This window comes from Gobius niger (genome assembly GCF_951799975.1).
Source record: "Gobius niger genome assembly, chromosome: 14".
Lineage (NCBI taxonomy): Eukaryota > Metazoa > Chordata > Actinopteri > Gobiiformes > Gobiidae > Gobius > Gobius niger.
The window spans coordinates 12,068,976-12,140,494 of NC_136865.1; the positions used below are offsets into that span (position 1 = coordinate 12,068,976).

Consider the following 71,519-nt stretch of genomic DNA (forward strand, 5'->3'; position numbering starts at 1 on the left):
GTACACAGTGGACATTCACCACCCAATCAGAGATGTAGCCTATTAAGATTAGACACCAGCTCACTATCCTTAAAAGGATATATCAGGATTTTTGACATAGGGCCTAATTTCGTCGTTATCCAGAGTGTTGTTGATTTTTTATTTTCATTTTATTCATGCAGTCTTCATATTTGAAGAGTTTAGCGGCTCAAGGCTAGTGCAAGGCTAGCGCATGTCTATGGTAACTACTAACCGGCATTAAAAACCTCTTCAAAATCATTGGGTGTCCTCCAAACATTGACATATCTGATTTGTAAAAAAGCTCCTTTGTGAATTCCACGCGTAGTAATGTCGGCCGCAGGTAAACAAACTACTGCAGATCCGGTAACCTAGCAGATCACTCCGCCGCTGCGTAGCTTACAACCAGGAAGCTGATGATGCTCAAATATAAGTTATTTTAAATGCAAAATGGTTGTATTTCAAAAATGATTCAGTCAGCACAGACATTTATATCGGTAATCTGGTGTTATGAGTGATTTGCCTCAGGTGCACTGTGCTTGGGTCAGACTGTTTTTAATGCAGGCAACTAGTTACCATAGACATGCGATAGCCTAGCACTAGCCTAGCACTAGCCTAGCAACACTAAACTCTTCAAATATAAGGACATATATATCTCTCCAGAAATCAACAACACTCTGGATAACTATAGGAAATGAGGCCCTATGTCAAAAATCCTCAAACATCCCTTTAAGACCTTTTTTTTTTTTTTTAACAATAGCTGCACCTCTAAAACATGGCTATACATTTCTACATTGTGTTTCAATGTCTCACTTGTATCTCACTCGCTTCGATTACACAATCCCAAACAGCCCGTTCAGCTCTGAGGAAAGCTTATGGCACTCAACCTGCGCTGGAACCAATACAAAATCCAACTCTTGCCTGGGGTTTTCTGTCCCATGCCTCACAGATTAATCATAAAGTGGAAAATCTGCTGATGGGGGCACTCAAGCATGACTACAGTTGGCATTTTGCTAAACTAAAATAGAGGTGGGACACAACTGCTCACACAATTAAAGTTCTAACTATATAGTATATGCTCATACTGACCTGAAATCAAATTCATAACGTTTGTGCTTTTATGGATCCACTTTGTTGCTGCCAACTCCTACAATAATTACGGCTAAATCAAAGTTGATATTGTAAATAAAGAAAATGTCATTATTTTTCTGATCAGTAAGTAAATTCGAGTTTGTCCTGTGCATTTTGTCATTGCCACTGGGGAAACCTGACAGGGGTTGTGTGCAGTGCTTTGGGACTCTTCTCCAGACTTTGACCTAAGTTATTTATAGTTGCATGGGAGGAATAGCCAAGAGGGCATGTTTTAGGCATATTCTATATTCAACCCAATCAAATCGGATGATCATTATCTTATACTCACAGCATGTTAGTCGAGGCCTGACGGTGCCATATGGCTGTAAATGATCAAAGATTTTATATTTGACTTTGAAATTTCTCTTGAGAAAAGCAGTGCTGCAATGAAGAGGAATCTGGCATTAAAAAGTCTCTGGCTGGTTCTAATTGCTCCCCGGCTCCCCTCATTTCTTTAAGATGGAGCTGCTGCAAGCACAAGACCGCATGTGTGCGTGCGTTCAAATAGGGAGAGTGCACAGGTAGGCCTTATGGTGAGGGATATTGCATCCTTTAATAAAAAAAGAGGCACGGGGGAGTGGACAGAAAACAGGCTAATGGAAAAACGTCCGAGATACACATCAACAACAATAAATTCATCACTGTTTCGTCAACAGTTTTCTAAGGTAAATTTGAGGTTTGTTCGAGGTGATGTGTCAACGGTAAGAACTTGGATGAGCAGAACACACTGAATTACAACTAATTTGTTCATTTACAGTTAATGGTAAGTTATTTTCATTGTCTTTTCTATTCTGTGGATTTACTTTCTCCTGCTCTGTATCTCTTTTGAAATTATCGTTTTAGTTGTTGTTTTTTCCCTCTTTCTTTTCCCATTCCTGTTCAGTATATACCGTTCTATTGTTCCATGTTCTACCTCATGTGCGTTGTACTGTATTCCCTTTTAATGTCTCATCTCTCCTTTGCACCTTTGTAAATATGTACTACTACTTAAAGTATTGGTGGAAAGAACTAGGTGAAAAATAAGGTGAGTGTGTGTGCCTTAGCTTTTTTGATGCCAACAACATACACAATTAAGTACTCCCAAAAACTAGTGGCATCACAGGAAACAGAGAAGACTAAACAGCGGATCATATTGATCCACACAAGCCAACTATACTGCCATAAAGGCCAAAACCAACTCTTTGTATGTTCAGCTGCTCTACGCTCCTCTCATTGGGCAATGGTTTGATGATCTGGACAGTACCCGTTTGATCGGCTTTCCCATGGCAGAGCGGACTGGGTTATCACATCCACACACCCAGGAAGCTAAACTCTCCCCTTCCCCTCCCCCAGATGTTATTATTGATGTCACTCTGTATGTAATGTTAACCATTGCTTTTTTTGTTTTGTTTTGCAAACGTAAAATTAATTCAAATCCCTTTTGAATGTGCTTCAGACGTGGTGGACTTTGATCAAGCTATAATTGAACTGAAATGAAACACATTGGAACATTGGCCCTCTGTTGCTTCTTCAATGAAACCTTTGCCGTGAGATAATTGAGCGTTTGCGTTTTCGGATGATTTCGAGGAACTCAAATGTTTCTCGTGTTACCTCAAAACATTGTAGCCTCCGCGAACCACATTGTCCATCTGCAAAAAAAAAAAAAAAAAAAAACTAAAAGAATGTAATTATCCTGAAAGCAGCAGAATGGAATGATCAGACAGGCTTTGTTATTGCACGTCTCGACAGATGGTCCAGCCCTCCATCAAATTAAACACTGCAATATTTCCAAACTGGTGAATGTCAAAGACTGTCTCGTCAAGTTGGGCGTATTCCATATAGCTTTGAAATCGAAGCTGTAATTGTTTGTTTGTTATGCTGAGGCGGGGTGGAGGAGGGAGGGGGTGGTGGAGGGAGCTATCGCTACTTTGTAAGCCAAGATAATAGAAGGTTGACAGCAAGAATGGACAATGGGGAGATGGCATGAAGCGATCACCAAAATCTCAAATGGAAAAAAGAGTTTTGAACTTAAGCTACACTTTCACACATTGAGCACCGCGCTGTTTATGGGATTTTGCTGTAGAGCGCCAACAATCCAGACCATTTCTCATCATATTTGTAGCACCATAACGTATTCTATGTTTTAGCCCTGGACACATGCTCGTTTGAAAGACGAGACTCTAAGCTCTCTGTAGGCAAAAACAGTTTAATTCTACGTGTCTAAGAAATATAAGCTAAACAGAGGCCAATTTTGATAAAAATCACAGATTTTTTTTACTAGATTCGGAGATAATTAGTGTTTTATGAAACACTCCTCTCTGATTAACTCCTCTCTGGACACACACTAACATTATGGGAAGAGGCAAATGCCTAAATATATTTGTTTCATGTCAATTTTCAACATTCTTGACAAGTTTTGAAACACCCCGTGTTATCGATCGCGTTTGCTCATTATTGCGTGTGCATTTAAACTGCCTGGTTCTCGGATTGAAGACTTTAACAGGATGTTTCTCAGCCGGCCTTGGGCTGATTTTAAGCATTTGACGTTAACGTTCAAATCTCAACTGTTTCGATCTTTCCATGGGAAGTCGCTCTGCTTTGTCAAACGTGCGCCAGAGAGCGAGAGGGAAGTGTCGGGTTTACAGCTGTTCGCTACAACACCACGCTCCCTCGCACTAAAAAGAGAGAGAAAAGAAACGCAATGGTGTCTCTGGCCAGAAAACCACCCTTGCAACTTCCCTACACTGGGTCGGAGCTAACAATACACACTAGTGGAATCATGAAAAAGAAGCTAACGGGCAAAGCTAACTACGGGCTAGCGCCACTTAAACAGTATTTACAGCCAAGTCTGAGTGAAAAAAAATTACCTTCATTTTGTAATTAGATGTACAATATCCCTCTCTCCCTTTGTCTTTTCTGTCAGCGTAGTATTTACTCTCACGGACAATTACTGAGTAAAAAAACGCAGCATGCTACGCCACCTGCAGTGGCGCTCATGGCCTCTAGGAGCATGAGTTACTTAGTACTGCTTTTAGCTCGGCTGTTTAAGGATGCTTAACATTAATTGAGCAGTATATAGGGAGTAGAAATGCTCTCTGTGTATACAAAATAACTGTCAAACATGCTGCCACTTTGTAATAATTGCCTAATTTCGTTTTGACTAATGGCTCAAATCGTCTGCCTCTGAATATGTAAAAGGAGCATTTTCACTCTGTCAGACTCCTCTTGTTGGGAGTGTAATGAGGCGTAGCATGCGCAGGTAGCAAACGCACACACAAAGTCTGCATATACAGTGGCAGAAGAGCAAGCCAAGTGCTCAACTGTAATTAGCTGTGGCTTTTGTTCTGTCTGATTAAATATGCCGCGAGTGTCTAGAAACAACCAATTAACTTTATCCCGCTTTGGAATCCGAGTTCCCCTTTCAATTATAAATATGCTACATGCAGAAGGTCAACAAGGGTCGGTTATGGTCGGCTAAGCAAAGAAGCCAGTTTTGCGAAAGACCAGGGAGTTTGCAATTTGCTAATCCACTCACTGTTTTTTTTGTTTGTTTTTTTGTAACCCCCCCCCCCAACAATATCCTCTCAATGTGTCTGCGGCATCAATTAGAAAAAGACTTGGAAAACAAATCGGGAAACGGCAAGCGTGACACATTGTACATCGCGCTAAGTGACATGTTGTCGGGGAAAATTTGGCTCTTGATTTTTGAAGTTAACTTAAAAACCATTTGCCCGAGCTGGGTACAAAATTGCTTTCCAGACGCCATCAATTTGGTGTGTCACATACTTTTCAAAACAACAATTAACACTGTTGGAAGAAGAAGCGAGAATACCAATCGGGTGGGGAAGTTTGTTCGGTTAATTTGGTGTTCTGTCACATAGGATCACAGGACAGAAAGCAGGGGGTTAGGGGGACTGACTGCTGGTTTTGAGGAAATTAGATGGATTTAGTGGAGAGAGGTGATTGCGGGGGGGTGAGCGAGATGAGATGATCAGAGCGCTCTCGGGGTCAGCGCTGGTGTTATTTATGGACCTACCTGTGTGTGTCTCATTACTTCACCGGGCCAATCACACCGGAGATTTATAGCCACTACAAGGAGCTGGTAAAAAACCTATACCAAGCCACTTAGGTCCTCCAAAGTCATCACCTTGAAGGCTGTACCAGATGGTCCTTTCCAACGACACAAATTGGTTGCAACACAGTGTAGCAGAAAAAAGGCGGGCTATTTCTATTAATTCAAGAGAGGGCACAAGCTCCCTCATTCACTGTGTGCTAAAAACAAAAAACAAACTGAAAGTAGTTCGGAGCTCAAAGTGTGTTCATCACAGCTCCATACATTTGCGTGCATGTCGTACGCCAAAAGTGAAAGCTCGTCTTCACTGTTCATTGACATGTCATTCTAACGCCTGTTATACAAAGGGTGCTCCAGGTCATTTCGGAATCCCCATCAGCAGTCTCTCACACATTCAATTCAAATATATGTTACTTATGAACATACAGTTGTCCTCCTTGTACTGGGGCTAAACACTTGCATTAACAGGCCTTATTGAGCCCGTTTGACTGGGCTGAAATTGGCTTCAGCTCCAGAGGAAGTCGTCTCCAGCCTCGTGTCCATCTATTACTCTGGAAGCCCAACAATTGTGCCGGATTGATCCTTTTCTCTATTTATCTGCAGCTATCCCACAGTGTTTTCTGATGTTGGCTGAACATCAGTGTCTCTCAAAGCCCCAATCCATTAAACCCGTACAGGAGACAGACAGTCGTGTCAAACAAATGTTGTATCATAGACATAAATAAATGAAAACACAATCAAATTAAATAAAGTTGTATCTACAATGAAAAAACATATGACTGATTCCCTTACTGAAAGATTCATAAAACATTTTGTAATGGTCTAAATTGTGGAGCAGGGTTAGGATGTGTCGAGCACAGTTGTTCTTGACCCCATGGTCCAATGTTCTGGCATAATGCTGCTGCACACGTGGCAAAACACCCCCTTTCTCCATGTATTGTCCAATTTTTTAAAAAGTCCTATAAATAAAGCTGTGTTTCCGCTTTCAAAAGGAAGAGGTATAGGTGCACCTTTTAGCAGTGTCCACAACTCGTTTCTGTTGTTCTCAAACCCTTCCACACATTTACTTAGTCTTCTTTTGGGTCTGTACATCTCAATTCTAAATGCATGTTTCGCTGGTTTGTAAAACTTGAGATGCTGAAGGGACTGACCATCTTAAATGCATTGTGCTGATTTAGACTCTTGTTTAAACGCCATGTTTGGTGGAAGACAGCACGTGCAGATGGTAGCTTTCACAAATTGCTACATTTCCAAAATGCTTTTTTTTTTTTTTAAGAATCAATTTACTCTAGTCTGACAAAAGAAAATCATTCTAATTTCCCAGCTTTAATGTCAGAATCCTGTGCAGATCTCTGGGGACGTAGTGAGCTTTGCCCATTTAATACCAACAAACCTCACTGTCAGTGAATCTTTTCTCAGCTATCAGGAGACAACATCACAGAGTAAATTTACAAAAGCATCTGATTTGACTGCACACAGACTTCTTGTTAATTCAATTGCATCCAGTTAAATAAATGAGCAAGTTTTGGTTGAAATGTGAAATATCTTTTAGTTGCCCGCAGGAAAGCCAACTTCTAGTGCATTCAGCAGAGTCCGATGCTTGCTTTTTTCGTGCTGCGTGTCTCTGTCTGCCACTGCCTGTCTCCTGACAACTAGCAGGTGGTGGGCTTGGTGAGTGATGCTGATGAGGCAATTTTCAAATTGCGTGAGTGGAGAAGATTGTATAAAGACAATTTTAAAAAGTTTTCACATTTTAGAATAAAGTGACTCTTAACTCCACTCAGTGATAAAGATAATGTACAGTAATTGAGCTTACCACACGCATAGAAAAGCTGTTACTGATGCTATTTTGGGCATCAGTGGAATCTCACAGGTTTACAATCTGGTTGAGGAATATGTTTGTTAGTTTGTTTATTCAAGGTGCTTTGCAAATCTGTTTCAGCGCGTGGCTCTTTAGTGACATCTGGTGGTGAAAGTTCAGTCTTCGTGCTTTTCATATTTGACTTTTTAAAGGTCCCTAAAAAACTGTGCCTTTAAGACAGTTATTGAAGCAAAATGGTTTGGCAAAATAATATGTTTTTGAAGTAATTCACATTTATAGCATCGACTAATGGATTGTCTCGGCACTTGTGAAGCCACAATAAAAAAAAGGAGTAAAATCAGGTTACAGCAGGACGTAATGAGACTTAGTCCAGGACTACCAGAATTAAGCCATGGTCATCACTTCTTGCACTTGTTTATTGTCCCTGAGGGGAAATGTACTGGGGTCTCCACATTTTCTCCATATTTTTGACAAGGATCTTGGTCATGTTCACCTATAGCTGTAGGTTTTGGTCTGTACTGTGCATGCTTTGGGTTGAGTCATGGGGAGACCATGCAACAGGGAAAGGGCCTGCTTCGGGAATGCAGGCTTCTTGCTGCAAGACGAAAGTGCTATCCACACACCTATTGAATTTGTCTCTGTGAATTATGTCCCTCTCAACTCAATGCTTATTTGATGCTTATCGGCAGTGGAGAACCTACTACTACCTTGGATGGACTCTCATTCCGTCTTGCTCTACATTCCAAGGCTCTGAAATCGCACTTCTTCACACAATATTTTCCCTCCTCTCGTGCCAAGAAATTGTAATCATTAGAAAGAATCTCAGTTCCACTACAGCTGACTTGACCTCCCACATTCCTTCTAATGGGAGAGAGAGAGAGAGAGAGAGAGAGAGAGAGAGAGAGAGAGAGAGAGAGAGAGAGAGAGAGAGAGAGGGCCCATTAGTTCCATTTCATCTGTACAATATTGCCCCCTAGAGTTACATCAGTGTCTTCGCCTGGATCCCTTGAGGGAACATGTCAAGAGGACAATGCAGCAATGCAATACACTGCTGTAATTTACCACCAGCCGCTCCCAGCAAAATGACCACAGATGCACCCCACTGTATTACTCTGTCACATTCAATTTGAGCAACACACTCAGGTGTTCAAACACACTGTTAAACCTACAAGGACATGCAGATTCAAGTGGTCATCATGACCTTTTAAAGTTGGCAAATTCACATTTACAGTATATTCATCTTGTTAAGTTTAAACAAGACAAATGAACTCTTTTATTGTTTAATAATTGTTTGCTCTCCATGCATCTGATCTGCGACTGACCCGGTTTAACCATGCCTTGTCATTTGCACTATTTTATAGGCTATACTCAGTAGTTTGTTTTTGTTTTGTTTTTCTCTATTCTTTCTTCTTTTTTTTATGTATGCAGGGGTGGGAACAACACAATCTACTAATGCCAATAATATTAACACAATAAATCTACAAAATGCAGATTGCTGTGTAAGACACTTTCACTTAAGAGTGGGAGTCAGGCTTGTCAGGCTAAATTATAGGGTTGATGTTATTACTCATAACAAGCAAAAAACATTCTTTAAAAAAAAAAAAAAATTATATATATATATATTGTTTCGCACTTTGTGAATCCATCAGCACAGGAGCGCAAATGCATGTATGTCATTTTGCAGGCCTAGAGCGCCCTCTGGCGTCAAGAAGTCATAAGGCACATGTTGACGTTTCCGGGGCAGAGGCAGACATATTGCTTACTAGAGCAATTTCTGAAAAGCCACACAAGAGCGGATTTAAAGTCGTAGATTACTGACCACAAAGGAATACTAAGATTACACAGAAGAGCATGGGTGAGGTGTCCTCTGAGTGTATTTGTTGAGAGCAGTGGGTGACATCGCCAGTCTGTACTGTCGTTAGCTTTGATTACGAAATCTGAACTCTGTTTAGCTAACGCATGTTGTTAGCTGTGAAGCTAAGCTATAGAGGCTATTTTTTAACATGCACTGCAGCACCAGATACTAACCACACAAGCCTAAAGTAGGATTGGTACATTGTGTTTATGTCACCACTAGGTCGAGAATATAGGTAGCTGTGCATGTCACGAATGACCCCAGCTGAACTAAGTTCTTAGCAAGCTCAATGTATTTAGCGTGAATATATTTAGCATTACTCTGTCAGCTCAGCTGTATTTCAAATCTAAAAGGATTCTCCTTTACAAAGCGTAGGTTTGATATTCAACCAACAAGCCTGGAATAATAATAATGTTTCAAAGACTATTGTTATTGTTATTTTGTAGGAGAATTGGTGTGGCCAGTGTTGTATTTTGTTTTTTGTTTTACTATGCCATTTTGAAGCCATTGTGACAAATGAGAAGATGTCTTTGGTGTCAATGGCATATTATTTATTAAGCAATGAAAATGTCTGAGGATGTCTTCATGTCAGACTGTGTCACACCAGCGCGACTCGCCAACCCAAACACACGAGGTGACGGAATGTGGACATGGCAGGATTTCCTACGAGTCAATGTGGTTACTCACTCACTCCTTTCTGAAATCATTTTGCTGGTGTAATGCTGGTGCAGATATTACTTCAGTCCCATATACATTACATGTTATTAAAGTTGAGGAAATAGTATTCTCGCTCGATCACTTTCATTTTTGTGCCATCATTTCAAACGTGAAGCCTCTATTTTGCAGGATCTCAGCTGACATTATTCTAAATTGGTGGCACGTTTTCAAAGATATTCACAATGTTGTCCCCCTGTGCCGGGACACGTTGACGCCCCATGTAGCATGCACTGTGCTCTGCTCTGGTGGCACGATTGCACAGATGTCACTTCCGCATGGGCATCAGATTTTGCTCATGAAGCACCTTTAGGTCCACTGAATTCAGACTTTACTTATGCTTAGTTGATGAGTATAATTTTTGTATCGTCATGCCTAGGTTTGATTTGTCAGGTTATTTCCTTCTTTTTTGTTTGTTTGTTTGTTTCAACCTCATATTTAACATATCTATGCCCGCTTTCTCTACGTATGATCCCACAGAGCCGTCAGCTAGTCCGGCCAAGGATAACTACAGGATGAACCGCTACAAAAACAAAGCACTGAACCCCGAGGAGATGAGACGCAGGAGAGAGGAGGAAGGCATCCAGCTCAGGAAACAGAAACGGGAACAACAGGTGTGGCCACATTTTTCTCCGAGGCCGTCTATGTAAACATACAGTGACAGAAAGTGGGGAGACTCAGTAGTGTCACGGTATTTGGGTCTACATTACAGTTTGCACATGTTGGTTTGCATTACAGCTTTTCAAAAGGAGGAATGTCGATATTGTCAGCGAGGATGAAGCCATGTTTGAGAGTCCGCTGGTGGATTCTTTCCTCGCCTCCCCTTTTACAGTGAGTTTTGCTTGTAGGTAATAGTTATCAGGTACCTGGGTGCAGGCTTTTGAGTGACCCCCACGTCTGGTTGCAGGAAGGAGTCATATCTAAAGACATGGTCGAGATGCTTTTCTCTGAGGACCCAGAGCTTCAGCTGGCCACGACTCAGAAGTTCAGAAAACTCCTCTCCAAAGGTATTCACTGAGACTCGTGTCACTCACCAACAGCTTACAGTCAACGGCACAAACTTGACTTGTATCTACATTTCAGAGCCCAACCCTCCAATTGATGAAGTGATAAGCACATCCGGTGTTGTGGGGAGATTTGTGGAATTTCTAGATAAGAGTGACAACAGTACACTACAGGTTCGCCTCCTTTACCTTTTCTTCATTTGTACAAATACAGCTTCATTTCACACATTGTTATCCTGTAGTTCGAGGCGGCGTGGGCTCTCACAAACATTGCATCAGGCACGTCCTTGCAAACAAAGACTGTGATTGAAGCCGGAGCAGTGCCAATATTTATTAAACTCCTGAACTCTGACTTTGAAGATGTCCAAGAACAGGTAAAACACAGGACCCACTTTGGATCGCAATCGCTTTTCATGTGCAGTAACATTTTTATATATTTTTGTTTTTACTCTGTGCAGGCTGTATGGGCTCTGGGTAACATTGCAGGAGACAGTGCGGTATGCAGAGATTATGTGCTGAACTGCGACATCCTTCCACCTTTACTAATGTATGTGCTCATCTTAAGTTTACACCTCATGGGGAAAGCATTATGATCAAAGACAGTGGATGGAATTACAGATTACGTCTTTTGTCTGTTGAATGACTTCCTGAATATGTGTCATTTCAGGCTATTGACCAAATCCACTAGACTGACCATGACTAGAAATGCAGTGTGGGCTTTATCCAATCTCTGTAGAGGAAAGAATCCCCCACCAGCTTTCGAAAAGGTCCGGTCACACACATTCATATGTTCTGCAGCTTTGCCATTGTTAAACTTGCTCTGCTTTGTGCTCTGTATTCCTCCCAGGTGTCACCATGTCTGCCAGTGCTGTCCAGGCTTTTATTTAGCAGTGACCCAGACTTGCTGGCAGACGCCTGCTGGGCCTTGTCCTACCTCTCTGACGGGCCCAACGACAAGATCCAGGCTGTGATCGACTCTGGGGTCTGCAGGAGACTTGTGGAGCTGCTCATGTTAGTCTCACTAAAGGCCATCTTTCCCGGACACAAGTTTATGATAAGATGATGATTTAAGGAGTGTGTATATAGTCTTAACAAAACTGACTTTTTTTCCGTAGGCACACTGACTACAAGGTGGCGTCCCCCGCTTTGAGAGCTGTAGGAAATATTGTCACTGGAGATGACATTCAAACACAGGTTTGGCATGTTTTATTTCAACAATGCAAACCGGAAATATTATGTCTGTTGAGCCAATAGTTAAGAGGTAAACGTGCATGGTCAACCTTAAAATAGGCTGCGCCAATAATAAGTCTTGGCAATGGACTCTAATCCAGGAAGTGAGGGGGCGGGGACAGGGAGGTGGAGGACGACTCCATCCCATCTCAAAATACTTAAACACTAAACCAGTGTCCATGGGCATTTTTGTTTGTATGTTTCATTTCAATTTCAGTCACTTTCATTTTCTTATTTTGTTCCTTGTTCTTTGATAATTTATGAACTCTTTCACTGACAATAGCAATAAAAATGTTTCAGATTCTGTTACAATTAGTCATATCCTTCATGCAATATATTTAGTTCCCAATGTTTCATTTCCTGCAGCTTATTCAACAAGGTTTATGCATAAAGATCAAATCCGGGAGAATCGCGATTCCATGTAACAAACCAGGATTTAAACAGTGCTGCCTTGTTTCCTGTTTCCTGTCCTTAGGTTGTGCTGAACTGCTCAGCCCTGCCCTGCCTCCTGCACCTCCTCAGCAGTGCCAAGGAATCCATCCGAAAAGAGGCCTGCTGGACCATTTCAAACATCACTGCAGGAAACCGAGCTCAGATACAAGTGAGACGCCCTGATGCACTGGAGCCCACATATAGTTCTCAGACCTCATTTAATTTATACTTTATAATGTTGCAATGTAAAGCTAGCACTGTTTTTAAATGCCTCTATGGGGAACGAACTACACTGATTACCCTACAATAATACAGTTAGAATGTAGTTTATAAGCATAATAAAGAAGAATTTACATGATGACTTAGTATCCCATTTCATTGCCTGAAATCGTGGTAAAGTTCACTTCTTGCCCATAATACCGAAAGGTACAGCCTCTTGACTTATTTTTTCAACCCCGCAGAAAGTCATAGACGCCAACATTTTCCCAGTGCTGATAGATATTCTACAGAAGGCAGAGTTCAGGACCAGGAAAGAAGCAGCTTGGGCCATCACCAACGCAACCTCTGGAGGGACGCCTGAACAGATCCGGTTTGCTAACATTCATCTTCATTTTGATGTGTTGAAAAGTTGTATTTAATCCCCACCCATGTGCCACAATTTCTACTGTAGATCCAAACTGCCATCTAGTTCATCATTGAGGACTGCAGTATTGTTGTGCTCTCTTTATAAGTGGACTTTGCTGACTCCTTGTAGGTACTTGGTGAACCAGGGCTGCATAAAGCCCCTGTGTGACCTGCTGACTGTCATGGACTCGAAGATTGTGCAGGTGGCTCTGAATGGACTGGAGAACATCCTCAGACTGGGCGACCAGGAGGCGAAGCAGGAGAATAACGGCACAGGAGTCAACCCCTACTGCAGTCTCATCGAGGAGGCCTATGGTACTGCCCCATTCTTTACACACTTGAATCCAATCTTTTTTGCGCCAAACCATTCATGGGAACAGACCCTACGATGAGGGCGTGTTAACCTGATGCTACTGTTGGCAAAGCAAAGTATGTGTAGCCTGTGTCCGGAGGCATCCAGGTTTCACTTTTCACCGTGGAAAATTCATTATTGCGTAAGAAATACAGCGTGCAATAACTTGGCGCTGCGAGTTTATTGTAGCTCAACACATTGACTATAAAAGAGGGAAAGTCTAAATTAATGTAAATTGGCGACCAAAATAATTGTCAAATGCAATGATGTACTGTGCTGCTTATTACGTCCTATGCTAAAGCTTTTTAGTTCCACTTCCCTCCACATTGAACTAAGCCTGTGTTAAAATGTGACATTATTATCACCAAGGCACCCTCTCCTCTCTGCTTCCTGTGCTGTCTGAGGAATGTATAGCTTTGGTAGATCAACTGCTGTTCTCCACTGTGGCAGGGCTCTCTGTCCCTCACCTCAACTTGAATGCAGTGTACACAAGTATTTGAAATCTAAGTAACAAGAACGGGGGGAGTAATGTTAGTCTTTGTTTTTTTCCCCCTAAAAAATAAACAGTGTATTATCAGACAGCACTCTGAAACATGCATTGCATAAATGTTTTTATTGGTAACTGCTTGTAACATGGTTGTAGATAGCGATTATAAGACTGCCAGTGGATAGAATTAGGAACTGTTTGCTTCATACGTCACTGATCTTATTTTCAGCTTCAGAGCAAGCATTACAGCACCCTTCATTGCTTTGTATTTTGGGTCCTCCTTTTGAGTATTCGAAAAGCACTACCTGAGTGGGGTAGAGCAGGGCACATGCGTTTAGAGCCAAGTGTGTACAGGTCAAAAAGGCCTATTACTGCTTTCACAGATGTCAGATAAAACCAAGCTGTTTTGTGTTCAGGTCTGGACAAAATTGAATTCCTTCAAAGCCACGACAACCAGGAGATCTACCAGAAGGCATTCGATCTGATCGAGCACTACTTCGGAGTGGAGGATGAGGACAGTAATCTGGCCCCACAGGTGGACCAGGCCAATCAGCAGTACCTCTTCCCTCAACAGGAGGCCCCTATGGAGGGCTTCCAGCTATAGGTCTCTATCCTTGCAAAGCACACCCCATTGCCCCTTCACGTTCCCCAGCACTTGACTCCAGGCTCCTATTAACCATTTTACTGGTTTGCATCAAATTACCTGTAGCACTATCTAGCTGGAGAATTCTTTTAATGTTGATCTCCCAAGCCTAAAACACCCATGCCCCCGCTCTCCCTAGCCAATGGACAGTCACTTTACAGGGTAGACTCTTGTTACTAAGGACAACACCGGTTACTTTCATTCAAGCAAAAGAATTCTGGTTTCAAATGGCAGTCTGCCCTGGCTTAAACGCACATACCGTACCATCTTCTGCCATGTGAGAGCTTCTCGCTGTCTTTGTGACAGTAATGATGCAATCTTAATTTACATTTTTGATTTATTTTATCAATGGGACATTCCATTTCGACAATTCCCATAGCATTTTCCGAAAGGGATGATGTGGGAATTTTACTGCTCTTGATGTCAGTCTGACATGGTGCAACTGAAACAACAGCTGTATCCCTTTATCCCCATTTTTGTTTTAGATTTATTTAATCCCAATCCTAATTTATCTTTTAGTATTTTCTTTCTAGTTGGAAAAAAAAATGGTACTGAGAGACTCATCTAGTCTCGGTGCTGCCTTCAACATATCCTCAAGTAGAACTCGGAGGAAAGTGGCTCCTATATGGGAGAAAAAGAAACAAAAACAAAAAAACAAAAAAAAAGAATATTTGGGTGGGGGGTTATGGGCAGGTAACTTAAAAGGGCTTACATTTGAATAATGAATATAGGTTTGGGTTATGATAACATTAAAAGAAGAAATCTTGATGTGGGTGGTATAGCTAGAGATCCAATGTCCGTCGTGTGCTGTGTAATTAATAACAATTTAAACAATGAAGTGATCTAACTTAAGAAATAATGGCTTAGTAGCTGTGGGGATAGAAGATGAGGCTAGCAGCAAAACTGTAAAGGCCATTAACATTGCGGGAATAAACTGCAGAAGCAAAAATGTTACTTGTAAAGATGACATGTTTAGCATTTGCTTTTTGCTCTTTTTCTTAAGCTTTACTACAAGTAGCCGCTCTATCCCCCAGTAGTGTGCGGCAGGGGTTTTGCATGGTGTTCTAAGACCCTGCCAACAGTCACTGAGTATCCCTGGCCAAACGCACTGCGGGCAGAATGACGTGAAGTCAAAGAGCAATGCGAAATTTCCATAAATGTGTTTGGACTAAACTGATAGTGTAGTGAAGTAACATTGTCTTTGTATTGTATAGTGTTAGATCTGATATGCAGCACATAACACGTCTCACTATATTCAATGCCTGAGGATGAAGTCGCTAATGGTTCGCATGGTCCATTCGATATGATCTAGATGTGAAAGTATCCATCTTGCACAGCCGGAATTTGGCCAGGGATATGCTTCAATCTCGTGACAAGCCTAACTGCAACTAAAATTCAAGTAGATATGTGTACTTGGATTTCCTATATTTGCATTTATATCTATATATAATTGCACACAAATCATGCACACTTGCATACAACACCAGCCAACACTGTATACACACCTCACACAGATTAGTGGACAGCAGCAAGTCACAAGTTTCCAAAGACGGCAGAAGAAAATACATTTTAGTTTAAAGTACCTAGATTGGCGGCTTCTTTATTTTGCGCACTTGATATATTTGTTTATGAAAGTGCTGTTTTTGTTATTGAAGAAAGGCTTTTTTCAGTTTAATTCATTTTTTGAGAAGTGTAAAGAATTACAGTAAATGTAATGTCCTCTGGAAACTCGTGAGTTGTTGCTGGTCACATGACGTATGATTTGGTAGAGATCTTGTGCACCCTGATTCAGAGGTCAGCTTTAGCAGCAATCGTAGCTGGTCTTGGATCAGTGCCAGGGCTTTGCGGATGGAGCCAAACTGTGATTGTGTGATATTTGACTGACAGGCACTGTGTGAGGAAGAGCTTTTTGACTCTGACTGTCCCCATCTGAACCTTGGAGCTCCTGTTCTCGGATTGCACCACTAAATTATTGCATTTCGTGCAATTGAAGCTATTGTGTTGACAATTGAGTTAAAGCGAGAGCTTGAAAGCACATACTTGTACAGGATCTGTTCTAATATTTTTGGAGAATATCTACTGGCTGACATAAGAGGTCATGATAATATAATACTCAATATTGTGTCTCTACATGAGGTGTATGTAGAGAAATAATGAAGTTCTTCAAGCTGTGGCAGTAACGAATGCCAGAAGAGATGTTCAAATCTAAAGTGAAATCACGCCTATTCACTAAAGTGCCAATCTGACCAACTAAGACTGGAGGTTCTTTTGTATCTATCTTTAGATTCTTTTCTTTTGATCTTTATTTACTTGAATGTGCACACATTTTGTGCAAAATACTGCTGCTCTATTTTCTTCTACAAAGTTACATTATGTGCCACTGTTTTATGTAAAGTGGCTGTTTACTGTGGGCGCCTATAAAAGGAGTACAAGACATAAATATTGAATTAAATTAGTCCCCTCTCAGTTCTGTTATGGTGTTCACTGTGCTCAGCTAAGCTGCAGTTATAACTGATTCCAGGTGAATAGTATGACATAACATTGATAAATCTAAACATACAAACTCTCTTGTCTCACGCAGGTACTTGCCTTGTTTTTGCAGGCGGTTTACCAAAGTTGATCACCTTGAATGCTTGGAGAAAACTGCTTGATTTGAATGAGAGCGTAGTGGAGTAATAATTTGCTTGTTCTCACTCAGTTGGTGCAACAGTGATTTTGCCTCGGTTAATTTATACCACTTTTAATTAGAATCTGCAATAGATTCATCAATTTTTTTTTCTTTACCAAATACAATACTTTTTATGAATTTGCAAAATTATTAATTTTGTCTGGCAATAAATACAGCTCTAAATCTGACTAAACTTACCAACATGAGCTTCTGCCACAGGTGACACTCCTCCACTGGGTGCAGCTAGCAGAAACTACTTGACATTTTATATAATAATCTGGTGTTGAGAAATTGTGCAGTGATTTACATTAAAAGTATTTGAGTTGAAATATATGTATGTTCTGATACATTGACTGGGGTTCAAATGTAACTCTAATCACTTCTGAGAAGTGGACAAGCCTCACTAGAACATGTAATCACAGGAAAGATCTAAAGAGATTGGATTATTTTTTTCTGGATCAGTTTATTGTGGACTATATAGAGGTCAATCATTTTATTTAGACCAAGTTTGTCCGAGTCACACTGCATGATCAGGAACATTAACATTAGGGGATTGAAAAGGCAATTGAAATGTCTCCAATCTGACTTGTCTTCCGTCCTAGAAGCTGTTTGTCTATACTGAAACCTGCAGCCATACTTGGCTCGGTCAAGTAATGTCTACACTACAAATGTTTACAATCCTACATGTTTGTAAAATACCTTTCATATGCCATCTCTGATTATTGTAAACTCTTCTCTGGTCCCTGCATTTCCTTTACATGTATTTATTTTCTCTATTCCTGTTTTGGACTTATGCTTTGCTTAAAAGTGACCCATTGTACTGTGACTTGACTATAACCGACGGTATGAATGAGTGACGAGAAACAAGTACACATCAACTGAACATGACACACAAACATGAACATGGGAAACGTACATACTGCTACTATTCAAACTGTAAAGAAAGTATATTCAACTTGTCCAGTGAAAATACTGTACAAAGAAATAAAGTTATGTTGCAAACTTAAATTGTGTTGTCCAATTAATTCAGGTGTCTATCAAAATGACTTGGAAATGGAATAGTGAAGATATTGAGTTTGGGTGTACTTCATGTAAGTTACAGCAGGTGGCGACTATGCGCTATAGTTTCCACGTAGTGCGTAGTTTAGCAAGCGAGAAGAAGAAAACACAAAGTTTATGTCCGGAAGTGTTGATCTCACGCTGTCGGAAAAACCTGCTACTCACTCGGACCAGGCAGTATTTCCATTTATTTTAATGGTAAAGACTTAAATTTGTCATTTAGAGGAAATGCACGCAAATATGGATATTTAATTATGTTTGTGATTTTAAACCACACCCGCAAACACACAAACGAACGGTCATGATGGTACATTTAGCCTAAAGCGGCAAGCTAGCTGCTATTAGCTAGTGTGGCTAAGTATATGAAACCCATTTAAAACACATCGAACCTGCTACTAAAAAAAGACGTATTTGTTTTTCTATGTCTATTTTGTGATTAAACGCGCTCTCTACTCTAAGATGAAGAAGCAAGACACAGAGGAGACAGTGGCCGCACAGGACAACGGGGAGTCTTCTCATACAGCAGCAGAAAGTGAGACCCCTGCAAAGGACAGTGAGGAGGACAGCGCCAGCCCCAAAGAATCTGCAAGCCAAACACCAAAGACAAGCACTCCTCCACAAGCTGAGGATGGTCCTGCACAGGGTAACCACTCATAGCTGAATATTCACCTTAAACTTTCAGTCCAGACCGACAAGGAAACACCGTTATGCTCGAGGTTTGCATTGGCATTATGAGAAATAATCTGAGGAAAGCGTTATCTCTCAAGATGTTGATCAACTATCAAGGAATAATATTATATTTAAAATGAGTGTGTCATCAGGTGAAGCAGCCTGTATACTCGTGGTTCACTCTCACTCTAAAAACTAGCATGCTTGCTCACAAAATTGACACAAAATAAATCATTACATGGACAGTGTTTTATACTGGAAGAGGAGAAACAAATTCATTTTCACTACTTGAAAAAAAATATAGGTTCAGGGTCTTTATTAACAGCTGGATAGTTACCAGTTTTCAGAATAGATGCAATGAGTTAAAGACTAATGTCTGCAAAGCAATGCATACGCTTAATGAGAAATAGATTCCTATTGAAATGCTTCTGTAACAGAGTCCAGCCAGCTGTGCAATTTGTTAAATAGACCAGTCTAACAATTAGTTGTGTAGTGTTCAAGACTTTTTTAAATTCCCTGCTGTCAATCTATTGGCAGATGCAGCCGTGGCTCAGTGTGACATGGCAGAGGAGCTCAGTCGGCAGCTTGAAGACATTCTCAGCACTTACTGCAGAGAGAGTATTGCAGATGACAGCACCGTAGCTAACGGACAGTCTCACAGTCCTGAATTTAACGGACTGACCAACGTCAAGGAGGGAGGCAAGCAAGAAGGTGGTAAAGTTAGTCGAGAGGTGGACAAAGAGCAGAAGAAATCCCAGGATAAGAAGAAAGTCAAGGGTCTGGGTAAGAGATGCTCCCACTTCTTACATACTGCACCATGCATTTGTCATGTTTTACATTGAATTTGAATCATTACAGGCAAAGAAATCACGCTTTTAATGCAGACCTTAAACACACTGAGTACACCTGAGGAAAAGCTTGGAGGGCTGTGTAAGAAGTATGCTGAACTAGTAAGTTATGTATTATTATTATTCTTTATGATTAATTCTACAAATGGGTGAACAATTTGTAATGTAATTTCTAAATATACAAATGCAGCAAGTGAATAGTTCTTCCCTCAATGTTTTCTGCAAACCTAATGCAAATTGTTCATGTGTGTGCAGTTGGAAGAGCATCGGAACACAGAAAAGCAAATGAAGTTGCTGCAGAAGAAGCAGACTCAGCTCGTACAGGAGAAAGACAACTTGAGAAATGAACACAGCAAAGCCATTCTGGCACGCGGCAAACTGGAGAGTCTGTGCCGCGAGTTGCAGAGGCACAACCGCACACTCAAGGTGCAAACACATCACAAGAATCATGAGTTGTATTTGTAGCAAGTGTTTGCATAAGTAAACTGGGCTAGTTCTGGCTACTTTCAGTTGCAGGAATTCAGAGTCGTTCTGCCTCCCTCAAAAAAGTTTACATTTTGTGTGACAGACAACAACTTTTAATAGAAAATCACTGACAAGATGTTTAGAGAAATCTAAGTATTGTTTGAAACTAGGTGTTTTTGTCTTGAATCTAACGGCCAATATTAATTTGCTACATACTTAGAATTAAAAAGACACCAGCTAAGTTTGCATACTGTTTTAGTTTCACCAGAGTCTATCCTGAAATAGGCAAGGCTAGTTTATACCGCACATTTCACACACAAGGCAACTCAATGCGCCTTACAGAAGAAGATATGCAAAATCACAATCAGGTATTTGCATGGTCCTTGAAATGAACGTGTTTTTAATATAGTCGCACAGCCTCAGTCCTTATCTGGTCTAACTCCGTGACTTGGCCTTGAATGGGGAATGTTGACTGCACAGGAGAGGTCCAGCTGCTTCAACCTCCTCCCAGGAGGAAAACAATATTCTGGCAGTTCAGAAATGTATTATTAATTAGCTTTTACTTGGTCTCAGCATTAATTCAGTTCTCCAGAGCTGGTAGTTCTCTCCTTAGTTCATCCCTCTTCCTGCCAAGATATAGTCCACCTTCTTTTGTCCGTCTCCACAGCGAGCTGTGTTACACCTAGTTTTTACATAATTGAGTGTTTTGTTCCAATGCCCTTTGGTTTTGCAGGAGGAAGGTGTTAAGAGAACACGTCTGGAAGAGGAGAAACGTAAGGAAGTGACCTCCCACTTCCAAGTGACGCTGTACGACATCGAGGCCCAGATGGAGCAGCACGATGAGCGGAACGCCAGCCTGCGACAGGAGAACAGCGACCTGGCCGAGAAGCTGAAGAAACTCTATGAACAGTACAAACTACGAGAGGAGGTATGCGAAAGTGTTTCAGTGAAAATCTGACCTGTGTGAATGAAAAATACTAAATGTCTTCACTCTGCTCCCAGCACATCGACAAGGTGGTAAAGCACAAGGACCTTCAACAGCAGCTGGTGGACGCCAAGCTTCACCAGGCTCAGCAGCTGCTCACAGAGTCCGAAGAGCGACATGAGAGAGAGAAAGACTTTGTAAGTACATTAACAATAGAGTAAATGAGTCGTTAACTGAACTAGATTGTTTTGCTGAACCTACCTCAAATGACCCAGTCCAGTGGACGACTTAAAAAGAAACAATGGAAACTCCTGAACGATTAGGAGCTTAAAATAACTTAAATAAGAATCTTGTATTCTTCACTATTTCGGTTTTGTAATTGTAAAGTGGCTTTTTTTGTATTTAATATAATTATTTTTTTTAGCTCCTGAAAGAAGCAATGGAATCTCAAAGAATGTGTGAACTAATGAAGCAGCAGGAGGTTCACCTGAAACAGCAGGTTTGTAAAGTTTTTGCAGATTTTTTTTACCCCTGACAAATACATTTAATATCAGTCTGTTTGCATCTTTGCTCTAGCTATCACTGTACACAGAGAAATTTGAGGAGTTTCAGACAACGTTGTCCAAAAGCAATGAGGTTTTTACCACTTTTAAACAAGAGATGGAGAAGGTAAATGAATATGAATATGCACACACACAGTTTGTGTGTATGTCCTGTACCTAAATGCTATTTTCACTTTACAGATGACTAAAAAGATCAAGAAGCTAGAGAAAGAGACTGCTATGTATAGGTCGAGATGGGAGAGCAGCAATAAGGCTTTACTAGAAATGGCTGAAGAGGTAATGTTCCTGTTTTTGCTGAATTTATGCACAAAGATACATTTAAAAAGTGGGAATAAGCCAGCATGTATAGATTATTTTATTTCCCACGTTGCCTTAAAGCTGCCCTCAGCTATTCCATTTGCCGGCCCGGAATGATTGCATTCCCACATTGCAACGCTACACGTGTCGCACTAGCGACACTCGAAACCGCGAGCCGACTTTGTCCTGCAGAAGTCGAGACGAGCTCTGCACCTCCAGTTTAGCAAATAAAGCCTCAAAATTTGCTAAATAATCGTATTTATTCTGCTGATAAATGTGTCTTGCACACAAGATTAATGATATTTTCCTACCCCCTTTGAACACATCTGAAGGGCTGCGTGTGGAGGAGGGGTGAGTGGTGCGAGGCAGAGCAGGGTTCACTATTGCACCTAATGACGGAAAAGAAAATCCTGGAAAATAATTGAGGGCAACTTTAATGCTATAAATAAAGCAAAAAATAAACGCTCGACTTCATTTTCCACTCCACAGAAATCTGTCAGAGATCGTGACTTTGAGGCACTTCAGGGCAAAGTCCAGAGACTGGAGAAGCTAAGACGGGCATTGAAAGTCGAACGCAACGAGCTGAACAAGAAGGTGCAGAATTTGAGTGGAGAGCCATGCGGTGATCCTGAGAGGGACTCCCCATCACCACCGCCCACAGACTGTCTGCTGGAACCGAGCCTTGAGGAGACCAGCTCGTGCTCACACTCCTGCCACTGTGAACACCCTCCCATCACAGATGCCCCGCTACCAGACACAAGCACTCAGACGTGCACCACCCAAGAATAACAAGGCTTGTCAACACTTTCCATAATACCACCAGCCTGCAATGTCCACTGCTGAATGTTTTTCAGCACCTGATGGTCACACCGTAATACATATATGCTGTTCATGCACGTTCTCACTCTTTGCTGGTTTATAAGTTGCCTCTGAAATTCCTTGAAAAGAAAAACTCCATTATGATACTCTGTATACTTGGGTGACTTGATCAATGTTCCTAATAATCAGTTCTGCTGCACAGCACATACATTTATTTTTCATGGTTGTTTAGATATTGCTGTCTTTAAATATCCTGTGGCTTCTGCGCATCATTTTAATTTGCACTTTTGTTATCATTAATCTCAAATCAACTATTATCTAAACATTCCTTGTATGTTACACAGTACATAATGCAGTGCGTAGGTTATTCAGCTAAGATTGTCTCTAACATACAAAGGTCAGTAATTTGTCATGTCTGCAAACGAATGTACAGACTTCTATGCAAAGCCTGCCTTGATTTTATTTTGCAGTTTGAACACACAAGCACTTAACCGGTGAATCACGTTCATGCAATACGGATGTTCGGTACCATCACACAGCAATTAGCAAGAAGAGCTTATTTGGTTGACATTTGCTAAATATCTTGTTAATTTACTCTCTGTCTCTCAAGTATAGATTATGTCCATATAAAAACCAGTGCTAAACGTTTGTCACTGTAACACAGAATGACTCCATAGGATTGTAGAGGTCTGCTGGCCATCATAAGGAACCAAAGATGTTTCCTGATTTTGTGATTTTCTGTAGTTTTATCTGACTGTATATTTTGTGGATAAATAAAGTAAACTGTTCTGTGCAGAGTTGTGGAAAAAACAATTTATAATTGTAAATAGAAAAAAAAAACTTCAATGACCAGTAGATGGCGCCATGTCCTGCTGTGGTTACCGGAAGTTCGGAAAATTCTTTTTCCGCCCTGACCCGGCGTCTCAAACACGAGTATCCAGCTGTTTCTCGTTTACGGAGGATTCTGATAACTCATTTGATCGATCGGCAGAAGTTGACAAAATATGGTTAGTTTGTTCTATTGCGAAAAATACCTGTATGCATTATTGAATCAAAAATTGGTAACTTGTACAAATAAGGAAAGCATGGGTTTAGCTAAGCTAATATGCTAACGTACTGATAAAGACTCATATTGGATCATACACAGGCAGATACAGGCTCGGTGAAGTTACAAACACCTGACTACTCTGGTCCGTTATTATCATGAATAATACCCCATTGTTAAAGGCACAGCTTGTACATCGCGTGTAACACGTATTGCCATAGCATTAGCTAAACTCTGTTGTCCATCTCCAGAAACCCATCCTGCTCCAGGGCCATGAGAGGTCCATCACTCAGATCAAGTACAACAGGGAAGGGGACCTGCTCTTCTCTGTAGCTAAAGATACTGTAAGTGATCCACACATTTCGTCCCAATGCTGAACACTCCCTACATGTTATAATCGTCTCTGTAACATATGTTTGCAGGTGGCAAATGTGTGGTATTCTGTCAATGGTGAACGGCTTGGCACATACAATGGACACACGGGAGCTGTGTGGTGTGTGGACTGTGACTGTATCCTTTACACTTAAGATTAACTGAGTTCACACTTTTGGCTTTGCTTGTCTTATGTTAATATTTACTCTAAATATCCCTTGACACGGTTTTTTCAAAGGGGACACAAAAAACGTATTGACAGGATCAGCAGACAACAGCTGCCGGTTATGGGACTGTGAGACTGGTAGGTTTCATACTTTGTTTTATTTAAGTGTTCTTAGTTGCATGCAATTATGTATAAATTCATCTTGCTCTGCCTGTGTGTTCCAGGTAAACAGATGGCTCTACTCAACACAAACTCTGCTGTCAGAACGTGCGGCTTTGACTTCAGTGGAAACATCATCATGTTCTCCACAGACAAACAGATGGGTTACCAGTGCTTCCTCAACTTCTACGACCTGAGAGATCCTCAGCAGATCGGTAAGTACATGACATAGTTGTGTAAAAAAGCAACGGTCTTCTGCCTTATGGATTATTAGCTTCGAGATTCTGTTTCTGTCAAATTTGTAGACCATATTGCTTGCTTATGTTTTTCTACTTTGTTTCCATTTAGAGGATAACCAGCCGTACGTGACCATCCCTTGCAATGAATCAAAGATCACTGGGGCTGTGTGGGGCCCTCTGGGAGAGTTTGTAATTGCAGGACATGAGAATGGAGAGATCAACCAATTCAGTGCAAAAGTAAAAAAAAAAAATCCCTTCAAAGTGCGTACTTGATTGAATATTGGAACATTTTTCTAATACTGTGTTATATCAATAGTCTGGGGAGATCCTGAAGAAGGTGAAGGAGCACAGCAGACAGATCAACGACCTGCAGGCCTCAACCGACCTCACCATGTGCATCAGCGCTTCGAAAGACAACACTGCTAAGGTGAGTCACATTTGTTGTCATATTAAAGCTTGTAATCCTTGTAAACGAGTCATGAATTAAACTAAATTCTTTCTTTTTATCTCAGCTGTTTGACTCAATGTCACTGGATCACATAAAGACCTTCAAGACCGAGAGACCAGTCAACTCTGCAGCAATTTCTCCCATTATGGATCATGTACGCAAAGCCACTGCTCACGATATACTTTTGTATACTGTTACTGCACCTCCTCACTTTGTTTGATAATTCAGGTGGTGATGGGTGGTGGTCAGGAAGCCATGGATGTCACAACAACCTCTACTAGGATTGGAAAGTTTGAGGCCAGGTAGGACAACTCTTGCAAGAATGCGCTTTCCCAGTTGTCCCAGCACTGGCTGAGTATTGACATCAAATATTTTCTCACCTCAAGGTTTTTCCATGCGGCTTATGAAGAGGAGTTTGGAAGGGTGAAAGGTCATTTTGGTCCCATTAACTGTGTGGCATTCCATCCTGATGGCAAGAGGTAATCCATTTATATAGATTACGATTAACTAAGCTGAGCTCTGTTAATCAAATCTTGAAATTGATTGAAATATCCACAAGCTGAGGGAAATGGAGATGAAAACCTTTTCTGCTTGTTTTGTTTGTCAACAGCTACAGCAGTGGTGGAGAGGATGGATACGTCAGACTTCATTATTTCGACCCACAGTACTTTGACTTTGAGCTGGAGGCGTGAACCCAGGCCAATCTCCCAACAACACCACAGCTTCAGAATTCGCTCTAATACTGGACTGAAGGGAATTGATACGATTTTTATCTATCGATGCCATTTATATTTTCCCTCCTTGACTCTCATCAATTCCTGATAAATAAAAATAGGCTGTATCATATGTGCATGCTTCATGTAGTTTTGTATTTGAGCTGGGCTAATACATTTTTTGACAGAGGTGTAAGCTACAACATCCTATCGCGGGAAGAATTTTAAAAAAGGCTTTTGAAAAATGATGAAATTAACCGTAAAGCTGAACTGTATGTTTCAGAGGCACAAACGCTTATTTGCGACAGCCTGTGTTGCCAGGATGATGTGCATTGGAGAGGCTGCATCAAACACAATCGGGTTTTAATGATTTTTGTTACCTCACCCATCCTCCCACACGTATGAGCGAAGGTCAAGGATATAAATATATTTTATTGCGGTTTCTCTCATTATATCCATGTGGCTTCAGCAGAAACACCTATCGGCCTGTGCTTGCAGTTTTGATTCTTCAGTGCGTAGTAGTTCTGTGTGTGTATAAGCGTAAAGAGGACTTCGAACAGTGAAGACTTGTATGATGAGGTGAAAATGGTGCGGGAATCTACAGTATTAGTGGAACGATTCCAATAGATTGCTCAAATTAGCGATTCACATCCCTAGGACTGAACTTGAGGCATCCACAAACAATTCACAATCGACCAGCGGAAGTGTCCCATTATTCAATTTAGTAAATTTCAAGTTGAAATCTTGAGATATTGGCTATGTAATAGGCAAAACATACGGAAAGAACATCCCAGTTTGCAACGATGCTTGTACGGGGTGTTTCTGTATTAGGGGTTGTGCACCAGCGTTTAACAAGGCTGTGGGAACCCCCCTTGGAGGATAGTTTGCACATTACAGGCAATGCTAATAGGAACTAAGCACAGAAATGGCATTTTTGGGGGCAATCTTTTCCCTCAGCACCCCGTAGCAAAAATGTTACCAAGTTAAAATAGGTTGTTCGTAATCTATGAATCCATTCCTTTTGATAAATAGAAATGTGGCATAAACAGTACAAGAATACTAGAATGATTTTCCGTGTTTTATTACAAATTTATAATACACATTTCACAAAGACAACTTATAACAAATGGAGGCTTCACATGGCTCCATCCAAACAGATGGTACAAAATGGCTAAAATAACTCACTCCGTACTCAACACAAGCGTTCATTCGCTCATACATTTCCACCAGGAGTAAACATTAGCAACACTGACCAGATACAAGAAGATGGTCACACTGTACTTTGATCCTAAAATAAGTTACAAAAAAAGAGCTCACTTCAGTCTCGGCAAAGGAAAAAGAATATGTACATGCTAGAGGCAACATTATTTTCAACATGCATTCACTGATAAAACGGTCACATGTGTGGAGAATACTGCAGGTCTAAGAGCTTTCATGATACAGGACTTCTGAGTAAACCATTATTGGGAGCAGCGTAGTTCTAGGCTATCGTTTTTTCCTTGAGAGTTGGGTTCAGAAACATGGCACTTTTTCCCCCATACTACCAGAAGCTCCCAACTTTCATCTAAAATGAAATAAAACCATGAGGCCTGCTGTTTATAACGCATGATGAAACGAGTACAAAAACAATACAAGAATTATGGGACAGTACAACTATTGATCTTGCAGGTTGACTTAAGTTGCCTTCACCTCCTCTTTTGGTCTGCAACACAATAAAATAAATGAATACTTCAATGTGAAACACACAGAATACAATTAAAACACACATTTCATGAAAATAGGACCCATGGAGCTGTGTCCTGTTGAAATATTTTAAAGGAACAGGTCGCCTTTTTTCCATACAGAGATATGTTCTTACCTGAGCTTAGACGAGTTGATGAGTACCTGTCTGGTCTTTGTGCATTTCGCTCAGTCACACATAAAGACCAGAGATGTTGTTAGCATTTAGCCTCTCCTCCTCCTCTCCGCAATGGGGCCAAACGGGGGTGAAGTTAGAAGCGACCAAGCTCTTCCACGTTTCCCCCGTTTAAATACAGTTACGTGAGTAGTTACACGATCCAAGTATAGTTACACAAAATTAAGTCCACGCAGTAATATCTTCACTTCTATATGGATGTCAAAGTACTCCTATGGTGTTAATATAGTACACCTTTTTATCCGCTGTTTAATTTTGTGCAACTATACTTGGATCGTGTAACTACTCGCGTAACGGTATTTGAAGAGGGGAAACTTGGAAGAGCTTGGTCGCTTCTAACTTCACCCCCATTTGGGTCCATAGGAATATGCTGGGCGAGGCAAAATGCAAACGACATCTTTGGTCTTTTTGCGTGACTGAGCGCATGCACAAAAACCAGACAGGTACGCATCAACTCGTCTAAGCTTGGCAAATTGGCAAACATGCAACAAGCAGATAATCAATTACTGAATGTTCAAAAGTTACATAGGATGTAAATACTTCACCGGAGGAGACTTTTTAACTGTGTTTTCACAAATGCTACAATAGTCATGTTATAATGCAACAACTATTTCCTGTTCAGATTTAAAATATTGACCGGAAAAAGTAGCCAAGTAGCCAAAATATTCTATCCAAAGGGTCTATTGCTCATTGCTAAGATGATAGTACATAATATCTATTCAAGTTGATAACTTACCCAGATGTATCCATCTTTTCCTCTTCCTTCTCCTCCTCTTTTACTTCTGTGGAACAGACAAGAAGAGTGAATACTGTTCCCCTTCTCTCAGACACAGAAACACTGCTCCTTCATCCAGGTGTAGCCTTTACCTTTCTTTTCCTCTCCCTCCTTCTCTTCCTCCTTCTTCACCCGTTTGGCCTTCTTGTGATTCGCTGCATTCCTACGGCCTCCTCCCTGGCCTTCTGCTTCATCTTCAGAGTCAGAAAACTCCTCTTCACATGCTATCCTCTTGTCATGGGCACGGACTGAAATACATTAAAGGTCATACGTCTATAGCTTAAAAGGAAACTATGTTAAATCAAGTATTCTGTCTATGGCTTACTGGATACTCGTTTGTCAGGGTCCTCTTCCTCTTCGTCTCCACTGTCAGGGTGAGGGGCGTCCTCTGGGATGGCCTGCATCTGGACACCGGGGGCGTGGGGGAGCATGCGCAGGTTTTCAAACAGCCGCTGCTTGATCTTCTCCAGGTATTCGTTGGTGTTTTGGTTGGTCATGTTGGATGGGCTGATGTGTAGTTTGAAGTCAGGTCCAAAGTATTCAAAGTAGTCATTGTACGGCAGCTCATTGGGGATGGCGCAGTCCAGGGCCACAGCAGTTTCATAAGTCCAGCAGCGGGCCACATTACGGATGGTATAGCCCCCTCCGCCAAGCATCAGCAGAGGAAGGTTGAAACTTTTGATGTATTCCACACATTTGGCATGGCCTAAAAACACAAATCATAAAAATCAGACATTACAAGAACAGTAACCTTGGGCAATACAAGACATTTGTAGTGCCTGAATATTCATGTTTCAGCCCTTCATATCTTAGCAATGGTTATGGGCACAGCACACCTTCAAGAATGTTGAATCACTCAAACATTGTACATATTGTAATACTTTTCACAGTTTTCAGTGTGTTAGCTCTTTTTTGCCCACTTTAGTTTAAAAAAGCACACAATATTTTCTGTAGACCTCCTATGGTCACACAATAGCTCATCACCCAAGATGCTTCAATCCAACTGACATTCAATTTTACAAAGTTTGGAGTTGGATAATGTGAGTGAATATTATGTTCGTAAAAACTCTCCTGCCTAATAAATCGTAATGCTGAGAAAAGCCAACCTTTGATGGTCAGATTGAAACAGCCCAGTCGGTCTCCTGACAGTGAATCTGCTCCACACTGAAGAACTACAGCGCTGGGCTGGTACATCTCCATAACTTTAGCCATGATCTGGAAACACAATATGGTTAGTGCGGCAAGACCAAAAGGACATGCAATGAGAAATGTAAACTTACTGGTTTAAAGATGGCTTCATAGGACTCATCATCAATCCCATCCCTTAGAGGATAATTCACTGCATAATACTTCCCTTTTCCTGCTCCAATATCCTTAACACAAAAAAAAATGTTTTTATCAGTGACATTATAATACTGTTATGTGTTTTGAACAAAAAAGTAAATTTTTTATTAACTGACCCTTAAATCTCCAGTGCCAGGGAAGTACTCCCCATATTTGTGGAAAGAGACCGTCATAACCCGGTCTGTGGTGTAGAAGGCCTCCTCTACCCCATCGCCATGATGAATGTCAATATCTATGTACAATACTCTCTGGTGATACCTACACACAAGACCCACAAAAATCAGGAAACAAGTTCCAATCATGACCTAAATGTGTAACATTAGAAATGTAAAACATAGAGATTGTAAAGTGTAGTTACTTTAGTAACTCTAGGATTGCTAGAACAATGTCATTGACATAGCAGAACCCAGAGGCTTCTGATTTCTTGGCGTGATGAAGTCCACCTGCCCAGTTCACGGCAATGTCTGTCTGTTGTTTGTTCAGTTTCACAGCACCAGCTGAAAAGCGAAGACAATTCTTAATTATAATCAACATAAGTATAAAAATAGCTCCGGTCCAGGAGGTTATATGTGTTTATTGTGCAATGTGAGATTGCAGAAAAGGCAAGACAAAAACAGTGTGCATACCAACAGAGCCACCCGTTGAGAGCTGACAAAATTCAAAGAGTCCATCAAACACTGGACAATCCTCTCCCACGTTAACTAAGGAGGAAACAACACAATATGACTTTACTGAAACAAGAACTTGTCACATTGACTAAATTGGAGCTCACATCTCTGCATCTGTTTGCTGTATTCAGACATGTTGTCCGGTCGGATGGACCTGAGGAACTTGATGTAATCATCACTGTGGTATTTTGTCATCTCCTCACCGCTAGCTTTATGTGGTCTCTGCAAATAGTGAAAACAAAACAAAATGTTTATGAAGGCTCTCATTCCTCCAGGAAGTATTCATCATAGTGAGGCTAAATGGTCGATTGGACTGAGTTTGGGTAGCTTTGGGTACAATGTCACATCTATATCGATTTTGAGATTTATCATGATATTGTGCGGGATAATACAATACAGATACTTTTCATTCCAATATCGATACTTGTGATGTTGTCACACATATTAATGAGGTAGCAGTGCTCCACAGTTTGCAGTCAATAAGATCGCTGAGGCTCTGGTGGGAAACACAAATGTATTAAATAGATAACTGTAGTTCTAAGGTGGGTCAATACAATGCACAGAGCATTGCTTCTGTAAAAAGATATGTGATTTAAAGAAACGGCTCTTCACGCCGGAAAAAAATCAGCTGTTCCCCAAAACATCCGGTGAAAAACACGTAAATTAATTATCCTCCCTATAGAGGCCAATAATGTTACTTAAAAAATCGTGATATATCGTAGGTTGTTTTTGTGCGATACATGGATTATAACAGTGTTGGCGTATGGTATATACCCTTAGTCACATTCTGACCACAAGAAGAAGCTTCTGTGATTAGAAGCGAAACATCCTCAACTCTACCAAACTAAGTCCAGTTGACAATTTAGCCTCACTACAAAACAAACATTCATTAATACTAATATTAATAACATTTATTTTAATTTACATAATCAAACTATTTGGAGGCTCTTAACACAGTGTTATAATTTACAACACTATTGTCTAGAGCAAAACATATTGGCCATAAAGTGTATGAAGTGAAGCATGACTCACATAGATCTCCATTTTCCTGTACAGCCCATAATTGAGAAGGAGGTTGTGTGTCATGCGAATTCTGTGTGGCTTCATAGGATGGCCCTGGCCATAGTAGTAGTTTCCAACATCGCCTAACGAAGCAAAAAACAAACATCATCAATGATCATACAATAGATTATTCACGTTTCACCAAATCTAAGGTTTAAGAAACCCCACGCAAAAACTCTATATTAATCACAAGAAGAGGTTATAAGTCTATTACAAGCCCGCAGTTTTGTTCTATGTTTACACTGGACATTATAAGGACATGTGGTACTCTGTGGGACAGATTGGTGACCCCTGCATCAGCAGCCTCACTTTCTAGGAAGTGAAGAGTTCTGAGCAGCAGCCCTGGTGAGAGACCTTACAGCCTGTTCAGGGACAAAGAATCCTTTTTGATCGGAGGGTTTGCCCCACATAGCCAATCGAAGTTTTGAAGATCAAACACTAATACTAGAGATATTATATCAGTTATAACATGACCGTGCCAAAACCTTCCTCGCATTTCCAAGCTAACAGCTAGCCGCTACATAAGCCAGTCAAGCAGGTTAACATTAGCATGCTATACCGGTTAGCCTGTGCTCTTACTTACTTACTTACTTCCATAAACGAAGGATAAATTCTGCCACACAAACCCTAGACACTGGTTAAAAACAACCAAGCATCGCACATCCTCCAGCGCTTCTTACCGTCATAGTAATAGCAAACTTTTTTCTTTGTTCCTTGAGACAGCGCCATTTTACACCAATTACCCACTGTTTCGTGCCCAGTGCCCACCGGCTTCTCTGTTGCAGCTGCCCAGCCGCACTCACTGTGCGCCGCCTCAGCCAATTACAGAGTCTGCACCGCCCGGCTGGGAGGAGCTCTGTCACAAACCGAAGACCGCCGAGGTGCATCTGCCAGATGAGCCAGACGTCTAGACAAGAGCACAGAAGCAAAAGGTTGACCATTAGATTTATTCTTTGCCATTAGTTTAGCTTTTTATAAATGGACATATTCATCTTAAACAATGGCCTAATATATTCATAATCTTGGATTCTGTATTGGTCTTACAAAGTCTTTTACAGATGTAAAATAGCCATGTTTTCTACAGCTTTATCCCCGCCCCCCTTGATGGAGGAGTGGGTGACAACAGTGCAGTGTCTGTGGAGTCAGATCTTGAGACAGGTTCTTGGTCAAAATGACCTGCGGTTGATGGGACATGAACAGGCCCGGCTCCAGAACAGAACTGAGGGTGCATCAGAGTTCCAAAAGGGTACAACTAGAGATTCCATGAAAGTATATTGTGATGCCACTAAAACTGAGGGTGCATACATTTCAAAGTGAGGTTGCAATGCACCCTTTTGCACCCCCGTAGATCCGAGCCTGGACATAAGTAGTTATAGCAGAATGTGCAGAAACTTACAAACATACAAACTGTCTCGAATTTGTTCAGAACCCGACACCTTCTTGCTGTGAAACGAGACTGCTTGTCTCTGTGTCTCTGATCAAATAAAGTGATTGGGCATTTCTACAAATAATGTTTATTTATAGAAGAGTGGCAGAGCCTGACCAGATGGTGATGATGCATGTTGTATGTTTGACACTGGCAATGAAGATGAGAGGGAGATGGAGGTAGCAACAATAACAATGCTACCAACATATCAATATTTCAATACGGATAATTAAAGGGGATTGGAAGGCCTGTTTTCTCTCCTATTTGTATTCTGCTTGCATTGTATTGTAATTGTATTCTGTTCTATTCTATGTTGGAGGGATGAATGAATAGGTGATGCCACTCGGATAGTCCCACAACATATTTGAAGGGAGGCCATATTGAACAATCTGAGGCTCAGAAGATGACTAAAGAAGTTTTCTACATCTGTAAAAGACAGCATGAAGTTGGTTAATGTGTGAATTTGGGCAAGGTTAGCAAAACTAAAGAATTCATTCTTATTCATACACCAATGTACAAAGACACTGGTGGCAAGGTGCGTGAAGTGTCTTGCCCAAGGACACAGCGACAGTATGCACCTGCAGGATCAAGCCCCCGACCTTTCAATCATGAGACGACCGACTCCACCATCTGCACCACTGGGCGGCATGGTAGTACAGTGGTTAGCGCTTGTACTTCACAGCTAGAAGGTCCGGGTTCGATTCCCATCAGGGACGGGGCCTTTCTGTGTGGAGTTCGCATGTTCTCCCCATGTCTGCGTAGGTTTCCTCACTAAAAACACATACACTTACACACTACTGTAAAAATTAGATTTTAACTTTAAAAACAGTAGTACCTGTGTTGTTTATTCTAGCTTATGGCTTAAAGTATAATACCTGCGAATCAGACCATTTATGTTTTTTTGTCTACTTTTTGTATTTGAAGAAAGGGGCACTTAGCATAAGCGTTGTCTTCATCGTGCTCCTTTTCAATCATGTGTATATAAAAAAAAAAATTATGTATAGTTGTTGAAATGTGAAAACATGTAACTAACATGACTGAAATAAATAAATAAATAAATAAAATAAAAAATGAATAAATATACAATAGGTGAATCCTCCAGCGAGGTGTTTCTGACCACCAGCCTGGCTGCACATCATGGAGATGGGTCCCCAAGTGCCGGCCCACACTGGCAGCTCACTGATCCTACAGGTCGCCTCAGCGGCATTGAGGATGGATCAAATGCAGAGAATGAATTTCCCTACAGGCACTAAGTATACCTTAACCTTAGTGCCTGTTATATTTAGCAGCTCCAAACTACTATTCTTTGGCGAAAGAGGAGGCAAAATGGCTCTTTTGATAATCAAGGTTACAAACCCCTGACCGTCCTAGGGTGTCTTAATCCTGGTTACCATCAAATTATTGTAAGAGAGGCATCACACTGTAAACGTGTACATGAATTAAACCAAAAATAAGAACAGGCACATTTAATTTCTTTTTTTTTTGCAATCAATGGAATAGACACCAGGTGTCAGTCTACACTCACTTGTGATAATGCAAAAAGCCAAAATTTGATGAGATATGTTTATCTGTAATTCTAAAAAGATCAATGCCAGGCCATGGGTGAAAAAACAAACAAATACTAAGCTGTAGTTTCATGGATTCTTTATCAAACCTTTCCACACTACAGCTCTGTGTGCGTGGAGCGACGTTCACATTTTTCCCTTTGATGTGCCGTAGGGGACGCTGGCCAGCTACCAGTCTCTTAATGTAAGCATAATGTAGTGTTTAAGGTCACCAAATGTATACGCCTCTTGAGTCTATGAGCCTTCCTATTTGCAGCTACAGCTCAGCTTAAATAATTGATATTAGTACGAAGGCTGGGTCCAAATGTAGCTCAGATCTCCGCTCATCATATCAGCATGTGAACTAGGTCAGTTTGCTCATGGCATTGCTTCTATGTTAGTCGTGGATCTTCAGATGGAGGAAAAAAAGTAGAGTAAGTGTAGTGTGGGCTAACAGAAATTATGATGATCCAAGGGATGGGGACACTAATGGAGGGTTAGGGGTCAGTGGAGCTGGAAGTGTACTGTTAAGGCCTGCAATTTCATCCAGGCTAAAGATGTCAGGATGTTTCTTTGGGAGTGTTAATAGCCGATGCATCCGATCATTTAGGTGTTTTCCCTATTGTTGTATTCTCAGTAGGAGAGTCTAAGAACGGGAGATGCCCAGGCACTTTTCCATCTGCTGCTGACTGCTTATTTGGACATTAATTACCTCTGTTTGGACAATATGTTTTCCTGGACACTACATTTGCTTGGACATTACTTTGTTTTGTTTCCTCGTGATATTGGGCTCTACAAAATGATTGATTGATTGATTGATCAGTTGGCAAAATTTTGGTTAATTATTTAGAAAAATGACAGTGGTGGATGGAAACCCATTTGTATCAATGATAGCAGCAAGAACTGTTGCATGGAGAGTATTAGTTTTACTGTAATGCAATAACTGTAATTTACTTTGGTAATTTGCAACATGCACGTTATTCTAACCACTAACATAATGCTATGAATGTATTATCTCTACAATACATTTTACTACTACAAATTTGTAGCCAATTGAGTTCATTATGTCTTCTAGTAATGATGAGAATATGTTCTTGTAGCCAGACCTGTGTGTTTCATACCTGACAGTTTCAGCTGCTACTGTAGCCTTCCTCAGACATCAAGTGTCACCTCTGAGGAAGACTGCAGTAGTAGCTGAAACTCAGGTATGAAATAACGCACAGGTCTGGCAACAAGAACATATTGTCATACAACTAATTTGTTTGTGTGTTTGCATGCAGAAGTAGTGCTCTGTGCAACTATGACTTCATAACCAGAATAACCAGAGACATAAAGTGGCAGGTAACCAACATTTATTTACCATTATCAACTTTACAATAAAACCAGTAACATCTGTCAACATTAGCAAAATAAAGAACAGAAATCAATCCAATGTATTTACAGAGACAAAGCAGATTCAGGCTCACACACGACAGATAAACAACTCTGCTTCATATCAAACCGCAACAGTGAACATAGCAAGCTTAAGTGTTCTTCTTTTATAGTAAGGTAAAAATCAAAATGGTCTATTTTTTATATTTCAAACAAACAAGACATAGCTTCTCTGAATCTTTAAGATGGTCCTCTATAATACACCACAAAATACTTCAAATTTGGATTAAAATATAGGAATGTAAAAAGTTGGCAAGTCTCTTCATTTTCTGATTTCATTTTTCATTATTTAACAGTCAGTTCAAGTGGTGGTGGTGGTGTCCTATTAAGCCTAGCTTCATTCCTTCAGCACACAGTCATCTTTGTCTGTAGATTTTATGGAAAAGATGCTTTGATTTGTACCAACATCCTTCAACCATTTCTCATACTTCATGGTGTCATTGACTCGCATTCCAGCCATTAAAATCCATTCTCCTCAATGCGACCAGCCCAGCCTAAACTCAGTCCAGGTCCAGATGTCAAGCAGTTATACCAGGGAAGTGATCTAGTGAATCTAGTCTGTCGTCTTGTAATCATGACGAAAAGTGGCACGTCGAAGGAGTCTCTCACATACATGTGTATATATTTACATATACATATATCCATACATATGTATACATATACACATATATATAAATATATATATACTCTTAAATTTTCTCTCTCTTTCTCTTGAAAAACAGTTCACCCAGTTCATTGTGAGTTGAAGGTACAATCACTCTTTCTTTTCAGAAGGAGCGGGGGTCGAGCTGCTCTCCTCTGTGGGTTTTGTGGGCTCAGCGGCGGGAGCAGCTGCCTCTTTAGGCTCCTCTTTAGGGGCCTCCTCTTTAGGAGCTTCCTCAGCTTTTGGAGCCTCAGCCGCTGGAGCTGCAGCCTCCTCCTTCACCTCCTCCTTCTTCTCCTCTGCAGCAGCAGCAGCAGCAGCCTCCTCCTTCTTCTCCTCAGGGGCAGCGGCCGCCTCCTCCTTTACTGCCTCACTCTTCTTGCTCTTTTTAAGGTTCAGCTTGAAGTTAAAGGACTTCTTTAAGGAGAACTTCTTCTTCTTCTTCTTGGGGGTCTCCTTAGTGGCTCCCTCGCCATCAGCTTTGGCAGCCTCTCCATCTGCAGCAGGTGCAGGCTCGATGGCATCCCCCCCTGCACCTGCCTCTGGCTCCTTGGCTGCATCAGCAGAACCATTGGTGGCAGCAGCATCTCCATCAGTCTTGGAGACATCCCCATTAGATTTCACATGCCCGTTCTCCTAGAAAAAGATAGAAAAAACAAAATAAGAACTGTCACCCAAACGCATTTTGCAGATGCTTTGCTGGATTTCTCAAGTAATTACAACAATTATACAAAAAGTTGTATTTGGTCAATCTATGATCGACGAGCATCGTCGTGCTCATCAATTAACAACCGTGTCGCCTGCGAGGCGGCGACGCCTTGCAGTGCGCTGATCAGGCGATAGGCGGCGGTAGGGCTCTATAAAAACCTCCCATGTACCAGACAGCTATGGCTCAACAAAGACTTGAGCTAATCGATGGAAGAATAAATCATGATATGAAATGTATTTCTCTGGAAACAAACAAGCTGCACATCTTTACTTGGAAAGCAGTCACAAGTAATAGATTTGTATTTTTTATTTTTTTTACAGACTGATAATCAACTGGGGGTGCAAAAATAAACTGTGTAAAATAACTAATTATCACAACCAATCCATTATCAGTACATCTGCATATTTTCAACTAATCCTTTTAAATCGGAAGAGACGACATTATGAGGCAGAATTCTGTGCAGGGGGAGTAGCAGACTGCCTACGTGCGCCTCGAGTGCCCCCCCTCCCCCTTTTATGCCTGCCACTATCAAACACGCTGTGCACATTTCTAACCTCAGCCATAAAAGACAGACTGGGGTAGAGCTTTATTGTACTTGATGCACTAAACCACAAAGTGTGAGCTTTTGTTTTTTCTTTTGTTTTCAAGAGAGCGCGTCTGCACAAAGTGATGCTCCACCTGTCTACTGCAAACTCCTTACATTCAACAGTAAGAAATTCCACATCCAAAAACATTCCTCAATAAAGCTAACTTTAATACAGTGTTGTGCTTTTTTTCTCCATTGAAATGAATAAAACATGCTATAATGTGTGTAATTACCTGTCCGTTGGTTTTGACAGCTGCAGCATCAGCGGCAGCAGCGTTTGCCTCCGTGGCCACCTCTCCCTTGGATGACTGGGACCCCATTGTCTTCGGTGAGTTTTAGTGGATTTTCAAAGCAAATGAAAAAATAAAAACTAAAAAAGAGAGGTGAAAATTAATCCAACTCCAGAGTTAGGTACGTATCCAGAGGTGAAAAGTCAAAAGTAGCCCGTGCGTTTTCTTCAAAAGGCAGATCCTCCCCTCGGCGGCTCCCCAGCTTAGTCTTGTCACCCTGGCAGAGAGAGACCCTCTAAACTCGACACTGGTTGAGCGCAGCGCTTCAACATACAGCAGGTTCGAGGCACCGCCCGTAGGCGGGCTCTGCGAGGCGTGCACCAATCACTGTCTTTCTAGAGGGAAAGTTTACTACGCTTTACCCAATCCCAACCTTGTGCCAACATTTGCACCACCCATTCACTAGACAAGACGGTCTGCAATTAAATAAATCCTATTCAGTTATTGTAACTTAGGGGAGACCGGGGTTGGTTGTCACACTTTGTCTTTACTGTATCGAACTGTGTTTATTGCCAGATACTGCATTTGATAGTTTTGCAGCTTTTGTAAAGAATTATATCTGTGGTACACAGTATAAAACCTCTTAACCCCCACTTAAACCAAACACATTTTCTTCAGCTCAGCTTCACCTAAATCTAAAAGCTTCTCGACTGTAGAGCTTATTTAGGCCAGTGTAACGCCTCATTTGAAAGCTAAGACCGACATATCTTTTGTACCGACGTATCATTTTTGTCGCTGCTTGTTTTTCTCCATATTTTTGAAGTGTTTTTTCTTATCGCTTTTTTCTTTGTTTTTTTACGCTTTTTTTGTCACATTTACATCACTTCTCATCATATTTTTGTCACGTTTTTTTGTCGCTCTTTTGTGGCCTTTTTAGTGTGTCTGTGTTGCTTTTTCCGGCACGTTTTTGTCACTCGTTTGCTGCTTTTTTTGTCTCGTTTTCCATTCTCATTTTCGTTGCTATCGTGATGCTTTTTTCAAGAAGCTTTTAGATTTGGGTAAAGCCAAACTGCAGAAAACGTGCTCAGTTAAAAGGTTACTCAACTTTTTATATATAATTTATAATATAACAACAAATTAAAGAAAGCATCTATAGCTGAAGCTGTGGTACATGCCACACTGGTATTCTCAATGCAGTTTTTCTTTTTCCTGGGTTAGATATCATTTCTAGTTAATAGTTAATAGTTAATATAGTCGTGGATTAGGCCTGTTTTAGACTAGTTTTACTTTGTTTTTCAGGTGTCATAAAATGTGGCTTATGTGGTGATTGGAAAGACAAATATTTTTTGACGTGGTAGCCTACTTGATGCAAACATTTTGAGATCCATGGTACTAACTGTATGTAACTTGTGCTCTACTAATAAACTTACCTTGGCCGTGTGTTAAACCCTCTCAACATGAATAGAATGTATGTTGTCTTTTGCTATGAGATGTTTTTATGTTTGTTTCTTTTTTCAGCCATGTCGGGGAGACCGGGGCTGTTTGTCACACGGGTTGGTTGTCCATTGTTGGGGGTAACGTATTACAAAAGCAAACACAAATATATTACTTTTTTCTGTAACTAAGGAATACAACATATTACTTACATAAAATACGGGAATATATTAGTCATTACATTTCAAGTAACTTGAGTTACAAGAGCATTTAAAGGCATGAACGAAAAAAATGCCAAACCCGCATCAAAATAAAATGCAGCATGCTAGATCAAGTTGAACACTGGTGTATAAGATCTGCAGGTAAGTGTAGTTAATGTCGTCAAAACGAAACACAAGAGAATGGGGGATTGCAAAGGAAATCTCTGACTGCACTTTTGCTCGGTGGCATTACTATATTCAGTTTATATTTTGCCAAAAGTAACTCAAAAGTAACTCAAAGTAGTGTTACTCAGCTACATTTTTTAAAGGTATTATGTAATACAAACATATTACATTTTTAGAGCTGTAATCACTAATATAGAATATAATATTTTAATAAGTAATTTGCCCAACACTGTGGTTGTCACATTGCTTTTAATAGCAACACTGGGAGACGCTGAGACTCGATTCTGTCATTGAACAAAACGTTTAACATCCTGATTCTCTTGCTGTGACATGCTTCCCACAAAAAAAGCATTGAAATAAGGAGATGTTTTGTCTCTTTCGGCTCTGGCAAATTTTCAACTGCCAGATGTTTTTTTTTTTTTAAACCTGACGGGGATTATATTCTGAAAAATATTCTATCCCGCAAAAAGCTTTAGATCGTAGCTTTGAATTGAACGATAATAGAGCTTTCAAGCAAAAAAAAAATATCATTTGCTTTTGTTGAGCACACTTGTGTGCAACATTGGTTGATTTCCTGCATTTCAATTAAAGTTGGGTGTCCTGAAAAACTTTACAGAGAAAAGAAAGATTTGTTTTGTTTTTATGATAGTGTAATGATCACTGTACAAATGTAGTATTCTTAGTTTGTCTTACAAATTCAACAGTGACTTGTCTTGGCTTATTGGTTAGGCCTCTTTCTTTTCATTGTGCCATACTCTGACTAAGCATATGCTGCAGTAGTAGTAACTGTTAGGTTCCCATTTGCTTGTCTCTACATGAGAGACATTGGTTTTACTATCGCTTTTGTTTTCACTATGACTATGAGAGTCGGGGAGTTTCTGCTATTGGTGCAGCCACACTGCAGTGACACATTTTGGCACCTGTTTGCATCAGGGAGCCATGTAAATAATATGTGCTTGTTAGGCCATATGCATTTCGAGGTCAAGTGTTCAACAGGTGACCTGCATTGTAATCTGTGTCTGTTCTTTCAGTGTCTTCAGCAAAATGGACATTGTGTGGCCAAATGACTGCAGTATAATAGTGATGGGCCTCTGTGTGTGTCTCTAGGTCTGGTTGACTCCACTGGAGAACTGGATCAGCGTTAGGTCTAACTGTGTGTCACGTTGTCTCCTCACGGCCCGGCCTCTGACTGAATTTGTTGTTCACTTCCGCTTGTCAACAACATACCAGCCGCAAAATATGTCAATGTGATGATCATGCACATTCCACCTGATCCGTTTTCTCCCGTACACATTCCCTGTAACAGCTGTTAAAGACGACAAATCTGGAGTTATGGAAAGCAAAGGACTTTCAGTGTTCCGTCCTGCAAATTGATCTTCACTGCGACCAATCAGCGTAATTGATTTTGCGAGACTTGGGTACATTGGAATGCATGTCAGCAGCCTGTCTAGATGCTAAACTGCCGGGACGCATTAGTGTAGTTCACATTTGAGTAAACATATGCACTTGGCCATTTAAGTAGAATGTGCATAAAACAAGCTCAGACAAATAGCCCTACTTATTGTAATAATATACAGTATATTAAACTTTTGCTCTGTTGTAGTTCTTTACAGGGTTCTGTAGCTTCAGGCATTCTACAAAGGGATAACTTTCAGAGCAATTTACAGCGATTGTAAGGCCATGACCCACTGTCAATTCTCATAAAACCTTATTGTCATTTAGTGCAATTTACTATATATATATATATATATATATATATATATATATATATATATATAGTAGACGATGTATTGCATAATTACACATCATAAAATTCTATTATTTTTTCATCACCAGGTTGAGGTTTTAACTCCTCTCACTATCTTCTTCAGGCACCCATCCCACCGCAGTCACACTGTGTGGATAACCTTTTCTCACACACATATCACGCAGTATCTATCTAGCTCCGGCCTTGTAAATGTCATAATAATGTGTCCACTGTGTACTGTGGAATGCCTGGCACGCCGGCCCTCTCCACTCCTCGAGCCATCTTCTCCCGTGAATGGGCTTCTTCACCCGTCCTGCAAGAGGTGTATATACACCATGCAACCCCCGCGGGACAGAGCACCAGAAAGAAAGAAAACATGATGTCTTAACTTTCGCTCATGTTAACATGTCAAGGAGCCCATTCTTTTCATGTGTGCGAAATCGTTGTGCGCCGGTGGTGACGCGATGCGCGGTTTAGCGGCCTGCGCTCGACACTTGCTCCGTGCGTAGTGTCCAAGCACATGTGGGTCTTTGTGTTATGTGCATATAAGGGAAGCATTGTCATGGGGTCCAAGTGAGCGTCAGGGGGTGAAAGGCACAGAAAAGCAATCCTTCACACATAGGCACATATTATGCACCCATAGACACACAATGGATGCATCAGCCGGGACAGGGTTCGTATAGATGCACAGTGGAATGCAAGGAGGAGGATGGAGGCAAGGGCCTTAGATGGGAAAGAGATAGAGCCAGCCCTTATGCTGTTTAGATATGACATTCCTAAAAAACGAGAAAACGAGAAAACAGGCACTGATAGCCCAAAGATAGCCAAAATGTGTGGAGGGCTTAGCAAGCAAGACTAAACAAGGCCAGATGCAACCATGTGTATTGTGGGTCAGAGAGATGTGGAGGGAAAGATAAGACTTAGATTACCATGAATCTCTATGAATAATCAAATTTGGTTTAATTTTGCAGAGTTGTGCAAGAGATTTTAAAAGAGATGGAATATGATATAATAGCTCTGTGGTTTGCTATTTTTGAAGGGCAGTAAATGATCAAGGAAGAAAGATAACAAAGCTTAGTGGCTCAGTGTGTAATGTGTATAATTACAACGTCAATATCTTAATCTAATCTCAGAATTACAAAACGGTTACAAAAAAACCCCAAATTAAAATCCAGGATAATCTTCCACCTGCTGTTTTATTGGGTCGTCACACCATATGAAATGTATGGTAATGATCGTAAATGATCAAACTGCCAGTCTCCCTGTCAGAGGGAAACAACAAACCTAACCCTCTGCACAATCTCTGTAATCTATTGCTCAAACTGCCCTTACCTTCCATTGTGACGATTAATTTGCATTTCAAATATGTCTTTCTTGTTGCACCAATTATATGGTTATCAGACGACACAAGGACTAATAAGCTACTGGCTTCCACAGATGCAAGGTTAATGGCCAAGTTAACAGCGCATAATGACGGAACGAGAATGGAGGCAGAAGTGAAATTAAAAGTACATCAGGTTCAGAGGGAATTGAGGTGAAGAGGAGACGGCTGTATCATGAATGAGTCCAAAGGGTTTCCCGGGACAGTCCAAGGAGAAACACTGCATTAATCATGAGTTATGTAAACAACCTGGAATTCACCTGCTCTTCCAGGCTGAAACACATTGCGTCATTGTAGAAGCCTTAAGTGTTTACTTAGCAAATACAACTAACATCTATTGATTGTTCAATTACTTATGTTGTATAGAATAATACTGTAAATACTATAGACGGAGTAGTAAATTAGGCTTTGTTGCCATCACAATTCAAGCAATAGCTTTAGTTAAACAGTTCTCGAAGATTTTTCAAAAGTATACATTAGATTAAATAAAATTTAGTGTAATTTATTTTTAGTATATAAATTATGCTAATATATATATATGGATAATATGCTATATGGCTGCCATTTCTAAAGTATATATGACTGGCATGGATTGACTTGGTTGAAGAAGTCAATAATGGCATTGAGAATAAGGACTTTTTCATTTGCAATTTTGATTTTTGATTTACAAAAAACATTCGATACAATAGACCATGATATTTTTCTTCACAAATTGGAACAAAATGGTATTCAAGGTTAATTTACATAAATTACTTATGTATATAAAAAAAAAGGTACTATTTGCAGATGATACCACACTCCTGTTTACTGAAAAAAATCTGCAGCAGCTGATGGTTCTGGTGACCATAGAACTTCATAGGATTAAACAATGGTTCGACACAAATAAATTATCTCTGAATTTAAAGAAAACCAAACTAATGGTATTTGGAAATAAAAAAAATGCTATAAATAATAATGAAGTGATTGAACGACTAGACAAACAGATTTCTGGAAGTAGTCCCCTCAGTTGGAGATCCCACATAACTAATATCAATTAAAATTGGCATTGCACTAATAGGTAAAGTTAAAACATATATCAGATAGTAAATCCTACAACAGTCTTTTACCATCTTCTGGGAAGAGCTTTGCAGTTAATCAATTTTGTTCTCCAGTGAACGTCCATTTGCCAGAACAATAGTACGGACAGAAGGCATGTGTGGCTTAGCAGCGAGTCTTGCCCGGATACCTCCTCCTTTGTCCCTTTTTTGTTTCCTGTAGCTCCTCTTGTGACGCCTCCACTGTGCCGCAGCTGTGGGGGGCTCTTGGTGCATCTTCAGTGTTTCAGAAGAAGACATTTGTAGGTCAATGTATAAGGGGGTTGGCAGTTAAGTTATCTTCTGCCTATTCCCTTTGGGAATATTGTTGTTATGAATATAATGACTCTATCTGTGGTTTTGCAGCCCAAATAAACCAAATACATCATAATCTTGTACATAATCTTAATTGGGACTCAGACCCCAGCGGAAGATTGCGATATGAAATACATGGCGATGATGAATGTTAGACAGAGTCTTCCCCCAGAGCCAGACACTGGTGGTGTTAGAGGATGAGACCCGGGGTGGCCAGATGACAACGACGAGCAGAGCAGAGGAGAGGCCAAGCGGAGGAGGGTCGCAGCACACCTGGGAAATGGCCAAGCGATGGACGAGGAACCTTTAGAAGGGGATCATGGGCGATGAATGGCTGAAGCAGGAATGAGCAGCTACGGTGATTGGATGATTGGTGAAGGGCTGCCAGTGATGAGGCGATGAATGAATGCTGCAGGTAGGTCATCCAGGTTGAATATGCGCCGAAGCTTCATATATCACTAATAAATTTAAAGCCGTACTGCACAACATTTCAACCGATAGAGTAAAACGAAAAGCATTATGCCATTACAGGTGTTTTTGTGGGTGAAAGATTCCTCAAAAAAATGAGCTGTAATTGAGCTTACCTCTCCTCAAACCTGACTCATAACTTTGCTGCTAAGAGCAACATCACAAGCTCACCTCTTTTACTTTGACTACAGTTGGCGTATTACAGTTTATACACTAGGTCATATCCAAATGCTTTTGCATTGTTAACCCATTGCAAAAATATCATTGTAACAAGCTGATCATAAGTAGCATGTTCGGTTGTTGGTGTTTATTTGTCTGTGTTGTAATAATTATTTTACTTTTGACTCCTATTATTTCTTAAAATAATAATAATAATAATAATAATAATGGCTTACACTTATATTGCGCTTTACAAGCCTGTATTACCAAGTTTCTCAAAGCGTTAAACTTTCGTCATTATTCATTCACTCCATACTTGGTGGTGGTAAGCTATTGTTTTAGCCACTGTTGCCCTGGGGTAGACTGACAGAAGTGAGGCTGCCATTCTGCAATATCGGCCCATGCGACCACCACCAACCACTCACTCACTACATTCACCCAGGCTTGACAGTAGTTCCTCACTGTCTCCCATCCAGTTACTAACCTGTCCCTACCCTGATTAGCTTCCGAGATCTGACGGGATCGGGCAAAGCAGAGGAGATATGGCCCTTACGAATGTAGCCTCAGATTCAGAAAACGTTTTTGGTCCCAACACATCACAAACAATCACTGTGTGTCACTTCCAAAAGTTCAGACAATAATAGTACATCTTATCTGTGGCAACAACTCTTGACAAGTGTTTAGCAGGAAGATCATTTTCCAGGCTAAAAATGTATTTATTTATTTTATTTTGCAGGGTTTCGTTTCTGAAAGTCGTTCCTACTGCACAATTTGCATAAATCAGAAGTCTAAATCACAGTCATAAATCTCCAATTGAAATCAACAAACTGGAATTCTACAACATTGCATGAAAATTTAAATCTAATTTGCGTGCAATAACTCCAATTTCTCAGCCCATGTGATCACTTATTGATTCCCTACAGTTGGTAGCTTTCTCCACCTCTTGCTGGATGAACAGTGGGAGGCTACCTTTCAAGCCCCTTCAGACACTCTTTGAGCACATGACTTGGGGTCACTGCCCGAGGTTGTATACATTTCTCTACAGTCCAAGAATGCTTGGTTCTTCCAGCAGGAAAGTTGACTTCACCTACCCCTGTGTCATTTGTCCTACGGTGACATTGCTACTGGCCAGCAATGTAAAGCTATAGCAACGTTTTAACTGACAACCAAAGTACTATAGTATAGCTTTCTCAGTGTCATGGCCCTGATGGTTCATTTAATGTTTCTCCCTATATGTTTTAGGCTCCAAATAGAGGCACTGTGACTGCATAAATGCAATGGTGAAAAGTGATGCAGTGATGATCAATAACAGAAACAATTATTACCTCTTTTATTCAAATATATATTTGGATTCAGAATGAAACCAAGCCCGATCACAACATACAGAGTGTGCAGAGATTGTTATCCAATCCACTGTGGTGCTGAACTTTCTGTGCCATTATAATGCCAGGATGAAAGTGAATGAAGAAAGAATTACCAGCTTGTAAATGCATTTATCATTGTTCACTCTTGATTAATTGTGTTATTAAAATAAACTGCCCCATGCCATGCTTACGTCTGCAGGTTCTTAGTTCCTCTGCAGTGATGAAGTGAGCAATAGGTTCCAGGATCTTGGTTGTTCTAAGAAATTAATGAGAAAATGGTTTCCCTTTGCCTAATATCTGTTTGAGTAATAAAGCTCAAAATGCTTTAAAGTTATGAATGAACAGAAGTAATGTCCTAATCCTCACCCTGTTTTTAAAGCTTTCTTTCCTGGAAGATGCGATGCATGTGGGTGTCTCCCAAAAGCCGCATTGTTTAAGCACCTCATCACTCTATGGATCACAAGTCTGGCTGGAGGGGCTGAGGAGGTGCAAAACATGGCTTTTTTTTTCACTCCGTGGTGGAAGTAGTCATGGGGATAGGCGGGATGAAGAAGGGAAAGGGATTACAGGCTTTAAAGTCAGCAGAAACTGAGCTGATGACTGGAAAGCTACAATTCAGACGGATTGTTTCTATTCCTGGATGCCGTGCATGGACGCAATGTCAATTTCAGATTATCGAGTAAATATTTGTACCAATAAAAGACAGTTCATGCCCCTGGATTAGATGAAGCCATTTTAATCAAAGCTTGCCTTGTGGTTGTAGTTCAATATCTCTTAAGTGCTCGCTCAATTGTGTAAAGCGCTCATTGGCAGACCTCATGTCGGGACAATAGGAAGCATATGGCTTAGTGTTTGAGCTGACAGATGTCCAACAAAGCAGAAAGGAGAAACAAAACATAATCATGACTTTGGCTCAGAGCCGTCTTGGCGGTCAGGAGGTCAAAGGAGGTCATGGTTGGTGCCAACCAACAATTGTGAGAAAAAGAGAAGGAGGAGGTGTGTAGTCATATGCCAGTTGTAGTAAAAACAAGCTAAGTAGGTCACCTCGAAAATGGTGACAAAGAAGCAGTTTGCCTCCACAATGCCGCCTTGTTATAGGAAATTATGAAAATCCATGTCGTTTTCAGATAGTAGGATTGGAAACATTTGTGCATCTTTTTTCTAAATGGAATCAATGAAACACTTCTTTGTATTTGGGACTTTCCACTTACAAATACGACTTTCCACTTACAGTTATTGACCAGGCGTGTAAGCATCACTTTCACTTTCAATCTTCTTTCAAAATATTTTTTTTGGGTTTGGTCAGTGTAAGGGAAATCCCTATGAGCACAAAGCGAAAGGATTTTCTAGGATTTTCAAGGTGTTAACATGTACTAACATACAGTTTGTACAATTGAAACTGATAGATTTACAGCCATGTTTCATATTAAGGTGGCATATACACATACTGTCACAGAGGCACAACTGTTGAGTCACAAGATTAATATGGAAGATTTGTAGACCCAATCCGACAGTGACAGATACACTGGCCCATGCCCTCCATTTCAAATTATGACATCAAATTGTAGCATTTTGTGAACACATCCTATTATTACTCATGTCCACTGTAACCCGACAAACTGCACTGGCAAATTCATGGCTTCCATTCTGAGGGATCTGCTTTTGGATCCCACAGGGGAGTCGTGTCCTCACTTGTGACTATGGAAATTGAATTATAAATACATGACCACACACACACACACACACGCCTGGCACACGCAGCCATGGAAATGGTGTCAGCCCTGTATAAATCCCTTTTGACATCCGACCACGCCAGTGACCTTATTACCATGACAACGCTATCTACAGGATAACCACAGACCACGGCAATGCTGACACAATATGACACAACAGTGCTTATTGTACGGGAAGTGGGGTTTACAATGTCGGGTTTTTGTCCTGATTTTTTTATTTTGTATTATTTTTTTATTAAGGCAATTGTTCTTGAATTGCCTTTTTTAGGTTAAAGGCCATATACCAGATTTATTATTATTATTATTTTGTTAAATAATGGAAATGGCAAGATAAAATTGCCACGAGGCTGCAATTTAAATAGACCTACTTATATATTTAGACAGTAGTTATCTAACAGTGTGTACTTAATATACTGATTGGCACTTAAAAAAGAAAGTAAATAACTTTGATACGTCTTAAAGTTCAATTGCTGTGGTCCGCCGCTGCAGGGTTTAAACCTGCAGACTGGGGGCGCTGCAGATTCACAGCCGCAGATACACGCCTGTGCCTCCTTACTTTCTCTTTCATTATAAACGTCTCCGCTTTTGGAAGCTACGATTTACAGCTACACGCCGCAGCGGGTGGATCTGTCATCTTTTTTGCGAATATATATATATGCGCATGTACTGCGCACTGAAGAAGCAAAACAATACGGACGTCACATGCCCGCGCCAACAAAGATGGAAGGCAGAACGCACAACAAGCAAAATAGGGTTGATGACAGCAGGCAATTTGAGGAAGAAAGACGTCAATCTAATTAAGAATCAATATCGTTTCATGTTTAAAGCAGAACTAAGTAGCTCATGCCCCTAGAATAAGCCATAGGCTATAAGCGCCACTGCAGGTGTCGTAGCATGCTATGTTTTTTTACTCAATAATTGTCCGTGAGAGTAAATACTACGCTGACAGAAAACACAAAGGGAGAGAAGGATATTGTACATCCAATTACACAATGTAGATTTTTTTTTCTCACTTAGACCTGGCTGTAAATACTGTTTTAGTGGGGTGAGCCCGCAGTTAGCTTTGCCCGTTAGCCTGCTAGCTTCTTCTTTGTGATTCCATGAGTGTGTATTGGTGCTCCGGGTCGGAGCAGGGAAAGCTGCAAGTGTGGCTTTCTGTACTCCCAATCATCCCATCAACACTTGTATTACCCCCAGAAGGACTACGAAAAGGATTTACTTCTGTCAAATGTATTAGCTTTATAAACTGTACGCACACAAATAGAGCCTGCATGCTTTTACCTGTTCTTATGGGTTTTGTATCTCGGGCCACCCCTATTTAATAATAAAATAAAAATAAAAATAATAATAATGATGATTTTCGTTAGCTCTGAAAACAGGATTTATACAGAGTTTGACATGGAATGTTGCAAATGAAATGTTTTAGACAAAATCCTCCATTGTGTTGGAAAGTAGCCATATCTTCCTTATTATTATTTTTGTTTTCCCGAATTTTGTATGGACTCTAACGTGACTAATTCACATTTTAAAATCTCTTCTGGTTTAACATCACGCTAAGCGAAAATTTGGAACAGTGTGACGACACAATCCCAATCAAGTAGGTCAGGACAATATCTCTAGGCTTTTGTGATTCCACCATAGCAGGCAAGTGTGTGTGTGTGCGCGAGTATATCTGAGCAGGCCCACGCACCAGTCCTAAAATAAATGCTTCTTCTTCTTTCATACATGTGTGCATTCAGCAGAAGTGCACCACAGATCCCCCCCCTCGCCTGCTACTTCCTCCTCTCTCACATCCATCCTTATTGGGGGAGAGGAGAGAAATATAGGAGATACATAAGCCAAGAAAACTATATCTGAACACATGTGTTATTTTGATTTTTTTTTTCTTTGTCATTTAGTTTGTTGATGTAAAATTCTTAGGATTTTTAGTTTTTAAGCTACACAGTTAGTGGTAACCATGGGTATATATTAAAAAGTCAAGCATACTGTTTGAATCATGCACCTATCTTAGGCAGTCCCTCTCCTTTGCCTTTTTTCTTTCTGCCTTTGTGTATACATAGATTTGTTGTTTACTTTTATACTGAAACTACGTAAAACTGTATCTGAGTTAGGAAAAACAAACTTAAATTTGCAACCAGAATGTGCAATGTCAAGGTCAGGGCTGAACAAACACAGAACATTGCTTCTTTATTCTAAACAGCATTTCCTCGTCACTCTGAAATGCCACTGCCTCCTGCGTCTGCCGAAAGAAAAAGACAAGATGATTGAGAAACAAGGGAAGCCAATAAAATCGTTGTTGTGACATTACTGTGACTTTTCTATCAAAGAAGCATATCTCAGCGGGCAGCACGTTTGCAAACTCGAGATAATGACTGCAAATGGACAATAAACTTGGAATTTGGTGGAGATTGCGGCAGCACAGCTGGGTACACAAAAACCTAATGCCATCAACCAGCATTCTTTTTATTTGCTTCGGTTACATAATGGGATTAGTGTGCGTGTTTGTCCGTGCAGAAGAATTGACCTTATTGATTTTAGGGGTTAAATTCAGTTCAGCTTTATTTGAGTATATAAGAAATATTAGTTATTATAGATTAAGGGTGGGTCCTGAAGTTAAGTTATACCAGTTGAAAACCACACCTCTACAGTAGAGGGCTGCCCTTGAGACTCAATGCCTCATTTACAAGAAGAAGAAGAAGAAGAAGAAGAAGAAGAAGATCTTTATTTATATAGCGCCTTTCACAGACATAGTCACAAAGCGCTATACATGAGACAATTGTACATTCACTCCATACTCGGTGGTGGTAAACTACGTTTGTAGCTTCAGTTTCCCCTGTGGGAGACTGACAGAAGCGCTTTCGCGACTACGCACGTCTGTGCCAACGGACCCTCTGACCACCACCATACATTCACTCACACACATCATTCATCCTGGCCTATTGTGCATGTTTTTAGTGAGAGATATATTCAAATATATTCTGGACTGAGGGTAAAAAACAGTAATAACTTAAAGTTGACACTCATTTGTCTTCGTCATCGTCATAACCTCTGTATATTCTTCACTGCCACTACTAACGTTTGGTAGTTGGGAGTCTTGAGACAAGATCTTTGCATGAAGTATCTTGTTGGGATTGTGATGATGGAGGGGGCCAGAGTGCCCATGAAACCAAAGAAAGAGCATACAGACTCCACACAGAAAGGACCTTTTATGAGTGGCTTTGAAGTACATTCTCCAAGTTTGGAAGGTATGATTATAAATGTTTTAGACAATGACAATGGAAGCACATGTCTTGTTCATCCTTGGGTGGAATTTCAAGGCACTTGAAGGTGCCACATTCATTGATTAATACAATGATGGAAATGTCCAGTCATCATACAGATCAGAAAGAAGGCGGGTTCTGTGTCCCAGAGATGAACGTGCTGTGTCTGAAATGTGAACATCAACACAAGAACAAATGCAAAAGAAGATGCTGAACCTGGTAAGAGTTTGTCATCATCCAGAGTGAGAAACAAGTACTGTACCGACATGGGCTGAGAGAGTACTCTGCCAGGAAGAAGCACTTACTCCACAAGAAACATAAGAAAAACAGTTTGGGGTTTGCAAATATAAAAAGGCTACATACTTTCATTTTTTGAGACATAATCGAAAAAAAACAAAAACAAAATGTCCATAATGACCATCATCACATTTGAAGCAAAAAGGGGAATCTTGCAAGCCTGAGAACACAATCCCAACTGTGAAATACGGGGGTGGCAGCATCATGCTGTGGGGTTGTTTTGCTGCGGAAGTGACTGGTGCACTTCACAAAATAGATCAGACATCATGAAGAAAGAACGCTATGTGGAAATATTGGAGAAACATCACAAGACATCAGCCAGAAAGTTAAAGCCTGGGCGCAGATGGGTCCAAATGGACAATTCCCAAAGCAAGCTGCCAAACAGGCTACAAAGTGGCTTTAGGATGACAAAGTAAAAGTTTGAAGTGTCCTGATCTCAATCCAGTTGAAAATGTATGGCAAGAGCTGAAAAGACATAGGCACACAAGGTGGCCTACAAATGTGGCTCAGTTACTCAGTTTGTAAAAAGTTGTAAAAAGTAACATAAAACCGTGTAGAAAATTATATCCATAATTTTTCTGGCATTTGGCAAATGCAATTTTTTTTTTAAATTCTACTTTACCTAAAAAAGTAAAAGTTAATTCTGGTTTCATGTAAGACAGTGAGAAAAAAATGCAAATGCGTCTTTTTTATAAAGTGTATATAAACATATGATTCCCACTGTATTTGATATAATCCAAGTGGGTCTCCATATCAAAGAGATCATGTCACATTTTAATGGCAAATGGCACTGCATATAGTGCCATATAAAGGAGATAGACCTGTAATTCTCCGGGGACTGGCGGACTGTGGCTGGTGAGTCATGCAGCGGAGACAAGTGCTGATGAATGGTTCGATGGCATAGTGACCTACTAATGCTGCAACTGCCTTCATTTACTCCGACCAAACACACGCTGCACTTGAGTGAAAGGTCTGGGCAAAATATACTCCGACAGGACACCATTGCTTATATGTTTAAGGTGGAAGTTGGAACGTGTGTCTATGTGTCGTTTTGTTATGTTTGTAATGCTGCGTCCTTAAAGTCAGGTGAAATAAATTAGACAAAATTTGAGAAGTGCTGTTAGGTACGGGCACCATTATACGGTACTTTACCTCTGTGGTGCAGGGGCTGCTTTTCAAAGAGTAAATTCATGAACATCAGTTCCGTGTTTTATGACTCTAGATAATGATTAACACTGCAGGTATTGGAAGGCATTGTTCAGGTCCCGGATATCATAACCCAGGTGTCATAGAAGGCCTTCTTGTTGGAAAATAATGTATTACATAATACAGTATAATGTAAAATAAATTAACGGCATCAAGCCCTATAACTTTTTAAGGCTGTAATTGTTCATTTCAGTTAGGTTAAGGTGTACTTTATTGTCCCCGTAGTGAAATATGTCCTCTGCATTTGACCGATCCGTAAGAGCAGTGGGCGACTGCAGTGCAGCGCTCAGTGACCCATCTCCTGACTTTTTGTTTGTACAATGCAAATTGTACAACAAAAAGTGGTGTGGTGTGTGGTATATTGAATGTCACAAAAAGCAGGAAGTACGACATTGCATCAACACGAAAGAACATTCATTTTAAAACAAAACATTTCTAAATCTGTCAATGTGTTTGTAGGTCAAAGTATTAAAGAATGTTCTACTTAGTCATCCTCCTGTCTCGACAGTGGGTGAGGGGGACTGTGTAGCTCAATAGATGTGTCAAGTGTGTGACCATCATGTGATGTTTTTATGACATTTTAAAGTCTTCAGCCCTTTATGACCCCGGAACCACTGTGGCATGATGATGTTATACCAGAGAGCTGCTCAGTCTTTTTTTTTTTTTTATGACAATGGATTTATTGAAAGATTCATAACGTGTCATTCTGTAAAAAGTGAAAGGGCTGTTTGTCAAAAAGAACTAGGGCACTCATCATGAGTGATTTGAGACCTTGCACTCTAGCTCAAAGTTTAGCCTTAAATGCTGAATCACATATTATTTTCCTATCATTGTTCTTTTTTGTTTTGGATGTTGTGGAAGAATGGCATTTTATTGTCAGGTTTTATGATCCTAAAAGTTTCACAATATTCAAATGGCATTCACTCTCTTTACCAAACAACCCAGAACACATTTGCATTAAAATGCCACTGTTGTAATGGAAAAACAAATAATGGATAATGTTATGTTATGGGGTAGTATTTCTTTCAGCATTTATTGGGTATTACAGCAGAATAATGTTTGGCTTTGCTCTTGTTACTGTTCCAAAGTATAGCTTTGAATTCTTAAAAGGCCATGGCTAACAGTCTTGATAATCATTTATGTATTCAGCCCTAAAATTATGTTGTTAATATTTATGAAGAATGTGTGACTGCAATGAAAATGACTGCTACTTTGCTCAGGACTCTGGGGTTTTGCAGTGAATGTTATTTCATCGACAGTTCGGATTGGTATGATTTGGTCAAACTGTGATGGCAACATGACTGGATTAGAGCATCTGCAGTTCCTGTGGGTTGTTTTGGCTCTATAGTGGTCAGTGCCTGGTGATGGATGTGGGGAGCAAAAGCTCTAAAAGTTAGCCCTGCGCAGAATCCATTCAGACAGATGGTTGTGTATGAGGTTATATGGTGCAGAATTCCTATTTACTTCCCAGGAAAGACCGGGCTGTGTTATGTACCTTAACGTGAGGTGACACTGATTGCAGTGGCAGAGTCAGAAGAACGGTATAGTCTTATAATCAGAGGTTTGATGGTTAAGTCTCATCTCTGACAAAATTATCTTGTGTCTTTGGACCAGCCACATCACTCATCTTGCCTGTGTGAATGTAGTGTGCGTGTGTGGTTGGTTGTGGTTGACGAAGCACCGATTGGCAGCTACATTTTCGTTCAGCCCCACAGCACCTGTGATGAAAGTGCTACAACCAAGTGAGAGGAGAGAATGAGTAATGGTATGTACAATACTTTGAAAGGCGTCTTATACTTATACTCATTTTGAGATACAACAGACATTCACATTTTAAACGGTCCTATATCATGCAAAATTGACTTTTTGGAGCTTTTAACCATGTTGTTATGATATTTCCTTATCAAAAACACCCCCAGAGTGGTTTTGGACGTCATTCACGCAGTTCTCAGCAATCATCCTGAATCCTGCTCTCTGAGCAGCTGCTCCGCTCTCTCCTGGAAAACCACTGACTTGCTCCACTCTGACGTCAGAAAGGAACTGAAGTGCTCGACGTCTGTAATGTAATGCCTTACGGCCTGATTTGTAAAACCGCTTTTTCATTATTTCTATCATATGACAGTAATAAAGCGTCCACGCTGCCCCCGTTGAGTAAACAAACGCACCCCATGAGCGTCTGAACAGATGTCGTGTTTGCACGGAAAATTGTGAAGAAGGAGCTCTTTCTAACCTACTCTGGACAGCTTTTCTTTTTTCTTACCTAACGATAATGTCACGGAGAAAACCGTGTTTGGCTATGAGAGGACGGGCCTTTATTCAATCTTCCAAAAGAAGAGGCCACTCGCCAGAAGTTGGAATTTATCTCCAGGATTCAGCAACTATCAGCCAAAATAGTGTTTGTCTGTGACGGATGGATTGATGGATGCTTGGTGAACCTTGGCCAGAACTAAAGTGGATTAACTTTTATAACCAACACGGGTCGCACAATAAAAACAATGGAGCGGCCAGTGAGTCAATCAAAACGCGTGTTAGCTTGTGTGCAAGCCTAGCCTGGCCTTAGCCATCCGTAAACTCCGATAAATTATCATTTTCCTAAATGTAGGCCCCAAATGGCCCATCTCCTTCTGCCTCCAAAAATACCTCCAGAGAATACTTATATATATCACCATCAAATGAGCACTCCATAGTGGTAGAGGTGTCTATACCTAAAATAGCATGATACAGATCCTTTAAAGCAAAGGTACAATGTTAACATTTCTGAGGTTCAGATTTACGCACCATAAGGAGCTGTGGCTATGCATTAATTAAGCCGTTGTACGAAACTACATTGACGAGATCTAGATCCAATTAAAAGCTCCACACCTTCTAAGGGCATCCAGGTGCTTGTGCTGATACTCTTAGGAATGACTGACACTCACACACTCACAGTGGGACAGCAGTGGAGTGGTTTCCCCCCTGGGAGAGCATTCACAGCGCGCAGAGCAGAGGTGGGACGTGATGTGACTGTGGGCTAAAGACAGGTCTATGCGAGGACACTGGTGGCCTGACACTTCCTCATCCCTTTAAACCACCAGAGACCTTCCTCAGTGAGAACAGCGGGAAGCCAGCACCTCAGAGTCAAAACCACGCTTTTATTGGCCCTATCTGAGTCACACAGGACAGGTAATGGAGGGTTATACACTTCCTTCTGTTGTTTCTGTCCAGATTCTGGGCCATCATGGACAATGCCTCTCTCCCTCAGGTGCTACACAAGGGCTGAGGAAGTCCTTTCGTTGCTAATGCAGTGTGGTATATCCATATTGCACTATTGTGTAATTACTCTGAGTGCTTCTTTGCTGCTCCCCTAAAGCCCATTATAAAACAGTAGGAAAAGGTGAGAGCAGTGCATCGGGCCATCACTGCTTTGCTAAGATAAGGAGTCAGTCAGCTGGTGCAGGGGAATAAAAGGCCTTCTGTGTTTGCAGAAGACATTGACGTTACCCCAGACCTCACTGACTATACCGGAGGGTCACACCGTTTCAAGGAATGCCGAGAATGTGCATCCATCCCAGAATGAGGTGAATTTACTCAGCATGTGGTGTGCATGACATCCAGGCTACGAGGTCAAACACGAGTGGAATGTGTTTTAGGGAAATGATGGCGCAATTAGGCCCATCATTGCAAAAAAATATATATTTTTTTTTTCTTGATGAGCATTTCTAGACATCTTTTTCTTTGATGGTGAAGAATTTAGATAACAGTCATGCAGAAGGTGTACAGTATATCTTAATCAGGGCTGTCAACGTTAAAGGAATAGGCCACCGTTTTTACATACTGAGATATGTTCTTACCTTAGCTTTGACAAGTTCTTTAGGACCTGTCTGGTCTTCCCCCGTGCCTTCTATCACGTAAACACAGCGCAGACGGCGTTAGCATTTAGCCTCTCCCCCTCTCCACTATAGCTCCAAAACTGGTCAAGATAGAAGCTACCAAGCTCTTCCACGTTTTCCCTATTTAGATATGGTTACGTGAAGTGTTACACTACAAAGTATAATTACACAAAATTAAACAATGTGGATTTTCTAAGCGGGTAAAAGGGGGGACTATATTGTAAGGCGTAGTAATACCAGGAGTAATTTGGCATCCGCACAGTAAAGTGAAGATTACTGCGCAGTAAAGTGAAGATTACTGCGTGGATTTCGAACTACTCCTGGTATTATTACGCCTTACAATATAGTTCCCCCTTTTATCCGCTTAGAAAATCCACATTGTTTAATTTTGTGTAATTATACTTTGTAGTGTAACACTTCACGTAACCATATCTAAATAGGGAAAACGTGGAAGAGCTTGGTAGCTTCTATCTTGACCTGTTTTGGAGCTATAGAGGAGAGCAGGAGAGGCTAAATGCTAACGCCGTCTGCGCTGTGTTTACGTGATCGAAGGCACGGGGGAAGATCAGACAGGTCCTAAAGAACTTGTCAAAGCTAAAGTAAGAACATATCTCAGTATGTAAAAACGGTGGCCTATTCCTTTAACTGTCAATTAATCCCAAAATAAGTAAATAATCTCTTCATATGTTGACCTAACACACTCACAAGCACTTGCATTACAATTCACAAATTGTGAGCAGTTTTGCTTTTCACATAGATTTATATTATTATTTAATATTGTCAGCACCGGTTTTTCAAACTCCTTATAGGGAAACACACTTGTATCATGCCTTTTTTTGTGTACGATTAAGATGGGGCGACATTGCCTAAGATCTTTTTTTTTTCCGACCTGTGCATGCATGCCGTTGTGCTCTTGAGCAAGACACTTCACACATAAAGGTCAAAGTTTATTCATATAGCACATTTGAATTACAGTCGAAACTGTACAAGAAAATACAATATACAAGGTACAAAATATATACATAAAGAGGCGAGAAATTTGTGCAATAATGTGCAATATTGAGCTCGATCCAAAGTTTGTTCAGTCATCAGACACATATAATTATTTAATTTTTTCTCCCGTCAGCTGATTTTTTACTTTTTTTTTTTTTTTAGCTCGATACACACACATTTTACTCAAACAGTATGAATTCTAGCTAACTTCTTTGTTCATATTCTCCAACGGTGGCCAATGTGAGCATAGGCACTGCAGCCATTACCAAATTGAGATTTCTCGACCTGCTTGTAGACCTCGCTGACTGCCACATACTGGAAGCACAGCCCGCAGCGCTACAGTAGAGAGAAGAGACAGTCCTTGGCATCATCATTGGTATAGCACACACTCATGCCCTCCCAGCACCCCCTCCAGGCTGGCACATGGAGCAGTGTGTTGGGGGAAGGGGGGGTGAGCGCCGCTGTGCCCAGGACTGCAAAGAGCGGTACAACATGGCACTAAGATGGCTATACTCATACACCCCTCACTTTTTTTCTTTTTTTTTTAACCACGGCGAGACTGTTAAACCAGACGCACCATGTGGAATAATTCATTTGCTCAAGATCATCTGCTTCTCCCTACAGCAAGCGCACACGCCGTCTTTTCTTTTATCATCTCACAAAACAATACTGGGCAAGAAGATGCCAGTGGTTATTCTTTTCTTTGCACCTGAAAGACCGATTATGTGTTTTTGAAGAGAGGAATGTTGGAAAAAATTATAGCTGATTTATATATTAAAAAAGGGGCAGTAACATTGAGGCTAGACGTGGCAAATGAGTTGGTAATCAGTGAAGACAGAGAGGAGGGGGGGTGTGCCGTGGAGAAAAGTGTTGACCTAATTTTGTGAAAATGGCTGCTTGCTTGTGCGCTCGTGAGACAGGAGCATTGGTACAGTAGACTGCGGTACCCGGCTCTGGGCGTGTGCCAGGCTTGTGCGCGTTTGTGAGGGAGATTTTAGAGCGAATGTAATCCACTGTATATGGCTGTGCAATATGGTGGTATATTGGCACAGCGAGCTAGACATGTACAGATTTTGGAGGGTTGGGGGAGGAGAAGTGGAGAGATAAGGGTTGGTAGTAAACAAAGCACTGTGGAATCATTGTTTACTGACAACGGCTCTATTTTTCATTTTGTTTAAATCATTCATTCTGTACTGTTTGTTATGCAGATCTTAACATAAGGATCATTGGAAACAATTGCTTGTTTTGTGCATTTGTTTGAACAAAGATAAGGTGGAGACAAATTAAAAAGTTATTAGTAATTTTGTAAATTATAGTAATGACATTTAAGTTATTATTCTCTTTTGCTTCTGTTAAATGTCTTTTTTAATGGTCATCATTTCAGAAAGCGTACTATGGAAAAACCTGTGTTAACGGCAGCTGTTGTTAAAAAGCCACAAAAGCAGCGAATAATACTTCATTTATAAAAGTATAACAATACTAACAGTGCATACTCCATGTTTCAGTTAACATAGGACAGTCTGTTTATGTGTTACACTAATGTCCATGAGACTTCATTATATAAAGGCGATAAACACGTGACATAATGGAGACGGTGAGGGCCTCATTAAATATTAGCTTACCACACTCACGTCACATCAAGTGTTTGCTCCTGTGTGGGCCTTGTGCCAGCGTCTCAACTGTCCCCATCCTTTTGTCCTGAGTTACCTGTGCTGAACTCACAGATGCATAAGTGACACCAATTAGCCCGGTCTCGGGGTGTGGACCTGAGCCTGTCTGAGCCACAGGAAGTCCATCGGACAGACAATGTGTCTGTTCTGTTTTGGTATAAAACCAAGCATCTGTATTATTAATAATTGTATCTAGAGGGTTCAACAAATTATAGTTAATTTGGCGGGCCATCCCGGGGGGGCGCCTAGGATTGCAGTGGGGGCCCAGAGCTTTGGGGGCCCGACTACAGCAGGTGCAGGGGGGCTTCAATTAAAAAAGGTTAGGAACCACTGATCTAGGACATGGATATTGCATTGATCTCCTATTTGGGAGATCAATCAATCCATCAATCAATCAATCAATCGATCGATCAATTGATCCATCCATCCATCCATCCATCCAGATGGATGGATGGAGATAACATTTCTCATAAGGCAGTCTGTTATAATGAATTACTTTAAGACAATCTATGAATCTTGAAACTATGTTTCAATTCAAATCAGCACAATATCTAAAAAAATATGTGGAGAAATTGCTTATTATTTGAATGGTACAACTTTGCAGAAGATTTGGTTAGTTTTTGTTGTTTCTTTGTGGATAATGAGCAACAAATATAACAACTAACAAACTTCTTTAAACTCTTAAAAAATGTTGCAGTGGATGACATTAAATGATCTTTTAATCGATAAACCTTCTATAATGAATGCGATGCCTATCTTTGATACCTTTGCTTACGACAGAGAGGGTAGAGAAAATCGAGAACAGTGCAAGATTTTGATTGGATTCTACAAAAGCGGCCATAAACGTGTTTTATTACTACAGCTAAGCTGGGCTTTAGAGTGCAATTATCTAAAAGCTGTTACAGGAGCGTGTCCACCTCGCCAAGAATCAGACCTGATGTGTTGTAAATGGGCTGCATTAAAGTTGTCACCTTTAATGGCACTAAAAACATTTGGTATAGGCACCATACCAACTAATCAGTCATCTGAAACACTTTCAGCATGACAAGACAAGATCTCGGCTCCTTTTACTCCTTATTCCAATGGCTGTAAAAATACATTCCAAATGAGAGACACTTTGGCGGAGCTGCACAGTTGGTGCCTAATGTGGTTCCAGTGCACCGCACCTATTGATGAAGTGCCTTCACATCCTGTTTTTGGCAATCCCGGGTTGATACAATTTTTGGTTATTTCCTATTGTTTGTGCTGCTCCGATTCTGAAGCGATAGCAGTTCCCACCTGTCGTGAACCATTTTGTCATTCTTTAACATTGACTTTGTTGATGTAGAGGTGGCTTTTCTTCACACACCTTCACTGTCTTTGGGGCAATCTGTCAGAATATTGAGCCATAGGCAGTTCAGCACGCGGGCACATTTTTCAGATCTTTAGCAAGCATCATGTTCCAGAGAAGCTGGAAAACAACTACTCGATTGTGCATGTTGTTAGTGTGTGGGAAAACCTAGAGCACCTAGAAAACTAGTCAACTCATCGCTTAAATACTTACGTGAATCAATATCTGGAATATGCTGTCTGTGGAACATATCTCAATCATTTCGCATACATTCTTTTATTTGTTCATATTGCTGACCTTCCTAATAACTTGATCTGTAGCACTCCCTTAAAGTGCACGGCCACCAAAAGTCATGAATCAAGTTTCATCTGCCGCCTGGGATCAACAGATGTCTCATTAGCATTTCCCAAATCTGTATTCCATGTCCGGAATGACTAGGGAATGATTGGAATTCAGCTGAAGTCCTCAACCCCTCTCTATCCTCTTTCTCTTTCTTGCCTCCTTTTGATTAGCGAGTAAAACAATGTTCGTTCGGCACATTGATCGCGTTTTACACAGAGAGTGTTTATGGCAGTGTGCCCGTGGACTAAACACACAGAGCTATTTACTTCTCCTTTCACACGCCTGTCGCTTGCATTTTCTTGGCTGGCACATAGACCCCCTCCAGCTTGTCTCATTCTTATCCACTGAATCTCTTTCCCGTTCCATATCAATTTCCAATCAACTAGACTACCCTGGCATGGCTTATAGCACGTCATCTTTCACTGTGGTAAGAGCACACATGCCTCTATACACAAACACTCCAGCTTCTGTCCTGTAATGTCATTATATGGCTGCCAGTGAGTCGAATTACACTGAATCAATAGGTCTTGTTTATCTGTTGCGGGGGCTCCTTGCGCTCAATTACGGCTTGGGCGGTGTCTGGGTATGTACCTAGGCATCCATGTTACAGCAACAGGATTCACCGATTTTACTTTTGATATGATTATGGAAGCAATAGTATGAATTTTAGAAGCAACTTCTAGCTCTATTCAAAGTCAAGTCAAAATGGTAAAGCTTTTTATCCAAGGCCCTATAGCTATCTGACTTTTCTGGGGGGTGAAAGAGTGAGTCCATTAATTGGTCCAAAGAAATTTCTAACTTTCGAAAAGTAATAATGTCACGGTAATGAAGCCTAGGCGTCAACCTGGGAGACTATTTCAGCTTTATCAGCCTCCAGCCAATGATCGCTCCTGTGAGGGCCACACCTCCACCTCAGCTATCACCGCAAGAGCCACACCTCCATAGCAGCCAATCATCGCCCTCGGTCCTGCTTTTAAGCCTTCAGCAATCACGGTTCATCATTGCATTGGAAAGAGCAACGTCATGGCTTTAAAATGAGTCCTCCACAACTCCCTAGGCCTCAGGGGAGCGGAGAAACATCGCAAGTTGGTTAGCTACAAGTTTGTTAAATATAAGTTTCACTAAACCTCAGTAAATGGACACATTTATATAGCGCCTTTCTACCTGCTTTAGGCACTCAAAGCGCTTTACATCAAGGAACCACTCATCCATTCACATTCTCGTTCATACACCAGTGTCCGCAGACACTGGAGGAAAGGTGTCGAAGTGTGTTGCCCAAAGACACAACGACAGTGTGCAAACATCTCAAATCCGATATTTTGACGCCCCAGTGCATCTGTGACGTTTCTAAGGCGACTGGACCTTATCAGCATCCAACAAGCCCCAGCACTTCTCCAGCTATTCCCTTTTTGACTGTTCTCCCTGTAAGTGCACCGGCCTGCCTTGGTGCAACAACAACACCAAGGCAGATATTGCCAATAGCAAGATAAGCTAATTGACTCTGCGACTGTCTCAATGAAAAGCCCATTGAGATGCAGAGCCCACGTCTGGGAAGCGGCACACAACAATGAGGGGAATGATAATGACTTGCTTTTTAGGCTGCAAGGTAAACATCGGCGGCGAGCTCAGATGGCTCTCCGCATTCATCCCGCCACATTATCACCGAACACACAATGAGGCTGTTTCAGGGTTTAGTGTTGGTATTCACCGATTCATAGGGCCCTTTAACAAATATCATGTAAAAGGACAAAATAGCTACAGTAGCTGAGATTTGATCGGCATTGATATGGTTGATGATATGATTCACTTTTTAGCCTATACTTTCTTAAAGATCCAACATAGCCATCAGATACTGTATCTTGCAGCAGAGTGTTCTTTTTCATTTCAATGGGAAAGACCGAAATGTCTCACAGTACTTTTGTCATTGTTCTTGCAAGTTTCACCATGCAATATACATATATATATATATATATATATATATATATATATATATATATACACATGTGTAATGCAAAAGTTTCAGTTCCCTTATTTTTCTTTTGCTTTAATGGTTTATGGAACCAAATATATTTTTAGGACTGTAGGTCATATAAAACCTGGCTCATGGGGCATGGAGCAGGACTACGGATTTTGTTTAGGGAAGGTCCACAGAGGGAAGTGGCATTTGCTAAATCTGCCGGTCGAAATAAGTTAAAGGCCCACTTGCCATCATCATAAATCTTAGAGTTGGAACTTTTTATGGATGGGCTCCAAAGTGTAATGGCTTTGTCCTTGGCCCGCGTTTGATTATAGGACTATAGCGTTTGCATAATTTTGCTGATGGAGGAAAAAGTGCAAAAAAAAAGGTTTAATGAATAAGTGCTGTGTCCCCTCACATGACCAGAGAGGGACAATTGGCCCTGAGACATTTGATACATGCAATGTCGTTTTGATATAATTTGGTACCACCCAACTGAAAGGGACTGACGCAGTCCAATTCCATGTATCAACCAGACAATAACAATTATACGGATATGGCAACAAATGAGAACCCACTTATGCATCAGAATACTGAAAGATAATTCTCAATTCGAATTGTGCTGAAAGGTACTTCATTGGGGACGGACAGGGATTATGGAAGTAGAATGTGGAGCTCGTTCAGCTTTCTTGGACAATCATCTTTATTTACACATACAGTATATTAATTGACTGATGAATTCACATTGTCGGGTGCTGCCGTCTCACTGACCCAAAGACAACTAATCTTTAATTGATTCGACTTTTTGGCCTGGCACACAACGGATGTTTACGTTTTGACGTGTTTTGGAAAAGATATGTAAATGTGTTCCCCATGAACGCGGACCCCACAAGCACGACTCATGTGTGCCACTGACACCATGATGGAATGCTTTCGAATAAATCATTTGGCTTTGGGTTAAGGACACTCTTAGCTTCCTGATGCTAAAAAGTCTCTCGCATATTTCTCATTCTGGGCGGGCCGCAATGAGTGACAGCTCTAGATAACCCCTGGGTTTTGTTGACTCTTGCATAAACACTTTCCTCAACAAGCTATTAACTCGGAGAATACGGACCAGAGAGCCAATTAGAGCAGCCCATGTTTAAAACCCCCTACATGTAAAGAATGTGTAAGAAATGCATTCAAAAGCTGGAGCAGACGTGGCCAAAACACTGGCACCCCAAAAAAACCTCTGCAAGTCAATATAATTAGGAAAGCAGCAGAGAGTGGAATAAAATTTGGGTTTTTAAAAGGTTATTCCTGACTGGAGAAAAGGTAAGAGCAGCAAGTGGTGGGGAAGATATGCAATGGTTTTCTGGGTTATTTCTTTGTTTTATAATGCCAAAGAAAAATCAATAAGTTCAGCTGCTTTGACAAGTGTGGCCAGAAGTAGACAATAACGTGAAGCTAGTTTAGTGCTGTGAAATTAAACAAGCACTTTTCTTCCACTTTTCTGTTGCCAGGTCGTGGGGGCAGCTGTTGGAGCAATCCTAATCACATTGCACCAGCCCCTTATGGCTCCTCCTGCAGGTGGGGGGTCCACAAAAGGATTCGAACCGGGCCTGTTGGTCTCTCATAAGGGGCTTCTGAACCGCTCTTTGCCTGACCCGTCACCAAGGACCTGTCCTGTCATGTCCCACCTGCCATGGGAGACCCTACCAGGGGCACGTAGCCCCCGACAACATAGCCCTAAGATCATTCGGATGCTCAAACCACTCCTCCACGTTAAGGTGAAAGTTCCAGGAGAGGACATGAACAAACACGTTATTGTAAAATGTTTGCATCATTTCATTCACGGTTTGTGTCATCAAATAACATACCCGGATAGTTTTGTCTCTGTTCTCAATAGAAGGTGGGATTTTACAGTCAAACAGCTGGCTCTTCATTTGTCGTCTGTCTTTTTTTGGGAGCTATAGAGACTTGCATAAATATAGAGTACATGTTTTGAACAGATACACTACATAGTGGCATACCAACTGCAGCTATTTCTAGGGCAGGAGCTGAGAAGACTGCATGCAGGTGCACATCCCGGACTGGCTCCTTTTGATCACTGACACTGCACAGATTGAGCTTGGGCGTTGGGTGAAAGGAAGTTCTGCACCTCAGACTTGATGGAAATCCAGCTCCGTTGTGGATTTGAGCGTTTTAGTATGCACTCCACACTTGATCACTTGAAAGATCTGCCAAAACACAGAAACAAACACATCTTCAGGATGTGCAAATAGATAAACCCGATCTGCCTCTGTCTCTGTTAGAGCCAAGGGTTTTGGCACTTCCTCCAGCAAACAAGACCATCTTAAACAGTGGCTGAAGAAAGTATGATGCGCCTCTTCTAAATCTGACTGACTTCTATCAGTCAGAGAGGACTATGGGGAAATTTCTCCTCAGCAGTTGCACGGATACCCTTCTCTAGGTCTCCAGGAGTATGTGGAAGCTTGACCTAATTTGCATGGGTTTTGAGTATCTGAGGTAGTTATTCAGTATCCATAGTTTTCGAATATTGCCTTCTTTATAGAGCATTCATTAAAAACTAAGTGGAAAGCAAATTGCTTCCAAATCCAGTAGCACTGGCAAAAAGTTGGTCTCCTTTTCAAAACCAGAAGCTCATTAACTGAAACCAATTGGTACCGGCTGCCATTTTTCATGTTTTGGTTTCAATATTTCAGACTCCACCCACGCCACATTGATTGGTCCAGTCAGATCTGACCTGTGGAAAATGAAATAGTTGAAGAGGAGAACCAGACTGCCTTACACCTCATAGAAAATATGGAGTATGTTAGGCTGCTGGCAAGACAATGGCAATAGTAGCCAAGTCACAGACCATTATGATTGGATTTTGTTATCTTATTAAATTGTTTTTTTTTTTAAATCAAATCTGCTTAATTTAGTCAAGTTATTATATCACTAAGTCAATTGACAATATGCTTTTCAAGTGTAAACAACAAAAATGGTGTCTATAAAACTTTGTCCATAATATTTCCTAAATGTTTTTGAGCAATTCCGTGTGGCATCCATCCAAGATCACGCAGCCATAGTTGTTAAGGTGAACAAGGCGCTGAGCTGTACTGCACAAAGCTCTCTATTTATTGGATCATCCACATAGTACCTCTCACCAATGGCCGTGAGCCAGGCACCACATGGAGAATATGAGCGTCTGAAATGACTTGTCTCTGCAGGGCGGCACATTGTGGAACTTAATAGAATGAGCTTTTGGCTTCCAGCTGAGGTTTCTTCTACGGCTGGGGCAGATGAGTCCTGGTGCATCGATCATCTCATTCCAACAACACTTTGCTGTGTCTGAATGTTCACATTAACCCCTCTATACTGCACTATATAGTGGCCATTTTGCAGTGGTGTCAGAAGAATACCCAAAGAGTTAGGGGTGGCGCACTGAAACTTTGATGCACCGAGCGGTTCGTTTACGCTATAGTGATTCTCGTCTACAAGATTGTACTTTATTGATCTCAAAGTGAAGAAATGAAATCACAATGACAGCTCTTATCAGCTCAATCAAAGTGAAGATGAGAATTGGTATCAGGAATGTTAACCAAGAAGCAGCAAAACTTAAATTAGACAAAATGGAAAAAATGGGTTCCCATATAAAATCTATACACATTTTCAAACTTTCCTGGGTGTGAAATCAATGTGATGGTCAAAAATGACTGAAATCTCCCTTTTGAGAATCACTGGGGAATGATGATCCATTCGTTTATTTCGCTGCTCATCACACTGACTCGTGCCATAATCCAGACCCATCACTCCTCAGCCTGACTGAAGCTTTGGCTTAGTGCAGAATGAGTATATGACTGGTAATGGGATTGAAATCATTACGACAAATCCAGTCGCATCATTGCATTTTGCTTTTTCTTCTCTCGAGAACAGCTTTTTCAGTGTCCCTGTCCCTTTAAAAAAAAAAAAAAAAAAAACATAAACCCCAGGCCTCTTAATGCAATTTGTGACATATTCCAGTTCATTACTAGTGATAGTAGGCGAGTGGGATGTTTGAAATACTCTAGATTCCTTCAGCATTGACATCCACTCTCGCCGCATTAGTCGATGAATGTGGCTTTGTCTCGACAGCTCTTTCCAAGTTTCACGCTAATTCAATGGAGACATGGAAAAATCGATGGACTCTCATGTGACAGCAAATTCCAATCTTGGAGTACAGTACAGTTTGAGCAATTTTTCATTGGTTGGGCTGTGCACTGTATGTGTATGTTTTAGCTTCTTTCCCAGTATCCATTAAGGGTTGTTAGCGAATACGGCCGCGACACAACAATCTTTCACCAAAGAAAAAAAAGAGTGGAAAAAGAGTGGTGCGCACTGAATGGGTGCTGCTGCCGGGTGCTCTCTCATCGAATGCAATTTCTCCATCTGTGAGATCAATAAAGTATCATCTTATCTTATCTTATACCGTTACGAGTACAAGGCATTTTCTTCAACCTACTTTTTGTGAAGTGAATAGACGGTTTAGACTGACTTTTTACAGCAGATTGGTTATTAAGTAGTTAAATTACTCATTTACATTTCCTTGACTGAAGTAGGCTACACTTTTAAGAGAAGTTAGATCAGAATTGAACACATGCCATTTTATTTTATCATTTTATTTTTCATTTTCATTTTCATTGCACTGTTCATCATAGACAGAACAGCCCATGTCCAAAAGCTCCTCAATGCTTGTGATTTATTCATTTATCTATACATTTATCTATCTATACTTAGCGAGAAGCCTACAGCATTTTGATTGTTTTTGCTGCAGCTTAATTTCCCTCAATATTAACATGCTTTATCTCTTTATTTTGTGTTTTCGGAGTACTTTTTAGTCGCTGGGTTGGTTTGACAGTTGAATTAAGCCCCTGGCATAAAGAGGCCCTAAGAATCGCCAGAGCTGTTAGCGGCTAGTTAGCGGCTAGTTAGCAACATTATTCTGTATCTTGGAAACACTGCAATGCAGAACATTTAGCGCTGGTTAAATCCAGCCCAGACTCTGATTTAGGGAGTGTAGTCTGTAATAAAGTCAGCTCTATGTGGAATATTGTATTTCCACTTATAAATTCTCCAGTTTGTTGCTATTTTCTCTCCTCAGCGGAGAGGTGCGTCCTGTGTGAGCGCCGGCTGCACGTCAAATGGTATCGGTTTCTGGTATCGGGACCACATTAATGAGTACAAGCATGTCGCATCGCCCCGATACCTGATACTAGTAATGGTATCGGCCCGATACTGGTATCGGTGCATCGCTAATTACCAAGTGTTTCCAAGAAGATTTCTGGTGCAATTAATTTATAGAGATTTTGAAATGAGGAGTTGCCGCTCACACAAAAGCATTTGGAAACAGTGTGTTGTACCCGTAATCCAGCGGGAGTTATTCCACAGCCCTTTTGTCTCTCTTTTTGATTGACTGCGGAATTCTTCCGCAGTCAATTATTGGTTTTCATGTTCTTTATTATTATTCCTCTTCCATCTTTTTCCCAATTTTCTAGAGCTTTCAGCACCTTCATGCTTTGTGCAATTTATGCAAGTTATGCATCAAAACGTTCCGCATGTTGAGGAGAAGGGTGCTATTACTTTTGAGACTTCTGCAACTTACGGTTTTTCCGCAATCTGCCAAAATGTCGGAGATTTTTCCCATTGACTTATAATGGGGCTGCCGCAAATCCATGCGTTTCTGCACTTTTTTCTGCATTTTCTGCAATTTCTGCACTTTGTGCATGTTCAGCTTCTGCAACTTGTGGGTTTAGAGAAAAAATTGGCCTTCTGCAGATTTCCAGTTTTTTTATACGAGAGTTTGAAATGTTTGCATTGGTGTGTATGGGGGAATCCAGCCAATGGGGAGACTCCAGGCCTTTCAGCCATTTGTGCAGCTTCTGCCAATCAAGCACTGAGGCCATTTCAACAGTTTGACCAGTTTATGGAATATAAAAGTTTATGCAATATTAACAATTTATGCAAATTAACCACTTTATGCATTTTAAACCGTTTATGCAACTTAAGAGTTTATGCCATTTAGGATTTATGAATTTTAAAGAGTTTATGCAATTTACATAATTTATGCAAATTAACCCATTCATGCATTTTACCACTTTATGCAGTTTATACAGTTTATGCAACATGGCATTTTATCAGTTTATGCAAAATAGATATAGCAAATGAAGCAATTTATGCAATTTGAAGAGTTTATGCAATTTCTGCATTCGCTTCCCGCAATTCCGCAGTCAATCGCAATGGCGCAGCCATTGCATTTCTAGTTGATTGACTGCGGAATTCTTCCGCAGTCAATTATTGGTTTTCATGTTCTTTATTATTATTCCTCTTCCATCTTTTTCCCGATTTTCTAGAGCTTTCAGCACTTTCATGCTTTGTGCAATTTATGCAAGTTATGCACCAAAACGTTCCGCATGTTGAGGAGAAGGGTGCTATTACTTTTGGGACTTCTGCAACTTATGGTTTTTCCGCAATTGGCCGAAATGTCGGAGATTTTTCCCATTGACTTATAATGGGGCTGCCGCAAATCCATGCTTTTCTGCACTTTTTTCTGCATTTTCTGCAATTTCTGCACTTTGTGCATGTTCAGCTTATGCAACTTGTGGGTTTTGAGAAAAAATTGGCCTTCTGCAGTTTTCCAGTTTTTGTATACGGGAGTTTGAAATTTCTGCATTGGTGTGTATGTGGGAATCCAGCCAATCGGGAGACTCCTGGCCTTTCAGCCATTTGTGCAACTTCTGCCAATCAAGCACTGAGGCCATTTCAACAGTTTGACCAGTGGAATATAAAAACGTTTATGCAATATTAATAATTTATGCAAAGCAACCACTTTATGGAATTTAACCAGTTTATGCATTTTAAAGCGTTTATGCAATTTACATAATTTATCACAGTTTATGCAACTTTACATTTTATGCATTTTACCAGTTTATGCAAATTTGATTATGCAATTTGAAGAGTTTATGCAATTTCTGCATTCGCTTCCCGCATTTCCGCAGTCAATCGCAATGGCGCAGCCATTGCATTTCTAGTTTAATATTGTTTTTTTTTTTTACTAAATGGGTAATGCTTTAACTCTGGGTAATGCTTGTCTGTGCCTCCTAACATGGCACATTTCTTGCACAAACTGTACTTTATACTTTTTTAATAGAATAAAGTCTGGTCACTGCTAACAAATTAGTGTATATAAGTACCATAAAGCAGCTAATCTTTTTGGTGATAAAATGACTAAATTAAGACTTGTAAATGTTGTTTTATTGTAGATTTACTCAGCGTCTCGACTGTATTGGAATCTGTGTTATTTTGTGTTTACCTTCTCCTTGCAATGTTTATAGGAGCCAATACTTTTTAGTTACAGTTCAAGCTTAGCTAGTTCTTAGGCTTTTTTCCCCTCCGAGACTATTTTCCCCACTTTGCGACGGATTCAAGGCACATTTTGCCGCGGATTGCCTTTCTCCGTCTAATCCCCGGGTTTACGTCTGGTCTCTGTCAGCTCCTGCCTCATATCTCGCCGCTCCATTCCTGTTGCATCCTGCGTATTGACTCTGGGACCAGGCTGTCTGTTTATGCACGGAGTAAACAGTGGAATGAGTGTACGCGGGTCACTTTGTGCACATCCTCCTCTCGCTCTCTCCCTCTCTCTCCGCCCCATCCCATCCCAGTCGACCCGTCCCCTACCCTGATTATGGAACTGTAATAAGAGGTCTAGACATGCTTGATCAGGATTAAGGCCCGAGGAAGGCAGGCAGTGCAGGCAGCACGGGGTCAGCTAGGGAAAGGCGGCTTTGGCGTGGACACACACCCCTGCAGGGCTGGGATGGGAGACAGAAGGGTCCCGCCAGAGGTTTTGGACGGACATTCAAGGGACATAATAAGAAGCATTCGGAGATTAAGGCTGTATGCAGATATCAGCTATGGAAGTGTGACTGTCTGCAAGTTGTGTAAGGATGCTGTAATGAACCTAAATCCTGTATATTAGGCTAGATATATCTGTTTCGAGGTTTTATATAACTTCAGCCGTCATTTGATGAAACGTCACCGTGGTGCTAATAAATCGGGGAGCTTTACAGCCTTTGTGGATCTGTGTGATCTTTTTGTTGTAGATGACGTTTCTTCCACTTTGTCTTCTGCGTTGTACATTGATGCCTTGACCGCCTTGTTCACCTATGCCCAGAGATGGTCTTATTTTTGTCCCAACCAATTAATTGAGTAATGAATCCCTGGCATATTGATAGATTACAAACAATTCTGATATTTATTTAGTGATTTCAAAACATAATTGAGAGCATTATTGTTGCCATGTGCATGATTGTGATTGTTTTGAAAATGGGATCTTGCCCACTGAACCCAATGCTTGGCCTGTACTATTGGTGCATTCATGTGGA

General features: G+C 40.8%; 5 protein-coding genes across 5 annotated transcripts; 3 read left to right on the forward strand and 2 right to left on the reverse strand.

Moving 5' to 3' along the window:
* Nucleotides 1-8,720: 8,720 nt before the first annotated feature.
* Nucleotides 8,721-18,005, forward strand: kpna6 (karyopherin alpha 6 (importin alpha 7)). Its single transcript, XM_079570283.1, has 14 exons — nt 8,721-8,856; nt 10,051-10,184; nt 10,309-10,401; nt 10,478-10,577; nt 10,654-10,748; nt 10,817-10,948; nt 11,033-11,121; nt 11,242-11,341; nt 11,422-11,585; nt 11,690-11,768; nt 12,280-12,405; nt 12,698-12,825; nt 12,991-13,175; nt 14,116-18,005. The coding sequence occupies exons 1-14, from the start codon at nt 8,853-8,855 to the stop codon at nt 14,301-14,303; spliced, it is 1,617 nt and encodes a 538-aa protein (XP_079426409.1). The 5' UTR covers nt 8,721-8,852; the 3' UTR covers nt 14,304-18,005.
* A 157-nt stretch (nt 18,006-18,162) lies between these two features.
* txlna (taxilin alpha) lies at nt 18,163-23,442 on the forward strand. The gene is made up of 11 exons (XM_079570473.1): nt 18,163-18,267; nt 18,529-18,712; nt 19,276-19,521; nt 19,597-19,688; nt 19,842-20,012; nt 20,785-20,979; nt 21,054-21,173; nt 21,401-21,475; nt 21,553-21,645; nt 21,720-21,815; nt 22,326-23,442. The coding sequence occupies exons 1-11, from the start codon at nt 18,187-18,189 to the stop codon at nt 22,623-22,625; spliced, it is 1,653 nt and encodes a 550-aa protein (XP_079426599.1). The 5' UTR covers nt 18,163-18,186; the 3' UTR covers nt 22,626-23,442.
* A 199-nt stretch (nt 23,443-23,641) lies between these two features.
* On the forward strand, nt 23,642-25,974 carry eif3i (eukaryotic translation initiation factor 3, subunit I). The gene is made up of 11 exons (XM_079570474.1): nt 23,642-23,662; nt 23,952-24,044; nt 24,123-24,210; nt 24,311-24,376; nt 24,463-24,612; nt 24,746-24,873; nt 24,953-25,063; nt 25,149-25,238; nt 25,313-25,386; nt 25,471-25,563; nt 25,695-25,974. The coding sequence occupies exons 1-11, from the start codon at nt 23,660-23,662 to the stop codon at nt 25,774-25,776; spliced, it is 978 nt and encodes a 325-aa protein (XP_079426600.1). The 5' UTR covers nt 23,642-23,659; the 3' UTR covers nt 25,777-25,974.
* A 683-nt stretch (nt 25,975-26,657) lies between these two features.
* On the reverse strand, nt 26,658-32,388 carry hdac1 (histone deacetylase 1). Its single transcript, XM_079570694.1, has 12 exons — nt 32,242-32,388; nt 31,532-31,644; nt 30,604-30,721; nt 30,458-30,532; nt 30,190-30,328; nt 29,948-30,089; nt 29,768-29,860; nt 29,594-29,702; nt 28,813-29,193; nt 28,580-28,735; nt 28,449-28,494; nt 26,658-27,499 (listed from the first exon to the last, which is right to left on the reverse strand). The coding sequence occupies exons 1-12, from the start codon at nt 32,288-32,290 to the stop codon at nt 27,472-27,474; spliced, it is 1,449 nt and encodes a 482-aa protein (XP_079426820.1). The 5' UTR covers nt 32,291-32,388; the 3' UTR covers nt 26,658-27,471.
* A 3,478-nt stretch (nt 32,389-35,866) lies between these two features.
* On the reverse strand, nt 35,867-38,440 carry marcksl1b (MARCKS-like 1b). Its single transcript, XM_079570695.1, has 2 exons — nt 38,134-38,440; nt 35,867-37,241 (listed from the first exon to the last, which is right to left on the reverse strand). Exons 1-2 carry the CDS (start codon nt 38,218-38,220, stop codon nt 36,717-36,719), a joined length of 612 nt encoding a protein of 203 aa, XP_079426821.1. The 5' UTR covers nt 38,221-38,440; the 3' UTR covers nt 35,867-36,716.
* Between the last annotated feature and the right edge of the window lie 33,079 nt (nt 38,441-71,519).

Coding starts and splice junctions, on each gene's coding strand:
- marcksl1b (XM_079570695.1), bottom strand. CDS start 38,220: ATGGGGTCCCAGTCATCCAAGGGAGAGGTGGCCACGGAGGCAAACGCT. Junction 37,242..38,133: donor CTGTCAAAACCAACGGACAG/GTAATTACACAC, acceptor ATCTTTTTCTAG/GAGAACGGGCATGTGAAATC.
- txlna (XM_079570473.1), top strand. CDS start 18,187: ATGTCCGGAAGTGTTGATCTCACGCTGTCGGAAAAACCTGCTACTCAC. Junction 19,522..19,596: donor GAAGAAAGTCAAGGGTCTGG/GTAAGAGATGCT, acceptor GAATCATTACAG/GCAAAGAAATCACGCTTTTA. Junction 20,980..21,053: donor AGTACAAACTACGAGAGGAG/GTATGCGAAAGT, acceptor CTCTGCTCCCAG/CACATCGACAAGGTGGTAAA.
- eif3i (XM_079570474.1), top strand. Junction 24,377..24,462: donor GTTATGGGACTGTGAGACTG/GTAGGTTTCATA, acceptor TGTGTGTTCCAG/GTAAACAGATGGCTCTACTC. Junction 25,387..25,470: donor ATTGGAAAGTTTGAGGCCAG/GTAGGACAACTC, acceptor TCTCACCTCAAG/GTTTTTCCATGCGGCTTATG.
- kpna6 (XM_079570283.1), top strand. Junction 10,578..10,653: donor CAGAAAACTCCTCTCCAAAG/GTATTCACTGAG, acceptor TCTACATTTCAG/AGCCCAACCCTCCAATTGAT. Junction 10,949..11,032: donor TTGAAGATGTCCAAGAACAG/GTAAAACACAGG, acceptor TACTCTGTGCAG/GCTGTATGGGCTCTGGGTAA.
- hdac1 (XM_079570694.1), bottom strand. CDS start 32,290: ATGGCGCTGTCTCAAGGAACAAAGAAAAAAGTTTGCTATTACTATGAC. Junction 30,722..31,531: donor ACAGGAAAATGGAGATCTAT/GTGAGTCATGCT, acceptor CACTATTTGCAG/AGACCACATAAAGCTAGCGG. Junction 28,495..28,579: donor GGAGGGAGAGGAAAAGAAAG/GTAAAGGCTACA, acceptor TCTGTTCCACAG/AAGTAAAAGAGGAGGAGAAG.